Source organism: Mirounga angustirostris, unplaced genomic scaffold (genome assembly GCF_029215605.1).
Source record: "Mirounga angustirostris isolate CCGP_5_RB_7025 unplaced genomic scaffold, mMirAng1.0.hap1 SCAF_7, whole genome shotgun sequence".
In the NCBI taxonomy this organism is placed as follows: Eukaryota; Metazoa; Chordata; class Mammalia; order Carnivora; family Phocidae; genus Mirounga; species Mirounga angustirostris.
This window is the reverse complement of record NW_026991715.1, coordinates 33,253,879-33,316,786: the sequence shown is the minus strand read 5'-3', so window position 1 is coordinate 33,316,786 and position 62,908 is coordinate 33,253,879. Positions and strand designations below refer to the sequence as shown.

Here is a 62,908-nt window from a genome sequence, read left to right as displayed (position 1 = left end):
TTTCCTGATAAAAACTGCAATAGCTCTGGGGCGCCTGGAGGGGCACAGCTGGTTGAGTGTTGGACTCTTGGTTTCGGCTCAGGTCTGATCTCAGGGTTGTGAGATCGAGCCCTGCGTCGGGCTCTGCACTCAGCCCTGAGTCTGCTTGTATTTCTCTCTCCCTCTCCCTCCGCCCCTCCCCACTGCGCGTGTGCTCTCTCTCTCTCAAATAAATAAATCTTTAAAAAATGCAATAGCTTCTTCTTCTTTTTTTTTTAAGTTTATTTAAGCAATCTCTATACCCAACATGGGGCTCGAACTCACAACCCCGAGATCAAGAGCCGCTTGCTATACTGACTGAGCCAGCCAGGTGCTCGAAAACTGTAATAGCTTCTTTTTTTTTTTTCTTTAAGATTTTATTTATTTGTCAGAGAGAGGGAGGGAGAGAGAGAACAGCAGGCAGAGGGAGAAGCAGACTCCCCGCTGAACAGGGAGCCCGACATGGGACTCGATCCCAGGACCCTGAGATCATGACCTGAACCAAAGGCAGATGCTTAACCGACTGAGCCACCCAGGTGTCCCTGTAATAGCTTTTTCTTTTCTTTTTTTTTTTTTTTTTTACGATTTTTATTTATTTATTGGCAGAGAGGGACACAGTGAGAGAGGGAACACAAGCAGGGGGGAGTGGGAGAAGCAGGCTTCCAGCTGAGCAGGGAGCCCGACGCGGGGCTCCATCCCAGGACCCTGGGATCATGATCTGACCTGAGCTGAAGGCAGACGCTTAACGACTGAGCCACCCAGGCGCCCCCCTGTAATAGCTTTTTTTTTTTTTAAAGATTTTATTTATTTATTGGAGACAGAGAATGAGAGAGAGAGAGTACATGAGAGGGGTGAGGGTCAGAGGGAGAAGCAGGCTCCCTGCCGAGCAGGGAACCCGATGCGGGACTTGATCCAGGGACTCCAGGATCATGACCTGAGCCGAAAGCAGTCGCTTAACCAACTGAGCCACCTAGGCGCCCCCCTGTAATAGCTTCTTAAGTAGTCTCTATGCATCTATTCAGGGCCACCTCCAATTTGTACACCTCACTGCAACCAGAGAGGTCTTTTCAGAGCATAAATTATGTCACCCTATTGCCTAAAGTATTTGAGTAGCTTTCTTTTTTTTTTTTTGATATTTTATTTTATTTACTTGACAGAGAGAGAGAACGCGAGAGAGGGAACACAAGCAGGGAGAGTGGGAGAGGGAGAAGCAAGCTTCCCACGGAGCAGGGAGCCAGATGTGGGGCTCGATCCCAGGACCCTGGGATCATGACCTGAGCCGAAGGCAGACGCTTAACCATTAACCACCCAGGCACCCCTGAGTAGCCTTCTTTTGTCCCCAGAATAAAAACCATCAGCTTTCTTAACACGGCCTAACGCTTAACAAGGTTCTACCAAGTTTCTGGCCACTGACCCTTCTTGCCTCTACAACCTTTTCTTTTCTGCCATACTAGCCTTTTAATTACTATACTTTGCCAACTCCTTTTGCCCCAGGGACCTTATGAATACTGTTTCCTCTTTCTGGAACCCTTTCCAACTCACCTGCCCTTACCTGTTTTGTTAAGTGCCTCCTGGTAATCTTAATAGGTTTCAGCACAAACATCCCATTTCCTCACAGAAGCCTTCCCTGACACCCCAGACTGGGCAAAAATCTCCCTTTAAAATACTCTCATTCCAGGGCAACTAGCTAGTTCAGTAGGTAGAACATGTGACTCTTAATCGCAGAGTCATCAGTTCAACCGCACGTTGGGCATGAAGACTAGTTAAAACAAAACAAAACAAAACATAATGCATTCCTCTCTTTCTTACCACCTGTCAGAGCTATGATGTTATTTCTTTGGATAATGACTCAATTTGGGATTTAAGTGGCTGTTTATTTGATGCTTGTCTCCCTCACTAGACTGTTTCATTCTGGTTTTATCTGAGGTGAACCTTGGAGAAATGACATAGTCATCCGCCAGGACGTCCACTGGAAGTGCAGCCCAAATTCTTTGAAACTACTCCTATCAATAGGTGGGATGTATCCCTGCTGATACAACATGGAGCAGAGATGAGTTTCACTATTGAACCCTGCCCAAATTGGAGTTTCCTGAGTGAAATTATTTTTTTTTTAAGCTGTAAATTTTGAATGGTTTGTTATACAGCAATAGATAATGGGAACGTCAACCAGAATGACAACGCTGTGCAGAAAGGCAACACTTCCTGGGTCAGGATCACAGAGCTGTTTGTGATGTTTTGTCATCCCGACCCTCACTGAGCCCTGACTGAGGCCAGAAGCCTGTAGTATTTGTTGACATATAGAGTGGGAGTCTGTAGCAGTCCCCAACGAGGGTGACCATCCTTCACGTCCATGCTGGTATGGATGTGGATCCAGGGTTCTTTCTTGCTCATAATCTCCTATCCGCAGGGAACTGACTGGTGACTAGCGCACTCCAGAGTTTTGCCCTGGAGGGCAGCCTATTCCAGCTTCTGGAGGTGAACGTAAATGGCAAGGGACATCAAAGTAGCACTTCATGAAAGACTCCAGAGAGAGAACACAGGTCAAGGGGGAAATCCAGTGATTTCTGCCCCAGAGGAAGGTGCAGCTCGGTCAAGGGTGATTCAGGTGAACACTCACATTTGATAGACAAATTTCCAAGAAGGTTCTGTGCTGAGGCACACAACCCACATGGCACCTTCTAGGCTCATGCTATCCAACCCAGTAGCCACTAGCTACTATGGCTATGTAAATTTTAATTTTAATTTTAACTAATTAAACATTTTTTTTAATTTAAAATGGTTCCTCAAGTCACATGAGCGACATTTCCAGTGCTGAACCGCTAGCTATCTGTGGCTCTAGGCCGCAGTACTGGACAGTGCAGATGTAGACTAATTCCATCACAGAAGTTTTATTGCACTGTACCGCTCTAGGCCCTTTAAGATTGGTCAATAGAAATGGCCTTACTCTCTTGGGGTCCCGGGTGGCACAGTTGGTTGAGTGTCCGACTCTTGGTTTTGGCTGGGGTTGTGATCTCCGGGTCTCAGGATCCAGCCTGCAGTGGGCTCTGTGCCCCACCTGGGGCTCCAAACTCATCATGGAGCCTGATGGAGTTTCTCTCTCCCTCTCCCTCTGCCTCTTACCATACTTGCACCCTCTGTCTCCACCCCCCATCTCTCTGTCTCTCTCTCAAATAGATGGATAGATGAAAGAAAGAAAGAAGAAAGAAAGAAAGAGAGAGAGAGAGAGAGAGAGAGAGAAAGAAAGAAAGAAAGAAAGAAAGAAAGAAAGAAAAAGAAAGAAAGAAAGAAAGAAAGAAAGAAAGAAAGAAAGAAAGAAAGAAAGAAAGAAAGGAAGAAAGAAAGAGGGGCACCTGGGTGGCTCAGCTCAGTCGTTAAGCGTCTGCCTTCGGCTCAGGTCATGATCCCAGGGTCCTGGGATCGAGCCCCACATCGGGCTCCCTGCTCCGCGGGAAGCCTGCTTCTCCCTCTCCCACTCCCCCTGTTTGTGTTCCCTCTCTGGCTGTGTCTGTCTGTTAAATAAATAAATAAAATCTTTAAAGAAAGAAAGAGAGAGAGAGAGAGAGGGAGGGAGGGAAGGAAGGAGGGAGGGAGAGAGGGAGGGAGGAAGGAAGGAAGGGCCTTGCTCTTAAGGATGTGAGAATAGACATAAGAAACATGGAAAAAATGAAACAAGAGCTACTACTGGGAGATCCACAGAAATGGCCACATTTATCAAGCCACAAATTTCAACCCCGAAAGAGGCCCCTGGGGAGATTTGGGGAGCAGCCTGAGCTGCTTTCAGCTCCCCTTCCTGGTCACTAATCATACTTTTTTTTAAGTTTCTTTTTTTTTAAGATTTTTATTTATTTATTGACAGAGACAGAGAATGATAGAGAGAGAGCATGAGAGGGAGGAGGGTCAGAGGGAGAAGCAGACTTCCTGCTGAGCAGGGAGCCCCATGCGGGACTCAATCCTGGGACCCCAGGATCATGACCTGAGCAGAAGGCAGTTGCTTAACCAACTGAACCACCCAGGCGCCCCCACTGATAATACTTTTTTCCAAACTCCTTAATATAGTCATTTCCTGCTTGGGGGTATCAAATTCTACAACTTTAGTATCCATTATGTTCATCAAAAATCTAACACAGCATCATGGTTAAGAACATGGACTCTGGAATCAAACTTCCCATGTTAAAACCCTGTTCCAAAGCTTCCTAGCTTGGGTGACCTTGGCAAGTTACTCATCCTCATAGAACCTGCATTTCCTCATCTGTAAAAGAATATTATAACCTATTTCCCAAGATTATTGTGATGATTACATTAAATAGTACTAAAAAGGCACAATGGTGCCACAAAATAGTAAATACTCAGTAAATTTTAGCTCTGACTTTTCCTAAGCTTACTTAATCTTATTTGGGTTTCAAAAAAAAAGCCCTCAAAGGGGATTCGGTGAGGATGTGTGGTCACTTTAGGAACACTTTATCCTTCTGTACCTCTGTTCCCCGTCACTTTCATGCCCCTCTTCAGTTCTCCTGATCTCTTCAGGGCCCTCCCCGGTACCTTGACACGGTCGCACATGGGTCCAGTGTGGCTGCCAAAAGCCTGGTACCAGAGCACGAGTATTCTTATCTTGGGTGAGGCCACTTTCCTTTCCTGTTCCTGGGCTTCCCTTCATTGCTTGGGTTCAGGCCACCTAAGTACTGAGTGTATTCATGCGTGGAAGAGTGATCACAGGAGGCTGGAGTCCCATACTCTGGGGGAAATCTAGAAATTAGGGCGCGACAAAGAAGCCTGGTAAGGTAAAGATGCAGGGGTTGCCTTAGCTAGCTTTTGCTTCAGAGGTCTAGCAGTTTAACAGGCCCTGGGAGAAGGCTGAGAGAGACGTTGTCTGAGTAAGGCCTGTTCACTTCCTTAAAGAAGTATAAGCCGGGCCCCGACTGCTCCTCCGGTCTGCGTGACAAACATAAGACAAAACAGGTGTGCTGATAAACTATGAACTTAAATTCTTAAGGGTTGTTAGAGATTCCCCCGCCCCAGTAGGCTCCTTTCAGAGAGCGGCTCCTTTAAGAGGCGGGCCCTATCCCCGCTAACAAAGGAAGTCCCCACCCCTGGTTGCCAGGGTGCTCTATGGCGTTGCATTCTCATTGGTGGGCGACGGTGAGTGAGGCGCCCAGAGACAGCCATTTCCAACGAGCTGGCGGGGGCGAAAGATGGCGACGCCCCTCGGGTGGTCGCAGGGGGGGTCAGGATCAGTGTGTCTCGCCTTCGATCAACTGCGGGACGTGATCGAATCTCAGGAGGAACTGATCCATCAGCTGAGGAACGTGGTACGCAGCCAGAAAAGCTGGGGTAGAGGCCAGACCTGACACCTAAATGGAGGGGGCGGGGCCAAACCCTGTCCCGAAGCCATTGGCGAGCTTAGAGCACCTTGCCAATGGCGTCATCAGGAGGAGGCGGGGCCCAGATGTGTTCCAGGTGATAGGGGTGGAGCCAAAATGGGGCAAAGTCTTTATGAAGATTTACCAGGGAATTTAAATCAAAATCAAGTTGTTTTCTACTCTCTGGTTGTGTAAGGCCTGGTAGTTATGTCCCGGTCTATTCACCGAGCCTCACTTTCCCCATTTCTTCTTTTTTTTAATTTATTTTTTTAAGATTTTATTTATTCATTTGAGACACAGAGATACAGAGAGAGAGAGAGAAAGCATGAGCAGGGAGAGAGACAGAGGGAGAGGGAAAAGCAGGCTCCTCGCTGAGCCAGGAGCCCAATGTGGGGCTCGATCCCAAGACCCTGAGATCATGACCTGAGCCGAAGGCAGACGCTTAACCATCTGAGCCACCCAGGCGCCCCACTTTCCCCATTTCTAATTGGAGAGGACTTCGTTGGCTTCCCAGGGCCCTCAGGTGCAGGCCTTGAAACTATAATATCTTTTCTATTGTGGACATCCCCTTCCCTGTGTCTAATGCAGCGCCATGCTGAGTGCAGTAAGCACAGGTTGTCCCTTACACATGTTAACTTAAGGGCTTCTGACCCCTTTATGTCCTTTGCTTTTGCCTTCTCAAGCAAACCCTCGTTCGTGAGTTCAAAACATTGGAGCCACAGATTACCTGGCATGGTAAAATCCTGGCCAGTTGGAGTTTTCATGGTTTTTCCCTTTTTTTTTTTTATATATATATATATCTTGATAAGAAGGTTGTGAAATAGCTCCATCTCAGAAACAAAACTGACTTAAGTATTTCTCACTCTAATGGGTGTGTGCAGCTCTAGGCACTGAATTACTTGCAATTCCCTGGGGGTACCCAGCTCTTTTTCTTCGAAGCTGGCATTTGTATGTGTGTTCTCACCCGAACACTTTTCTATCCCACCCCTTCTTCTGGCCTGCCCCTGTTTAGCAGTCAGATGTCCTGTCTGATGATCCTTCTCTGGAAGCAGTTCTGACCTTTCCCCAGGCCAGGGGCCTCCCCTGACCACCACAGCCCTTTGTGGTTCTCCATCATAGCACACACCATGTTAGAAGTGCTGGCCATGAGCTATCTCCTATATCAGACTGGTTGCTCCTTGAGGGTAGGACCTAGAGCTGAGCCTCTGTGAATCTTGTGGAACCAAATTCTCCCTTCTCAGAGCCCAAGTCTCATCCTAGGTGCCGTGGGTATCAGCCCACTGTCTAACCTTGCTCCTGGTCCCTAGAGAGTACCCCTCCCACTCCAGCCCCAGGCCCTCCCTGAGCCTGGCTCTGTTGCAGATGGTTCTCCAGGATGAAAATTTTGTCAGTAAGGAAGAGTTCCAGGCAGTGGAGAAGAAGCTGGTGGTAAGTAATGGACTCTGCAGGCTCCTAATCTTCCCCCATTTCCTGGGATCCCTGTGGATGGGCACAGTTACTGAGAGCCTCCAGCCCTAGTAGTGAGAACAGAATCTTCCTGGGTCCTGGCTTCCATGTGCCTCTTTGAGAAATAGAGCTGGTTAAGGGAACCGAGGAGACCCAGGGTGCCTTAGGGTTAATGAGGTCACTGCTGCTGCCCCTGCAGGAAGAGAAAGCTGCCCACGCCAAGACCAAGGTCCTCCTGGCCAAAGAAGAGGAGAAGTTGCAGTTTGCCCTCGGAGAGGTAGAGGTGCTATCTAAACAGCTGGAGCAAGAGAAGCTGGCTTTTGAGAAGGCGTGAGTGGACCTTGGTAGGGGGGTGAAGGGTTAGGGGTCCAGTCTGCCTGTCAGCCTTCCCACCCTTTCTTATCTTCTCCACCAGGCTCTCCAGTGTCAAGAGCAGAGCCCTGCAGGAATCCAGCAAGAAGGACCAGCTCATCACCAAGTGCAATGGTAGGCGGGAGGCCCGTGCCCCCCCCCACGCTTACATGCATGGGCTCTTCCCTAACAGCCCAGTGCCTGTGTCCAGGGCAGGGTTTCACCCCAACTTCTGCCCCCGGCTGAGGATACAGGCAGGCCCAGGCGGGCCACACCTTCGCAAAGGCCTTCAGGGACCAGGCAGGCCACGGAAATGAGGGAAGCAGTTGGTGTACAATATTCTTCATGGCCATAAAAGAACGGGCTTGCTCCCATTTTTCTTGAAACATACAACCTTCTTAGTCCACCTTTTGTTTTCCCACTTTTGATGGGTATTAGAAATAGTGTACTTGACTCATAACTGTTGTAAGAGGAACAACAGGGCAAGTTCAGTCCTATTTGGGAGCTGACCCCTAGTGTCAGGGTTGGGTCCCAACAGGGAGGAGTGGGGACCGTGGTGATGGGAAGAGCCATGCCACCTCTCAAGGGCTTAGTGCCTCTGCCGTGGGAATGGAGGCCCAGTATTGTCAGATACTTTTTTTTGTTTTTTAACAAAAACTTTTCTGACTTTTTAGTGTTGGCAACTGATTTAGAAATTTTAAAACTATTGTATGGGCTGAGTAGAATATGTCTGTAGGCCATTAATTTTCATCTCTGCTCTGTGCCAGATGTCTGTGGCCACTTGTTGGCTCAGTTGGTGCTGTGAGTTTGGGGGCACTTTCTGTCAGCCATCCAGTGGCCCTAGATCTTAGGACCCCCTTTTTAGTTCCCCAGGACACTAAATTCCCTTTACCTATTCATATCTATTAAGAAATAGATATGAATTCCATATGTAACCTGCTTCATGCATTGCAGCCAATTTTGAGTAGGCCAAACACCAGAGCCCAAGTCCAAAAGAGATTCAGGGTCCCTCCTGATGGGCTGCCACCTGGAGTCTTGGGCACCCCATACCCATCAATCCAGCCCTCTGTCTCCCTTGGTGAGTACTCTCACTGGTAAGATGCCAGCAGGCTGATGTCTTGATCTGACTAGGTGGGCTGACAGGCCCCATGGCTGTTTGATCAAGGGCTCCCATTGGGGCCCCCTGGGGCTCAACCTGTAGTCACTGCCTCCATACCCAAGGCCACTGGACCCCAGTCCTTCCTCCCTCTCTACCTATCCACCCCCCATTTCCCTAAAAGGAACGTAGACTTCTTTCCTGGTGGTGCCAGAGCATTTCCTAGAGATTAGTCAAGGCCAGAGGGCTCTGCTTGTGCAAGGTGCATGTGTGTATGTGATGGGGATGGAACATGGCTGCCTCCCCGCAGAATGTCCCAAACCCCTCTACTGGGACACAAGCCTGAGCAAATGTCATGACCTGAGCCTTCCCTGGCCTGTGCCCTCCCTACCCTCCAACCTCCCTTTATGTGGGTTTAGTTTGGTTTTTACACTTACAAAGTTTCTTATTTTTCTCAAAGGGATTTTCTAACCATTCTCTCATTAGGTGCTATTTATTTTAAATTTATCTCTCATTTGTTTTAAAAGATTCATATAAATTTCTGATGCCTTTTCCCAAAAGAACTTCACAATCAATCAATCTGGGTGACCTTGGGAAGAAGGTTCAACAATCCTGGTTCTGTGACCCACATAGCTCATTTTCATTCTCTCCCTTCCCCTGTGTCTTTGTCTCCTCTTTTCTTTGCCGTGCCTTAACTTTTTACCAAGTCTTTTCTTCTGAAACCTTCAATGCTTCAGCATTTCTGCATTTTTAGAGTTTGTGTTCTAGTCAATGTTCATCCAGTCTTTAAAGGCAATGGGATCAGAATTTTCCAGGGCTCCTCAAGGAACAGTTCATATAAATGAAGCACCCTCTAGATCCCTACAGCCTCTTTCAATTTTGATACAAGACACAAAAATCATCCTTGCGTCTAATGAGCACTTAATGTGGGGGTAAGCTTTGCCACCACTATCTCCCTGGGTGCTCCTCACGCCCCTGTGGAACAGGGGCTGTCCCCGCCCCCATTACAGATGAGGAAATGGGTCTAGAAAAGGAGGCAACTTGCCCAAAGTGGTAATACTGTCTCATCAATATTAACGCTGTTGAAACATTGCCTTGTTCTGTGTTCTGGTCAGTTTCGGAGTCTTAACTCTCTTTCAGGAGCTGCCTCCTTGAGGGTAGGGACCCTGTCTTCTCCCCTGAAGCCCTAGCACAGGGCTGGGCATCCAACTGGCCCTTAGTAGGTCTGCTGGGATTGAGATGACTGAATGAACTAAGTGATATTTCTAAGTCCTAAACCCCCAGAGGCTATCCTGTTCATTCACTCCACAAATAAATTTGTTGGGCACCTTCTATATGCCAGGTACTATTTTAGACCTTAGGGTTAAAGCAGTAAATGTAAAAAATCTTTATCCTTATGCATTTATGGATATAAATCCCAGTAGGGAAGAAGACAAGTGAGTAAAATATATGGTATGTTAGCTATAAGGGCTAAGAAAAAGAAAGCAGGGATAGGAACTATAAGAGGGGATGTACTTTTAGATTGGGAGGGGTCTTGCCAAGGAGGTCATATCTGTACAGATCGGCAGGAATTAAGGGCAGGAGCCGTTCATCCTCCTGCCTTTGGGCAGCACTGTCCACCTCTCTGCAAGGCCCTTCGTCTGCCCTCATGTGGGTCACCTGGTCCAGAATAGAATTGTGAAATCACTGACACATCATCAGACATTGCGCCCCTCAGCCACCAGCCTGTCACAACTCCATAATAAACTCATTCTTACTAAGGTGTTAGCAGCTACTCATGGAGAACCCCTGGGTGGGGGGAGCCAAGTTCTTAAAAGTCCTGTAAGGGAATGAATGCCTTATCTCAGGAAGGATCTCTTGGGATGGGAACCACCCCTCCTCCCTGCCTCTCTCCCCCACAGAAATTGAGTCTCACATTATAAAGCAAGAAGATATACTTAATGGCAAAGAGAATGAGATTAAGGAGTTGCAGCAAGTTATCAGCCAGCAGAAACAGATCTTCAGGTGAGGGGTCTGGGCCAGGCTGGGGGTTGTTGATGGAAGTGGGGAGCCAGCTCTCTGGCCCCTACCCTATACTGCCCCCAGCCCATGCCCAGCCGGCTCCGTTGCAGGAATCACATGTCTGACTACCGGATCCAGAAGCAGCAGGAGAACTACATGGCCCAAGTGCTGGACCGGAAGCATAAGAAAGCCTCCGGGACGCGTCAGGCCCGGAGCCACCAGCGTCCCAGGGAAAAATAAAATGGTCGTCGCCTTCCTGTTCACTGGCTGTAATGCCCGACCTCTGCCTTCTCTGCTGTGGGGGTCCCCATCCCTATCCTTCCTATCCCTGTGGGTCCCGGCCTCTGCCATCACAGGCCTCACCAGTGACCTGATTCCCAGGGAAGAGGCAGGGGAAGAAGCAGAAGGTGCTCTTTTTTTTCCCTTCCTGCCTGTCTCCTGGAGGGCCTTGGTGACAGAAGGGAGAATCAAGTTACCAAGGACTGGGTCAGGGACAGGCCTTGGACCACCACCTTCCAGGCCACTCCTGAGCTCAGAAAAGGATGATGCTCAAGTCTCCAGCCCCTGCCACTTCCTTCCCTCCCTTGGGTGGTAGGGGGAGGGGAAGCGTGGGGGTGTAGCCTAGGGGAGGACTACTTTGTTGTCTAATAGGCACTGTCCTTCCTACTCTTGGTATTTAATCCCCTCCCTATGTAAACAGCTCTGGTTACCCCTGGTTACCTGTAAACACCCCACCCCACTCCCAGCGCCCTGGTAAATTTAACTCTCCCAACTTGGCTATAGAGCAGGAAGGGCTGTGTGTGTGGGTGTGGGTGTGAGAGAGAGAGAGAGAGAAGCCCTGACCAGAGACATCAAAGTCGGTTCCAGGACCACAGTGAATTTGGGAAATCCATTTCCATCATATAACAAGACTGTTATACCTGTGAATCACACTTGTACCCTCTTACACTTCCCCCAAACAGAGGCTCGACTGACTCTTCACAAGGGGAAGGAAGGGAAAAGGACAATGCTCTGTCTATTTTTAAGTTGGGAGAACAGTCTCTGAAGGGGCAATGACTTGCTAAGTTTACATATGCAGGGCTAGATGATGGGCAGGTTTGATCCTTTCACAAGGCATCACTGATGGCTAGGTGATCATGGGGACACACCCAGGCAGGAGACCCACTGGGAGGCTGAGTCAGATTTGTGAAGTCTAGCCTAACCTGGGTCAGTGTGAGGGTGAGTGCACGGGAGAGGGGGAGGTGCTGGTGCTTTTGCTCTAAGGCCAGCCAGGGCCTGAATCATAGCAGGAACTTGAAGCCAGAAGTTTAAAGGCAAATGGTGCCCACTGTCATTATCCCAGGACAGTGACAGGTGGTGGCTGCTTCCCCACCAGTGCCTGTCCCCAGGGTGAGTCCTGAGTTGGTGGGGGCTGGAGTGAGGGCCTTGCAAGTGCCTGGGGGAGCACAGAGCTCTTTCTGCCTCAGAGGGGCTTTAGAGAGGGGGCTACAGCTACCCCAAAGGGTCCTAAGAGACCCCACATCAGCATCTAGGGCTTGTTCTAGGTACCAAGGCCATCTGTAAAAGTTACAGCTATCCACTCCAGCCCCTTCCAGTATGTTCCCACTAAAGGCAATGGGTCCAGCAAGGGACAGCACTTTCCTGAGGCCCTAGCACTTCTGGATTTGGGGGAGCCCTCCAAGCAATGCTGCTCCATCAAAGATTGTGGGGTGATGGGTCAAAGAAAGTGGTGAGTGCACCCTTATGAACTCTAGCTGGGACAAGTGATGAGAGGGCCAGGGAGAAGGGGTGCACTGGGGTGATGGGAAGACACTGGGGGCTAAGGGGAAGATGAAATTGCTCAGAAGACCTGAGTTGCCCGACCCAAAAGTGTGGTCCTGGTCCCCTGGCTCGCATTCTGATCCACACGCCTCGGTGCTTGACCTCAGGCAGGTGGTCCCTGCTCAGCCTGTTTCCTAGCCTGTGAAGAGCGGAGTTAGGCCTAGCTCCCGGCTTCCAACTGGACACCTGCCCATCCCTCACCTTCCTGTCAGCCCGAGGCTGGAGAGCCCTCCTAGGCCTCTGGCCCGCACCAGAGAAGAAGGTTAGAAAAGCGAAGCCCAGGGCCCAAGGCTGTCCCGTTGGCGACGCCGCCGATTCGCGAGCGGACGCGGACGCGGCCGCTTTAAGGCGCGGTGACCCCACGACATCTGCGGGCGGGGCGGGGACAGTGCGGGCGTCCGCGGCACCGGCGGAGGCGAACGTGAGGGAGGTAGTGCGCGGCGTCCAGCCCCACCATGCTGACGGCGCTCGCCCGGCCAGCCCTGCCCGGCCTCCCAGGGCAGCTGCCTGCGGCCCCCGCCCGGCGTCAGAACTCCTCCGGTTCGTCAGGCTCCTACCACACGGCTCCGGGTTCTCCAGAGCCCCCGGACGCTGGGCCGGACGCGGAGTGCCGGGCGAATTGGCCCGGGGTGGCCCCTGCGCTGGGGGCGGGCGCGCAGCCTCGCCTGTCCGTCAGCGCCCAGAATAGCCGCCAGCAGCTCGGGCCCGGCTCGGGTTTCCCGCGAGGCCCGGGCTCCCGCCCGCGGCCACCCCAGCCCCAGCTGCGCATGCTGCCGTCGGGGGAGATGGAAGTCATCTTCGGCGCCGGGGCTCTGTTCGGCCGCTCGGACGCGGCGGATAGCGAGGTGCAACAGCTCACCAAGCGGGCTTTCCGCAGCCTCTCTCCGCCCGGGCCCGCGACTCCGGCTCCCGCCACACCGACGCCCCAGACCCCCGACGGTGGCTCCCGCTGGGCCACTTACCTGGAGCTGCGGCCCCGCGGGCCGAGTCCTGGGACCCCAGCGCAGTTCGAGTGTGTGGAGGTGGCGCTGGAGGAGCGCGACGCGCCCGCTAGGACCCGGACGGTGCCCAAGCGTCAGATCGAGCTGCGCCCCCGGCCCCGGAGTCCGCCGCGGGAGGCGGGAGCACCGCGCCCCCGACTGCTTCTGCGCACTGGCTCCCTGGACGAGTCGCTGGGCCGCCTGCAGGAAGCCGCGGGCCTAGTGCAGACAGCACTGGCCAGAAAACTGAGCCCTGCGGCCCCTGCCCCGGGCAGCGCCACCTTCGGGCCCACGGGGCGGCCAGAGTGTGCGACTCGGGAAACGGCCCGCAGTACCCGAAAGGTCCTGGAGGAGGCCAGGTCTCGGCCACCCCGCGTGCACTATAGTTCAGCCCCCACCAGGGCACCACGGCCGTGGCCCAGCCTCCGAGAGCGCGCGATTCGGCGCGACAAGCCCGCGCCGGGGACCGAGCCGCTGGGTCCGGTTAGTTCCAGCATCTTCCTGCAGTCAGGGGAGAAGACTCGGGAGGCTCACAGTCAGGAACTCAAGACTCGGTTCCCGCGAGAGACTCTGGATCCAACCGTCCTGAGGGCACAAAGTCCGCCTTTCGAGTCTACGGCCCCCCGGGAAGTTCCGAGTAAGGCTGGGAGGCCAAGGAGCTCGTCCCCGCTGTGGCAGGCTCCAAATGGGACGATACGAGGTCCACACTGCCCGTCCCCCCAGAATCTGCCCCCGTGGAATCGGGCTATTCGGAGGGTAAGTAGCCCGTCGTTCCCTGAGGCATCATCTGCATGGGGAAATCAGGACGCCGCTATTGAGGAAACTGTCCGAAGAAGCCCTTCCCCACCGACCCTTCCCCAGTGGAATCACGGTGTTGCCAGGACAAGAAGCCCATCCCCCGAAGCTCCTTCCCTATCGGAGGTTCGGCAACCCGCAGTTAGGAATGCCACAGCGAGCTGTAGGAACCCGTCCCCGCCGGCCCTGTCCTCATGGGAGGCACCAGATCGTACTAATGGGACGTGGAACCCATCTCCCCAAGAGACGTGGGATCGCACACTGCAGGGCTCATCGATGGTATCTGCGTCGGAAGCTCTGAATGGGATAGGACAAGAGGAGCTCGAGCTGCCTGGGCCGTCCGCAGCCGGGACTCCCGAGCTCACAGAGGCGCCGAGGCAGTCCACGCGGGAGAGGCGGGATCTTGCCTTCCGAGGCAGTCAGCCGTCGCCAGAAGTGGCTGCACCTGAGCTGCGCCTCAGTCGCCCCGTGGGTACCCTGGAGGCCGATGTGCACCCGGAAGCCTTGGGCCCGGGAGAAGCCGCCTCCGGACGGCCGCGCGTGGCCATCCCGCGGCCCCGCGACGTGCGCAAGATGGTGAAGACCACGTACGCGCCAAGCTTCTCCGCGGGAACCCCAGCTTTGGGGCGGCCTGTGCCTCCTGCGGAACCCCGCGGGGAGGAGGGCGGCGCATCCAAGACACAAGAGTTCCAGGCGCTGGGGTCCCCAGCCCCAGCTCACTACACTTCTGTTTATCTCAAGGACTTTCTTCCGGTTGTGACGCACCCCTACGAGCCCCCAGAGCCGCCTCCTGACCCAGTCCCCCGGGACGCTTCGCAGCCCAACGGGGTGGTCCTGAGGCGGAGAGCAGAGAACAGCACGGCAAAACCCTTCGCGCGCACTGAGATCCGCCTGCCTGGTGCACTGGTCTTGGGCCGCCGGCCAGAGGGAGCCGGGGGAGTTCTGGCGCGCGGTGCTGGCAGAGAGAACCGGGACGCTGAGGCCCAGGGCCTGGTCCCCGACGGCGAGGGGCGGAACAGCCCTCCAGGCGGCGCTCGCACCTCACCCCAGCAGTCGCCCATCGGGCCGGCCGGGCCCCAACCACCCCGACCACCCTGCCCCAGCTCCCCTCAGGCGCACCCTAGCTCGAGCCCTGGGATAGCACCCAAATTGGAGGCTCCCCCTGTAGCCCTCGAGCCTGCGACTGAGGTCCGGTCGTCTGTCCCGCGGGAGCCGCAGGCGTCGGCCCGCAGAACAGCCCCGCCCCAGCCCCGTGCCGCCTCGGCGCCTCCGATGGACCGGTCCCCCGAAGGTTCCTTCCAGGGGGCGCGCAGGCCACCTGGGACCGCGTACGCTGGGAAGGTCCTGGTGGACCCCGAGAGCGGCCGCTACTACTTTGTGGAGGCGCCGCGGCAGCCTCGGCTACGGCTGCTCTTCGACCCCGAAAGCGGGCAATACGTAGAGGTGCTGCTGCCGCCGTCGCCCCCGGGGCCACCCCGCCGCGTCTACACCCCGCTAGCCCTGGGCTCTGGCCTCTACCCGCCCGCCTATGGGCCTATCCCGGGCCTCTCAATGCCGCCGTCCCCCGGCCCACAGGCCTTCAGCGGCCCCCATGTACCCTGGGCCTCCGAGGCGGGGCCCCTGGACGGGATGTACTACCTGCCAGTGAGTGGAACCCTCAGCCCCGCTCCTCCTCTGCTCCTCTGTGCTCCGCCCAACAGTTCAGGTTCAGCCCAGCCCGGCAAGGGGTCCTTGTTCCCCGTGTGAGGCCCCAGGGCCTGATCCGCGGGTGTTGGGGCCTGTTTGATAGCCTTGGAGGTTCTAGCATCCAGTCCCCTGACCTCCTTTCCTTCTATCAACTCCTTTACCCATCCCGCCCAGTCTTCACACTGGAAGTTACCTTCAGAGAACTATCAGACTTTGGGACTGATGGAGCTGGGACTCAGAAAGTGGCTGCCTACTTCCTCCCCCAACAAAATTGTATACTCCTTTCCCAGGCATTCCCGGAGTGTGGTGTGTTTGTGTGCGTGTGAAAGTGAGGCGTCTCAGAAGTTGTTCCTAGGAGCTGACTTGAGGGCGTGTTGGGAGTTCACTAGGGGCAACAAGAAAGAGGATCAGCAGAGGTGGGGGCTGCCCCCAGAGGTAGTGAGCTGTCTGTCCCTCCCCGAAGGTGACCCAGCTGAGGAGGAACAGGCTAGGGAGCGCTGGTGGATGGAGGGAGGACTCTGACTAGCAACTCTGGTACTATTTGGAAGAGGCTCTGAGCCTCGGCCTGGGAGGCTGTGGGAAAGTGGCCAGTGCAGCCCTCGGCCAGGCTGAATCGGAGAAAGGGAGCTGCGGGGACAGCAGGTGGAGATGGAACAGGGATGTAATATGGAAGGGGCTATGGAGGGTCAGCCTGGGCATGGGGGTTGGGTGGGGAGGCAGCGGTAGTCTCCAGCTGGGAGCCCCACTTCCCATCCTCCCCTCAACCTCGGCATCTGACTCGCCTCTCTAAGCCCTCGATGCTGAGCGGGCTCATCCTGGGGCCAGGAGTGGAGCCTTAAGCCATTCCCACCCAGGGTGGGGGGACAGATGAAGTGCTTAGCAAGCAGGGAGGATGGTAGTGTAGGGTGGGTTAGGGCTGGCAGTAGAAGGGATGCCGTAGGGGTGGGGAGCAGGGCAGAGAGACTTGGAGCCCTCAGCTGGTTCCCCTCCCTCTGTAACAGATGTGGCAGCCATGCCCAGAGAGGGCCTAGCTCGGCAGGCTGGTCACGGCAAGGAAGGAACAGGACCTGAAGCGTGTGTTCTAATTGAGAACATTGAACCTTGAGATTGCCGGAGCCTCTGAGGAGGGCTGAGAGAGATGCATGTGGTAGGAGGTGCTCTGCCGTGGGGGGGTCTGTGTGTAGTTCTGAGCTTGAAGTGGCAGGGCCTTGCTGAACTGATATGTGATGTAATGAGTTTGGGGAAGAACAGTTCCCACTAGAAGCAGTTGTTAGGGATGGAGATTGATGCCTTACTTAAGTTCCAAGCCTCTGGGCGGCCTGGGTCCCTGGAAGTCCCTGCCTCCCTGCCTTGGGCTGGAAGCTGACTGTGAGAGCTGTGAGGCAGATTCACCTGAACAACTTCTCATGGCCAAAGATGCTGGTTCTGATGGCATGGAGGACCCGGGGCCCCTCCTGGTCCCCTCACCTCATCCTGGTGTGCAATAAATCACTGACCCAATCAGCCATGATGCTTGGAACAGCTCGTGTAAGTTGTCTGATTTCTGATTTCCTGCTGTGACCTGTGACACCCCCTATAATGTTCTTCCATGCCTGGGTATGGTCTGGGTGGAGAGGGCCCCAGGGCCCAGGGAGGGAGCCCATGTGTGTCTTTCATGCACTCTGGCCTCCTTGCCTCCGCAAACTTGCCTCCCAGGGAGAGAGCCCTAGGCCTGCAACCATGCCCGTGACAGGTGTGCGTGTGCCTGGTGGCTGGGTGGCCAGTGGGCTTTGGGGTCAGTCAAGCTTGGGTTCTAACTTGAGTATGGCCCTTCTAAGCTGTATGGTCTTGGATTCATCACTTCTCTCTGAGCCTTCATGTGCTCATAAAAATGACACTAACTAACCACCTCTGCCCCCAAGCTACTCCGTACAGTGCCCACCGAGTGGCCAGATCCCAGGACATGGGAGGGGTCAGCCCCCATGTGTCCCTGAGCAGGCCCAGCCCCCCTCCTTACGTCACTGTTCCCTATTTGTGAAATGGGGCTGAGTTGGCTGCAGCAGGGATCCCAGTAGGGGAGGTGCACACGTGGCGTCTCTGGGGGAAGGAAGAGAGTGGGAGGGGTGAGCTGTTGGTTCCCCATTGGTCTGGGTCAGGCTTTCCGGGGTGGCCCCCCCAGCACGCAGGCACACGCACACCTGCGCCCAAACCACAGCCCAGGCTCACTGAGCCAGAGCCACTGACCATGAGGCTGTCACTGCGCCTGCTACTGCTGCTGGGAGCCTGGGCCATCGCAGGGGGCTTCAGGGACAGGGCCCCACTCACAGCCACGGCCCCACAGCTGGACGACGAGGAGAAGTACTCAGCTCATATGCCTGCTCACCTGCGGTGTGACTCCTGCAGGGCAGTGGTCTACCAGGTGAGTACCCCCCCTGCAGTTCCCCTGCCCCTGTCCACGTCCCTCCTGAAGCCACGCCCCTCCATCGGCCTCAGATTCTACCACTGGCCTTTGATTTCCAAGCCCCCACCCCTGGGCCCTGAGCTAGACTCAGCTTTCCATGACATTGCCATCTGCACCTTACCCAAACCACCATGCCTCAGTTTACCCATCTCTCAGCCCAACAGAGAGCAAATAATCTGGGACACCCCACAGTATCTCGAGACCCCAGGGAGTCACCCGCTTGTCCTCTCTGACTCCTCCCTTTCCAGGCTTATTCTCCGGCCTGGACTCCTTCTCTGGCTGGCAAGCCCTGGTGTATATGTACGTGTGTGCACATGGGTTGAGGGCATGAATATATGAGTCTGTGTGGTCTCGAGTTCACACAGAAACCTGTCAAGCATGCCTGAGTACCTCTGTGGGGGGAGGGAAGCCTATGAGTACACGTGTCACTGAAGACTGGGCTCTGTTTTGTTTTTTTTGGTTTTTTTCCTTTCCTTGTTCTTATGGTTTAAAATAGCATGGCTGATGGGCAGGTGTGCCCTGGGGAAGGAGCTCCAGTGTTCAGGCCTACCTTCACACCTCAGCATTTCCTACCCACCCACCCCACCCCAGGGAGGTGGATCCTACGTCAGCAGACCCAGTCCCAACTTTCAGAACCTGGGGGAGGGCCCAAAAGTCTCCCTTGGCACCTCACTCTCTCCCGGAGACCCAGTCTTCTGTCTGACCCTCCGCCGCCATTGAGCAGTCCCGAAGCCTTGGGTCTCAGCCCCTCCTTGTTCTAGATGTGGCAACATTTGGCAAAGGCAGAGGCCAAGCTTCACACCCCAGGCTCAGGGGGACAGCGGCGGGAGCTGAGCGAGTCAGTATACACAGACGTCCTGGACCAGAGCTGCACCCAGACCTGGCAGGGGTGAGTCAAGAATCTGGCCCCTAGGACCCTCCTCTAGGGGTAGGGCTGATGGGTAGAGGTTCCCACTCTCCCACTCACACCAGACACACAATCCACTAGGGCTTTGGTCCAAGGGAGGGGGCTGGCTGGGATGAAATCTGAGGTCTGGAGCTGGGGGCAAGTAGAATGCTACATGGCCAGGGGACAAGGTTGCTGTGTGACCTTGGGACAGGGGCTTTCCCTCTCTGGTTCTCAGTTTTCCAACAGGGAGGATCAGAATCTGCATTCTGAATTCAGCAAATGCCCCGTGTGCCTGGCTTCATGTGGGGATGTATCCCTTGCTGGCAGGGCTCCCACTAATGCTGTCTCCCTCTCCTTCCTACTGTTTCCAGCTATGGGGTCCGAGAAGTGAACCAGGTGAAACGTCTCACAGGCCCAGGACTCAGCAAGGGGCCAGAGCCAAGCATCAGCGTGATGATCACAGGGGGCCCCTGGCCCACCAGGTGATGACAGGGGTGTGGGAGTAGGATGGAGACCTTGGAGCCGTGATCAGCCCCCTGAGGGGCAGGCAGGGTCTGAGGCTCCTGTTGGGCTCCCCTAGGCTCTCCACGACATGTTTCCACTACCTGGGGGAGTTTGGAGAAGACCAGATCTACAAAGCCCACCAACAAGGCCAAGGGGCTCTGGAGGCATTGCTGTGTGGAGGACCCCAAGGGGCCTGCTCGGAAGAGGCGACTGTCACAAGGACAGAGCTCTAGTCGGGGGTGTCGGGGGTGGGGTGGGGGTAGGCCTTCCCTTCTGGACTAAAATAAAACCCAGTGACCTCGATTTCTTCATTCTCTCTCTCTGCAAAAAGTGGTTGTGGGCTGGGAGGACAGACATTGGCATTTCTGCTAATGTTGTACCTAGAGAGAGCCAAATACACTTACTTCCCACCAGTCTCCCAGAGGTAGGTGAGATGTGTCATGGGTTGAAATGTGAGCGAGCTGTCAAAGGCATATGGGACTGTGGTGAAACCCCAAATCCACCAAGAGAGAAAAACCAAGGAAAACTCCATGAGCAGACTACCTTGTAGACACGCCTACTCAGCCACTGCAAGCTATCTGGGCCCCTTCCTGAACATTAGTCTAACTGGGTCTATTCCCAGCAGCTGCTCAATTTCTGGCCTCTACCTCTGACCCCAGCTGACAGGGTTGGGCCCTAGGTGTCTGCCTGGGACTGGGTAGGGCAGGGTTCCTGGAACAGCTGGATTCAGTATCTTGGCTCTCAGTCCTGCTTTCCCAGAAGTTCTTTTGACCTGGGACCTTTCCTTAGCAATGGAGGAAAGCACCCCACCTGAGCCCCACCTGAGAACGGGAGCCTGTGGGCAGGCCACGCTCTAACTTGTCGCTTCCTTGGTGAGTATCTCCCTGATCTGCTGAAGGTGGACAGACCTGGCACGTGGACAGAACAGATACTCGAATCCCCAGCTGACAGACACTGAAACTGAGGCTTAGAAAATAAAAGAGGGGCATCTGGGTGGCTTAGACAGTTAAGCATCCGACTCTTGATCTAGGCTCAGGTCATGATCTCGGGGTTGTGAGCTCGAGCCCCAAGATAGACTCGGCGCTGAGGGCGGAGTCTGCTTAAGATTCTCTCCCTCTCCCTCTGTGCCCCCCCACTTGCGAGCGTGTGTGCTCTCTCTCTCTAAACTGATAAGAGCAGATGCTACACTTGATCTTAGCCAAAAGGCCGAGAAGCGATGTGCTCTTTCTCTCTAAAAAAAAAAAGGAAGGAAGAAAGAAAGAGAGAGAGAAAGAAAGAAAAGAAAAGAGGTGCTCAGGCCAAGTCCCAGGCTGAGTAGCGGCAGGGCTGGGAGGGGACTCAGATTCTGGGGGTGGGGGCAGGTTGTTGCTGGAGAAATAGGGGTGCTCCAGGCAGGCCCTGACCCCTCCAATGTCCATGAGCTGTACTGAAGCCTGGCCCCTACATTCCATTACTTGGTCCCTACCTGCCAGAGGCCCCTCCTCCCTGGCCTTCAACCCAGGAGAGAACCCCTCGTCTTCGGGAAGAGAGCCAGGGCCCAAGGAACCCAGTGAGCTCAGTAGTATTGGGTGTGGAGATGGGAGCGTGTGACACGGACCTGTGTGGCTCTGTGTTTATATGGAGTGATTTAGACACACTCTGCAGCACAGTCTGGGTGTTGTAGGTCCATTTGTTTGTGCATCTGAAACCATGTGCAACGTAGCTGCCCCATCTCTATGTGGATGGCATATGGTTTGGGTTGAATTGAATGTCCATGGGACTGTGCACATAAGTGTAAGGGGTGGAGCTCAGACCCCTGGGGAGTACTGGGGTGGAGAGGGGTGGGGAGGCAAATGCTAAGGAGCAGTTCCGAAGCTTCGAACTGGTCAGACAACTTTGGGACACCCCGGAGCAGGAGCCAAGGAAGTAGAGCAGGAGATAGGCAGACAGGAGACAAGCTGGAGGTTGGACAGGCGGACGGACGCACGGCTGTAGCATGAAACTCCTGCCCAGCTGGAGAGCCCGGCTGCCTGTGGGCCCTTGGAGCAGGGCCTGGCCGTGGGCCCAACAACCGAGAAGTAGGTGGGCCCTGGGGGGCTGGGCCTGGGGCAGCACAGAGGGGAGCAGAACCAGGAACCTTAGGCCTAATCCTCACCAGCTGAGGAGCCCCAGCTCCTCGGAACCTCCCCAGGCCCCTTCAGCCAGCTCTGGGCCCCATGGCCAGGCCAGAGGGCCTGCCCGGAGGAAAAGACAGGCTGAGTCCAGGGCAGGCTTCAGCGGCCGTAGGACAGGCACTCACACAGGGCCCTGTGCTTAGAAAAGTTTGGTTTGATCTGGTTTAATACTCTGTTGTTGCTGTATCAAAATTCATAATACTAAACAACAAAAAAAATCCGTAATACTTTTGGAATGGGGGCCCCAAATTTTCATTGTGCACTGGGTCCTGCAGATTATGTAGCCAGTCCTGATGTGGGGCGGGGGGGTGGGGGTGGAGGAGATCGTTGTCCTGACACAGGGAACAGGCAAGGTGGGCCAGCCTGGGCAGCTTCTCCTGCAGCAGCCCCTCTGTTTTGTGCCTCTGTGACACTGAGGGTACTTGGCCATGTGGGAAAGGCAGCCCTTTATTGAATCTATTGGCTGTTTATAGCATGCACTCAGGAGTTCAGGCTAACCTGCGTTTTTGGAATGATGTTCTAAAATCTTGCTACCTATATGGCCTCGGTCAGATCACATCTCCTAGATCTGTTTCCTCAGCAGTAGTTACCACCGCCTAAGGCCTGGGGTAAGCACGGGAATACATAGCAGTTGCTGGGCATGCAGTCATCCCTCATTAAGGAGAGTGACTTTGATGAGGATAATGATTAACTTGTTATTAAAAAGTGGGGAAGAGTCTCATTCAGAGTGTGATCTATTAAGGGCCACTGCCATTCTCTTCCCCGTCACCCGGGGCTTGGTGTCTGTCGTCACCTCCACCCTGGCCCTCTCTTGGAAACAAGACCAGGTCCCATGCCGGGCTCAGGCGCAGGCAGGGAAGGGCGCATGCTCGGGAGGGAAATGTGACCGAGGCTCAGGTGGCCTTTACCACTCGGGCCGGAGTTAATACGTTACCTCTGCCCAGGTCTGCCTTTCGCAATCAGGGCTGTGGATCTGGTTACAGATTTACTTCGAACAATGTCTGATGTGTGGACTAAAGTCCTCCTTGGCCTTTGTAAAGCCAACCCCTCTTTTCCTCAGGAACCGCTCACACCTGTGCCCCAAAGATGAGGGCCCAGGAGAACCTGGAGGGCCAGACACAGGTGCTGGGGAATGGGTGGGAGCTGGGTGGGGGCAGGGTTGGGTGGGGGCTAGAGGGCCTGCTCTTGTCTTCCCCCTGGGAAGGCAGAGACACAAGTTCTGATGAACTTGATTGAAAGTGACTATCCCAGGCTGAAAGTAGCGACTGGGGGATGGGGTGTGGGTGGCAGTGAGGGTGCAGTTGTCAGCTTTGGGACTGGCTGACTCCAGCCTGAGGGTCAGCAGGGACCACCTACCCCACCCCCAGGGCAACCCCAAGGAACCCCAAGTGGCAAGGGTAGGACCAGAGTGTGCCCAAGAGGGCCTGTCCACGGACTTCAGCCCTCTTGGCCCCCCTCCTGTTGCCCCTTGGGGCCTTCTGACTTAGGGGCCCATCCCCTTGGCCAGAATGCCTCAGTCCCAAGGCCTCCAGGAGCCAGCACAGAGGACTCATCCCTGCACAAAGGAATGTGAGGAGGGAGCCAGGGGTGGCCAGACCGAGAGACAGCTGGGTGGATGAACCGGGAGGGAAGGTGGGGCTCAGACACCGTTGTGAGGATCTGACAGGCCACTCAGGCCATTTGATTGCTTCTGGGGCAGAATGCACTTGGTTGGTGCCCATCACTCCACCCTGAGTTACTTCTCTCTGCTGCCCTAGCAGGAGTCCCTGGGCTCCGCAGGGAACTCCACGAGGGATCCCACAGTGTCCCTGCCCAGAGAGCCCACGTTTGACATGTTGTACAAGATTGAGGATGTGCCACCCTGGTACCTGTGTATTCTGCTGGGCTTCCAGGTGGGTTTCCCTGCAGGGCCTCCCCACCCCCACTCTGCATGATCCCCAGGATCCCACCCCCCTTCCTAGCCAACAAGTTTATCTTGGGTAACAGGAAGAGAAACCTAAGGTCAACAACAGTGACTGTCACGGAGCTGGGGTGGGAGGGGGCGTCTGATGGGGCCTGAGAGATCATCCCCGGGAATATGTGTCACCTGCCAGGCAGAATGTCAGTCACAGGGAAAGGACCCACTCCACAGAAGCCACAGGAAGAACTTGGGGGCAGATTAGTACCCCAAAGAGAGAGGTGAACAGTAGCTCTCTGGGACTCCCTTGTGCGAGTATCAGGCCTGGGTGAGCACCCTGCCAGGGGCAGCAGGGTTTCAGGCCCCCTGAGGCAGGCATGAGGATCGTTAGGGTGTCCCTGTTTGCCTGTGAGCCGCCTCACGCCCTCCCCCCCGACCCCTAGCATTATTTGACATGCTTCAGTGGCACCATCGCTGTGCCCTTCCTTCTGGCTGAGGCGCTGTGCGTGGGCCGGGACCAGCACATGGTCAGCCAGCTCATCGGTACCATCTTCACCTGCGTGGGCATCACCACCCTCATCCAGAGCACACTGGGAATCCGGTGAGCTGCCTGCCCCCACCTGTGAGCCACACCACAGGACCAGGTGGTTTCTCCGAGGGCGCTTCTGGGGAGGGGGGAGCTGCTATCTTCCCCCACCTGCTACTCCTACTCCCAAGCCAGCCTTAGAGCCAGGCAGCTGGGATCCTACCTTGGGCCCCTGAGGCTCCCCAAAGACAAGGAGTCGGTGGGTTTAAGGGAATATACCCTTAGCTGGGCTCTCCCCCTGTTAGGCCCTACTCTGAGTAATCAGAATCACCCACTCCCGGCTTTTAGGCTGTGTGTGAGCTTCTTCAACGGCCCATCCTCCTGGGGGCCCCCTGCCCCCGAGCACACAGCTCAAGGCTTGGGTGGCCAAAAAACGGTTGTGTGGTGGGAGGATGGAGGAAGGTTGTGAGTGGAGCTTGGATGCAAGAGCTGAGCTGTCTACTTCCTTGCACGGGGCTCCTCACAGTGCAGGAGCTGGGGCTGAGAAGGAAAGGGGGGAAGGTTGTGAGGCAGGGACTCTATTTGTTTTCTTCCTTGGGCCCCCCAAATTCATGGAGTCCTGCCTGGGGCTGCAGTGACTTCTCTTAGCTCTGCCCTGTCCCTTGTCCCTCTGTTTCTCTGCCTCTGGGTGTGATTCTGTCTCCTTCTCTCGGTGCCCTCTGTCTCCATCTCTCCTGTCTCTGTGTCCCTGCCCACCCCTGACCCCACCCCTGCCGCTCTGTGCCTCTTCTTCCAGGCTGCCGCTGTTCCAGGCCAGCGCCTTTGCATTTCTGGTCCCAGCCAAAGCCATCCTGGCCCTGGAGAGATGGAAATGCCCCCCAGAAGGTGGGCACACTTCTGGGGGCTGTGCTGGAGAGGGGAGGCCCAGGAGCCTGGAAGTCTGGACAACTGTCCCAAGTCCAGACACTGGGGTGCATTCATGGCAGCATCTTCTCTTCCTCTCTGTCTCTGTTCCCTGGCCATGTGTGTGTCCCTGTCTCTGCTCCCAGAGGAGATCTACGGTAACTGGAGTCTTCCCCTGAACACGTCTCATATCTGGCACCCACGGATACGAGAGGTGGGCTTGCACCTGGGGTAGAAGAGACCTGGACTTAAGGAGGGGGCTAGATGGGAGGGGAGCCACTGCTGAGTTGGGGGATTCAAGGAGGCAGTCCAGGAGCTTTTTTTTTTTTTTTAATGTAGAGGTGATAGACTCTACATAGGAACTTACAGCAGATCTTTGCTTTTCTAGGTCCAGGGTGCAATCATGGTGTCCAGCACAGTGGAGGTGGTGATCGGGCTGATGGGGCTGCCTGGGGCCCTGCTCAGCTACATAGGACCTCTCACGGTCACCCCCACTGTCTCCCTCATTGGCCTCTCTGTCTTCCAAGCTGCTGGTGACCGAGCTGGCTCCCACTGGGGCATCTCAGCTTGGTGAGCAGGCACCAGGCCTGATCCTTGCCCAGCCTCTGCTCTTTCACCCTCTTCATGTCCTGTCCCTAGCCCAGCCTACCAGCCATCTTTCCTTTGTGCCTCTGCCCCCAGTTCCATTCTCCTGATCGTCCTCTTCTCCCAGTACCTGCGTAACTTCACCTTCCTGCTGCCTGTCTACCGCTGCGGCAAGGGCCTGACTCTCTTCCGCATCCAGATCTTCAAGATGTTTCCAGTGAGGAGCTGACAGGCAGCTGGGGCTGGGACTAGGGCAGGGGCTGGACCTGTGTCCAGGGCAAAGGTTGGGGGCAGGTCCGGGACCCCAGAAGAGCTAGAGCCAGAGCACAGATAAGGTCCCAGTCAGGGGCTAGAGCAGGTATTGGGGCCCAGGCTTGAGCTCGGGCAGGGGTGAAGGCTGCAGCTGGGGTTGTGGCAGAGGCTGGGGCTGAGGTAGGGGCTGGTTGGCTGGACCAAGACCTCCAGGGCCCTCAGTGCTCCCCCCACCCCACCCCACTTCAGATTGTGCTGGCCATCATGACCGTGTGGCTACTCTGCTATGTCCTGACCCTGACGAATGTGCTGCCCTCAGACCCCACAGCTTACGGCTTCCAGGCACGGACGGACGCACGAGGGGAGATCATGGCTATTGCGCCCTGGATCCGCATCCCCTACCCCTGTGAGCCACCCCACTGGCCCCCTCTGCCTCCAGCTGAGACCATCTACAAGGCCCCCGATGATACCAATCCCGCTGACGATATAATTGGCATTACATGTACATTTCTAGTGTGCCAGGCAGAGTGTTTTCCTCAAAGCCTCACTCCAGCTTCACGACTCCAAGTGATCCCAAATATGCTCCCACAAGCGTAGAGCTCCTGCCCCAGCTCGAGGTCCCTTCACCCCCACTCTCACCCCCACGAACTGCCTAGTCCCCTCCCTGGCCCACCCAGCGACATTGCATCCACGCTATCACGCCCCAATCCAGGTCAGTGGGGCCTGCCCACGGTGACTGCGGCTGCTGTCCTGGGAATGTTCAGTGCCACAGTGGCGGGCATCATTGAGTCCATCGGAGATTACTATGCTTGTGCCCGCCTGGCTGGCGCCCCACCCCCTCCAGTACATGCCATCAACAGGTATGGCCACCTGCCCTCTTCTGTATCGGATCTTCTCAGGGGCCACTCAGAAAGCAAATGTAGGGACAGGGTTGAGTCCCAAAGGTGTGGACTTGGACTGTCCAGACCTCGTTCTCCATACTTATGAAATGGGGATGCTCTCATCATTCAGTCTGAGTGTTTGAGTCGCTGAGATAATGAAGCCTAAGGGAAACTATGGTTGTTGACAGTCTTCAACATGCCTGGCCCTCCATGTGCATTCTCTTATGCAGTCTGCTAAGGACTCTGTGAGACAGGTACCCTTATCCCCATTTTACAGATGAGGAAATTGAAGCCCAGGGGCACTGGGACTAGCGCTTGGACGTGGGCTCTTGGCTCCCAGACCTACCTCTGGCCTGGAGTGGGGAGTACTAGGACAGATAGTTGCAGCTTGCACAGTCCCCAAGAAGGCGAGCAGCCCACCTAGGGTGGGGGGGGACCCAAGCCAAGGCAGGGGCTGGACCAAGCCCCCAACGCGCCCTTTCCTTACAGGGGCATCTTCACCGAAGGCATCTGCTGCATTATCGCAGGGCTGTTGGGCACAGGCAACGGGTCCACCTCGTCGAGCCCCAACATCGGCGTTCTGGGGATTACCAAGGTGCCACAAGCCAGAGCCGCACAAAGCCCCACCTCCATTCCTCGGGCCGCAGCCACACCCCGTCTCTGAATGATCCTACCCCGCAAGGAGCCCGGGCTCCTTTGTGCTCGCTTTCGTAACAGGGCCCCCCGCCGCCCAGCTCCGCTCCCAGGGCCTAACCCCGCCCCCCTCCCGGCTCCCCTGCAGGTAGGCAGCCGGCGCGTGGTGCAGTATGGTGCGGGCATCATGCTAGTGCTGGGCACGATTGGCAAGTTCACCGCCCTTTTTGCTTCGCTCCCTGACCCCATATTGGGAGGCATGTTCTGCACCCTTTTCGGTGAGTGCCGCGTGCGGGCCGGGGGTGTCCGTGCGGTCTGGGAGTGGTGGAGCCCGCCCTGCCCGCGCGGCAGCTCCAGCGGTTAACCCTGCGCCCTCAGGCATGATTACGGCGGTGGGGCTGTCCAACCTGCAGTTCGTGGACATGAACTCCTCCCGCAACCTGTTCGTGCTCGGATTTTCCATGTTCTTCGGGCTCACGCTGCCCAATTACCTGGAGTCCAACCCCGGCGCCATCAACACAGGTACCTCCGCGAGTCCGAATGTCCGGGGCTGGGGGATGCGTGGTGGGCTCTGGGCACGGCTCCCTCCCTCAAAGGCACCCTACAACTGAGCCACAAATCCTGGCCAACTTTGGGTGTGAAGCAGAAGCGGAGAAGCGAATTAGCAGCTGTCCTTGACGGAGACACTTTTTAGGGACAGGCGTGGAGCTTTACATGTGCTCATTTAACATGCACAACAGCGTCCAGAGACAGATACTACTGTCCTCTCCACAGAGGAGGAAAGTGAGGCTCAGGGAAGTTAAATGATGTGTCCCAAGACAACAAAACTGGGATTATAGGTGTGAACGTTGGGATTTGTACCGTTTCATCACCATGCTTGCTCAAAGAAGTCAGCAAGCTGCACAAGTGGGAACAAAGTCCCTGGGCTCTGTCTCCAAACCCCACCAAGATGCCCATTGGCCCTTGGCCTATTCCACAGGCATTCCTGAAGTGGACCAGATTCTGACGGTGCTGCTGACCACAGAGATGTTCGTGGGTGGGTGTCTCGCTTTCATACTGGACAACACAGTGCCAGGTATGGGTCAGCCCCGGGAGGGGCACACAGGACTAGGCTGGGCTCATCTGCACTCTGACAGATGGCCCCTCGACCAGAAGTGTGGCCAGCACCCAGGCAACGCAGGCCCTGCAAGGAGAAGCAGGGACACTTGGGCTGGCGGAGTGCCCACTGGCTGGAGACACACTGGTGGGACAGAGGCACAGACATGCCCTATAGGGCTTGAAGAGGGTGGGTCTAGGGGAGTCTTTCCCAGGCCCTGTGGGTTGTTTCCTCTCCATTTCTTGATAGCCACCAAGTGGAAGGGTGCCTCTGGGAGCCTTTGCTTTCTTCCATTAGGCCAGATACAAATGAAGCGGTAGTTTGGGTGGCAAAACCCACTCCAAATACGCCAGCAACCTGTCACACTTGACTACTAGGAGAGCCCCTAACATTCTCTTTGGAATCGGGGTTTTTTGCAGGGATTGTGGAGGATACTTAGCGTGGGCCCCTGAGAACGCTCCTGGCCCATGTTCAGGTGCCCTGTAAAATATAAAAACTAAATGCCACCAGTTGTATTAACGAGTAACGAGTTTTTCATGTTCTAATGAGTAACAAGCATAGTTAACATTTACCAAACATTTACTGTGGGTCTGGAATGAAACTTTAGGTCTCGCGTTAATTCTCAAAAACTATCCTATTAGGCAGAGACTGTCAACACCATTTCACAAGGAGACAGAATTAGAGAGGTTAAGTGACTCACCGAAGTTCACATTTGCATATTTAAAAGGTTGCAAATCTGAGATTTTAACGAAGTCCACTGGATGCAGTCTATGGCTTGTGTCCCAGCCACTGCACCATACTGCCTCTGTTGGAGGGTTTCAGGGGACCTGGAAGATCAGGGAAAACTCTGTGGGGGCAGAGGTTAAAGATTGCATCAGTCCAGGGAGAGGAGGGATGGGAGTACCAGGATGATGGCCCTCCATTCCCCACCACTTACCAGCCTAAACGCAGCTGCAGGGCTGGAGCATGGGCAGGAAGGGCCTAGGTACCAGGGCCCTTTTTTTTTTTTTTTTTAAAGATTTTATGTGTTTGACAGAGAGAGACACGGCGAGAGAGGGAACACAAGCAGAGGGAGTGGGAGAGGGAAAGCAGGCTTCCCGTGGAGCAGGGAGCCCGATGTAGGGCTCAATCCCAAGATCCTGGGTTCACGACCTGAGCCGAAGGCAGACGCTTAACGACTGAGCCACCCAGGCGACCTGCCAGGGCCCTTTTAGGGATTTTAGCATAAGATGACATGAGAACTCTTGGTAGCAGCTACCCCATGGACTAATGGGAGGTACCTGCCCTTCCCCAGTGAGAGGAACCCAGGCTGCGGACCAGACAAGGACGTGGCAGTCTCAATGCTCAGGGAATCTGGGAAAATGGAAGGCATCAGGTGGACAGCTGTATACAGAGGGGCTTCTTTGTGATCTAGATAGCTGGATTAAGCTACCCAGATGTTAAGAGCCTTACTGCTTTACTGAGTTCTTCACATCTCCATCCTTCAACGCAACAGCCTATCAGCAACCATCTCTGCCAAGGATCATGTATGTTGTGCCACATAATCTTCAGTAGTCCTTCAATGTGCATGGATGAGAAATCTGAAGCTCAGAGCGGTCAAGTAACTTGCCTAAGGTCACCCAACCTGAATTCACACCCAGGTCTGGCTAAATCAGAAGCCAGTCCTTAATCATGGAATCACACTTTCTTCTGTGTGATGGGCATTTTACTGATGGGCTGCTTTGCTTTTGCCCTTTCCCCATCTACAGCCCAAACTTAGAAAAATTACTCCTAGGAAAGGCAGGATGTGTGTTACGACTGTCTTTTGTAGGAGGGTTAAAAAAAATCACAATATTCTTAGATTTGAACCAGAGAAAAACAAAACCACTCAGTTTCTATTTTTGTGACTTTTGGATCACAAATTAGTTCAGCAAATGCTAGTGGGGCTAGTGGAAACCTCTTTCCACTAGATTTACACTCCCAACAATCTTCTTTCACCCCAGCCCTCTTGTGAAAACCCCAGACCTGGGCACCTGGGTGGCTCAGTTAAGCGACTGCCTTCGGCTCAGGTCATGATTCCAGGGTCCTGGGATCGAGTCCCACATCAGGCTCCCTGCTCTGCGGGTAGCCTGCTTCTCCCTCTCCCACTCCCCCTGCTTGTGTTCCCTCTCTCGCTGTCTCTGTCAAATAAATAAAATTAAAAAAAAAAAAAAAAAAACACCCAAGACCTCATGCACCCCTCCCCCACCTGAGGGAGCATTCCCCTAGATGTAAATAATCTTTTGTGTATCCACACTACCAACAAAGACTTTACTTGGCTTAACTTTCTGAGGTTTATGTTATAAAAATGAGTTTATTTCCCAAATATGGAATCCTAATATTGAATAGTAATACTGATTATAGTGTCTCTTTTTTTAATAAATTCCAGACTTTTTTTTTTATATAGATTTTATTTGACAGAGAGAGACACAGTGAGAGAGGGAACACAAGCAGGGGAAGTGGGAGAGGGAGAAGCAGGCTTCCCGCTGAGCAGGGAGCCTGACGCGGGGCTCAATCCCAGGACCCTGGGATCATGACCCTAGCCGAAGGCAGGCGCTTAACGACTGAGCCACCCAGGCACCCCTATAGTGTTTCTAAATAGCCCTCCCTGCCCCCAATGCAGACTGGGCACTGTTGGTCCTCATCAGCTTAGCACATGCTAGGCCCATACTAAAGATGTAAGTTGACAATTACTTAACCTTTCTGCCTATTTCTTCATCATAAAAATGTGTATGTTAGTGCCTATATGCCTTCCACAGGTATGTTTTGAAGAAATGAGATAATTTTTTGATTTTTTTAATTAATGAAATTAAAGCCCTTAGCACAGAGACTGGCACACTATAGATACACAATAGATACTAATTATAACCAGTATCTTTTAGGGTTTCCTAGAGCTCTGGCCAAGTTAAAAGCCAAGAAATCATGGATTCAGTAACCTTTCAGTCCCAGAAAATACTTGAGAATGAAGACAATGGATTCCAGAAATCTGTCTCAGGACTAGGTTATGGAGGTATGGAGGGGAGGTAGTGGAGGGCTGCTGGTCTTGATAACCTCACTGTCCTATTTCAGGGAGCCCAGAGGAACGAGGTCTGATACAGTGGAAAGCTGGGGCCCATGCCAACAGCGAGATGTCTACCAGTCTCAAGAGCTATGACTTCCCCATTGGGATGAGCATGGTAAAAAGGATTGCCTTTCTGAAATACATTCCTATCTGCCCCGTCTTCAAAGGATTTTCTTCAAGGTCGAAAACCCAGCTTCCAGGTCCAGAAGACACTCCAGAAAATATACAAACTGGATCTGCATGCACCAAAGTCTGAAAAATTACTCCTAGGAAAGGTAGGACGTGTGTTAAGACTGCCGCCTTTTGTAGGAGGGTTGAAAAAAAATCACAATATTCTTATATTTTAACCAAAGAAAAACAAAACCACTCAGTTTCTATTTTTGTGACCTATTTGATTGTCTTCAAGGGAAAGGCAGACTGGGTAAAAAGTCAAAGTATGGATTTTGAGTGGAATTCCTTAAGCTATTTCATAATGAGAATACAACTTTCCAACTGGTGTGGGTCACTAGGAGGTTACAAGTATGCTGACATATTGACCCCTTCGGCCTTCTGAGTAGGCAGGAAATGGGTCAACTGTAGCCCATGAGCCATAAACTCTAGCCACAGGTAGCCCCATCAGTGTACTCCAATATGCTAAAAAAACCACAAAAAACAAAAAACACCAAAAAACCCACAACACTTTATGACATGAAATAGGTTAATACACTGCACAAGAACAGGGAAATTTCTCTCATATATGCTGCTTTGTTTCAGTAGTGATAACATAAAAATCCCTAAAATCGAAACAGGATGACTTCAATTACCCTAAAACTATGCTGCATAGGCCTGATGGGATGATCTGTTCAAAGGGCTTCAAAATAGAATAGCTGATGCTCTGAAACTTTCCATCTCTACCTCTAATGCAGTTGCCTGACTCTCCAGTTAAACAGCTAAGTAGTTTTAATATGCGGTTTCCCTGACAATCAAGAAAAGTTCCAACAAAATGAGAGCTAAGCCTAGAACACTCCTCTCTTAGTAAAAACAATTACTTAAACAGAATTTTCTATGTGCCAGGGGCTCTCTTAAGTGCTTGATGTGTATTAATTAATCACACAATCCTGAGACAGTTATTATTGCCATTTTATTTTTATTTATTTTTGTTTTAAAATAATTTTTTTAAAGATTTTATTTATGAGAGAGTACAAGCAGGGGGAGGGGCAGAGGGAGAAGCAGACTCCCCACTGAGCAGGAAGCCTGATGTGGGGCTCAATCCCAGGAACCCGAGATCATGACCTGAGCCAAAGGCAGATGCCTATCCAACCGAGCCACCCAGGTGCCTCTTTAATTTTTTTTTTTAGTAATCTCTACACCCTGAGCATGGGGCTCAAACTCACAACTCTGAGATCAAGAGTCACATGCTCTTCCAAATGAGCCAGCCAGGTGCCCCTGTTAATACTACCATTTTAAACAGGCGGAAACTAAGGCACAGAAAGGTTAAGTGATTTGTCCATGATCACTGGATTCACATCCAGGAAGTCTGGCTAGTCTTTGCTCTTATCATTAGGTTACAGTGCCTCTCTAATTCAAGTTTATAATCTTCCAGTTACATTGCACTATGGTAATTTGGCAGTATGTGGAAATGAACCCATTTGCCCCATCTGAGCTTGAGAGAGAGAGGATCTGTAAGCCTTATACATCTGGCAGCCTGCTGTGCCACCTGTGGTACTTAGCTGTTAAAGACTGAGGGGACTGGCTGTATCATGGCTCCAAAAAGAAAGCAAGCCAGGGGCGCCTGGGTGGCTCAGTTGTTAAGCGTCTGCCTTTCAGGTCATGGTCGCAGGGTCCTGGGATCAAGCCCCACATCGGGCTCCCTGCTCGGCAGGAAGCCTGCTTCTCCCTCTCCCACTCCCCCTGCTTGTGTTCCCTCTCTCACTCTCGCTCTCTCTCTGTCAAATAAATAAATAAATAAATAAAATCTTTAAAAAAAAAGAAAGTCAAGTAGGATTATCTCTGCTTCAGAGTTTCTTAAAGATCTGCTTGTGTTCCCTCTCTCTGTGTCTCTCTGTCAAACAATAAAATCTTAAAAAAAAAAAAAAAAGGCTTAAAGATCTACCTATTTTGGGTTGCCCTGGCTGGCTCTGTCAGAACATGCAACTCTTGATCTCGGGGTCGTCAGTTTGAGCCCATGGGGATCAAGAGACGCATGCTCTACTGACTGAGCCAGCCAGGCACCCCAAGATTACTAAAAACAACAACAAAAAACCTGTTTAGTTTGTCTTTTAATGGAGCTATTAAAAAACACTGGGGCACGTGGGCACACCAAAGGACTATCCCCCAACCCCCGCCCCTGGATAATGTGAGCCAGAACAGACTACATGGCCTTTTTAATTTTGAGCCCAACAAACTCAAGAAAAGCAGAGGGCATTATCACAACAACTGAGTAGGGCCATGAGGCAGAACTGTAGTATGTAGAACCAGAGAATTGCTATATGGTTGACAACCTATCCCAAAATAAAGATTAGCCACGAACATATTATAAATAAGCTCGTGAGGGGAAAATAGAGATGGTCCAGGTGAATCAAAAGAGCAAACCATTCCAATCAGACCAGCAATGGCTTATCAAGGGCAGAAGCCAAAAGCGATTATACTAGAGTAAGGTTACCATTATACTGGTCAGCCAGAAAGTTTCTTAACATGGATATCTACAACTGCCCTGACACTGACTGCTGCCTGAGGCAATCAAGGTGGGTTACAGAAGGGGATACAGGGTTTATTTTACTGCTGTATTCTGGACAGATACATGCATAGTGACATACTTGACACTAATAAAGCCTGCTCTCTCAGCAAATCTTGCCAGCAGGGTTGTCCTGAAGTACTGAGCCCACACTAAAGTGAGTATCAATCACCACAGGAGAGTCTGCATTCCAGCACCAATAAACACAAGCCATCAGCTCAGTTCTACTATTATTTATTTTTTTAAATATTTTTGAAAAAATATAATTTTTTTACAATATTTTCAACTTAAACACTATTCACACTGAACACGTATGGCAGCTTAACCTACCCAAGTATGAAGTTTAAGAAGCCAAAACTGTTCTAGCTTTGTTAAAAGAAAAGTTGTGCTGTAGACTATTGTAGTGATGGTTAACAAGGCAAGGAAAAGCACCACTCAAATCATGTTACCATTACTTTGTTCAGTTGGATTATGGTGGGTCAAATGTTGCACTTCACATAGGCATAGCTATGATGCAGTGAGTCCTTAGAAAAAGATGCAATTCTCAAATTACATACTTCCTCAGATGTAACATTAGAAGAATTCACTATTTCTTAGGTGATAAAATACCATCGAAGTCAGGACTAGTTCTCATCTGATTACTACCTTATAACCTCAGTAAACCAAAGATATACTTGTCTATAAAGAATTATTTCAAATTAACAAGGCCTTCTTCAGAAAAAGGAGATCCTTTTTGATAGTTACAAATGTAAATTTAAGTCTGAACTGAGAAATATGCCTAACAACTAGAACTTAATTTAAATGTACTCATTTTTATAAAGTTTAGACATTAACAAGCGTTTGCTAACCGTAAGGGACTAGTTTAGCCTCAAAAAAGACAATTCACTAAGATTTAGAGGTCATTTTAATTTGGTGCTTTGTCACAACTTGACTGGTGCTTCTTTCCTCGCTGTCTTCACATCAAGCCATGGGGCCAATTCTATTTTCAGTAAATGTTTGACAGCTTATTACTTAATAACAGTCTCAGCACTTTTATTAAGCATGCAAGACTAACAAAACTTTGGCAATGCATAAGTGTAACACAGTGACAAGAGAGAGCTTTTACAATTAAGTCTTCTAATACTGCCTTCACAGTGTGGAAATTGTGCTACATCCACCAAAAGAGGGCCCCGTCTACTCAAATATTTTAGTACTTCACCCCAGGAACAAACTCCTTTGCATTTGGATTCAGATTGCTCTTGACCTGGAAAATAAGTACATAAAAAAGCAAGTTCATTAACAAATGGCTTCAAATACTCAGAAGCATTCAACCCAGATCCACATGCAAAAATATCTTCCAAAAAAATATAAAACAAAAGAACTCAGATTGTAAGGTTAAACTTAACCCCCAAAATCTATCTATAGCAGGGAAAGAAGGAATCAGATATCAACTATTTATTTATATGAAAACTTATCACCTTCTAAAGAGAAAGTAGGAATTGAAATTAAATTTGCTAAGTGTAACCAGACCCACTAACTTCACACAAACTAAAAAGGTGTCCTAGAATACGGAATTCTGTTAACTATGTTATTTTATTTTAACCGTTTCATACTATGCAAACATACTAAACAAGTGTTGAAATGATGACTAAAGGGGACTGAGGAATTGTTTATGGATTAATTTTGCTCATGATCCTCACTGAAAATATGGATTTATCTTTCTAAAATTGCTGTATTCTGATTCCCACAGGAAGCAAGGTTTGTAACAGGAAAAGAAAACTACATGGGGAATCTGAAGACCTAAGATGGAATTTCGGCTCTGCTCCTAACTTCCTATGAAAGCCTAGATAAGTCACTCTCTCTGGGACTCTTTTTTTGCCTAAGTTAGGGGAAGAATGGGCCAAAATCTCTAAGAGCCATTATTCTATACCTCTAAATCTTTATTTTCCTAGGCAGACATGTCAGCATATTGAGAATAGCTGGAAATTTGCCTCCACCACAGTTGATAAAAGATGAAAAGAAATCAAGATGTATTCCAGGCCCTGAAATGTAGGAATGCTGAGAGGCTTTTAGACAGAATCTGAACCCCCTATATCACTTACTTCAAGACCAAAGCATATTAAATAACATGTTGGAGCAATAATTTAATTTTAGTTTCATAATTTATACACAACCATTTCCTTGGACAGGACATAGTCTCACTTCTCTCAAGGGAACTGTATCTAAACTTTAAAAATGTGAGGTTTAAATAAAAAAGCAGTGTTCTTGAATGTGTAATCTTTTGGCAGCTACAAAAGAATGAGAAGGAATTAACATAATCTCAAATAGACCAAGTCAAGTCGAACAAACCAGTTTCTAGGTAATAATACTGGGTCCACATTAAAGTTATACATTATGACCAGCAAAGGACTTTACTCATCAGAATTATTCATCATAATTCCTAAAAAACCTTTTACTGCAAATATACCATCCCCAGCAACAAGACATGGAGAATAGCTAAAAATGCAAATAGGTTTGAGTTCCTTTTCTGCCAAGAGCTTATAAAAGTCCCTATTAAATCCAAGTTCCAAATGGGAGTTAGGGTAACTAAATCTTGGGCCAGAAAAAAAAAAATATCCAAACTTTCACCTTTCAGATAAAATTTTGAAAATTTCGCCAAATGTTTAAGGCAAAATTGAAGAGCAAAACCTCTTCATCAAGCTACTTTTGTATAAGCAAGTCACATGGACATACTGTATACTTCTTTTGGATTAATGCTTTAAGTCATCTACATATCCTAGGGCAACATAGTTATTAAAACTAAAAGCAGTGGCTAGTAGTCTGTTAGTAGTCTGAGACTAGCCCCAGAGTGTTGCCAGAAGTCACTCCATGTCATAAGTGAGGAGACCAGAAGGCCTCTGCTTCCATAGTAAGAAGCAGTACAATTTCCGAAGAGAAAGAAATGTAGAACTCTTCTTAAACAGATGACTGCTGGCTTTTCTGCTTACAGGCAAGATGAGCTAGTTTTTAAAAAGATGAAAAATAACTTTACCACAAGATCTTCCAGAGAAGAGCCATCACTGATAACAAGATCATTAAACTGGTCTTGGATTTGGTCCATAGTTTGTGGGAGATCTCGAGCTGGAATAAACCACTCATGTTCTTCTTCTTCCTCCAGCATTTCTTGGAAGCAGCGTTCAATAAATTCTTCTTCCCATAACTCCTCTTCTATCTGGATTTATAATATATAAAGCATAATTTATAGCACATTTGGTAAGACATCACTAGGAACGGCTTAAAGTATCTTGTATTAAAGCACTTAAAACCACAGTATTGTAACCTCCTCTGCTTCTCTGCCAAGAAAAAGAAACGTTTACCGTAAGACTAGGGAATATCTGTTTAGGGTTTTGTGGTCTTTGTTTTAGCAGAATATTCTTTTTTCCACTGAGGGTGGTGGGGAAGTAATAAAGGAATAGTTTCATTGAGGAATTTGTCAGAATTACCTGTGATATTTTAAAACTACACAAACCCTAAACCCACCCAAAAATGATTAAAATTCTGTAGAGGGTAGGGTTGGGGCATGGTTAATTAAAAACAAACCAAAAAGAGCCCAAATGATTCTCACTGAAATAAGACTACACTTTTTTACTCTTGACTATCCATCACTGGATATGGTGAAATCAAGCTGGCTACTGATTACCAAAGCCATGATCAGGGAGGAACTAGACACAAGATGGAAACAGATGTCAGAAATATGGGAATAAAAGACAACATTCATCAATGTATGAACATCCTCTAAGGATTAACACTGGTGTCAGGTTTTCAGGCTTATCAAATTAAGAACCTCAGGTGAAAAAACAGCACAATTCTGTATCCTAGTACCCATGCCTGTCTGCTCCTAATTTATATTCTCTTAAGTGCAATGTGATGGATGCAAGCAGTAGTTCCCAAACCTAACTGCACACTGGAACCCCATCTGGGAGATTTTTTTTTTTTTACGGTTTTATTTTTAATTAATCTCTACACCCAATATGCAGCTTGAACTCACAAACCTGAGATCAAGAGTCACATACAACTAAACCAGGCAGGCGCCCCTGATTTGGGAGCTTTTAAAAAACAAGTTTTCCAGGCTCCACCCTAGTCCTCCTGGATAAGACTATCTGGGGTGGGACCCTGCAAATTTCCCTAAGTTATTTCAGTGAGCAGATAAACCTGGTAGTACTCAGCATACAAATAAAATAGGAGTGGTAGCATATAAATTCCTATATTTCACTAATATAAGGGACCAGATGAAAAACACATTACAGGGACAAGTACAATTATATTGAGGGCTGTAATGGGCTATGAGAAAGATCATGTTTGTACACAAAACTAACTTGTCTGTTGAATTCCTCTTCATTTTCCATCCACATGTACTCTGCAAATGGATTGTCATCTTCATGAGAATGACCATTAATAATCACATCTTCATTGATGATGCTTGGGCTAGTACTGCTGCGACTTGGATCTTTCATGGTTGGCGTTAGTTGTCGTTTTTAACCTTCAAAGAAGAACAATAGTTAATTTTGTCAGTCAGTCCTTCAGTTCTTAATGAGCATCTATTACCACCAGGCATCATGGTTAGGTACCAGATGCACATGACATATTAATGCACATGATAAATCAAGCAATTGGGAAGTTTCAGTTTTTTCTCAAATGATCTTAATGTTTAAGCAACAGCTGAGAGGGGCGCCTCGGTGACTCAGATGGCTAAGCATCTGCCTTCGGCTCAAGTCATGATCCCAGGGTCCTGGGATTGAGCCCCGCATCGGGTTCCCTGCTTGGCGGGGAACCTGCTTCTCCCTCTCCCTCTACTGTTCCCCCTGCTTGTGCTCTCTCACTCTATCAAATAAATAAAATCTTTAAAAAAAAAAAGAAGAAGAAACAGCTGAGAACAGCCTAGATTCATCTAGTATTTTTTGGTAACAGTCAATGATGGTAATCAACTGCTTGAATGTAACTCCCAAATCATCTGATTTTCAAAATATTGGATATCCCTTGCTTTATAAAACAAGCATGGTATGGAAGACTTAAGTCATCAAGTGACTTTATGAAAAGCAAATTCTACTTTTAAAAACTGGTGTTGGGGCACCTGGGTGGCTCAGTCGTTAAGCGTCTGCCTTCGGCTCAGGTCATGATCCTGGGGTCCTGGGATCGAGCCCCGCATCGGGCTCCCCACTCCACGGGAAGCCTGCTTCTCCCTCTCCCACTCCCCCTGCTTGTGTTCTGCTCTCGCGCTCTCTCTCTCTCTGTCAAATAAATAAATAAAATCTTAAAAAAAAAAGAAAGAAAGAAAGAAAGAAAGAAAACCTGGTGTTAAAAAGCCCAGGGACTGCAAATGAAAACACTTTTTTTTTTTTTTTTTTTAAGATTTTGTATTTATTTGAAAGAGAGGAGAGTGAGAGAGCAAGCATGAGGGTAAGGGTAGGGGCAGAGAGAGAGGGAGAGGCAGGCTCTCCACTGAGCAGGGAGCCCGATGTAGGGCTCAATCTCAGGACCCCGGGATCATGACCCAAGCCAAAGGCAGACGCCTAACTGACTGAGCCACCCAGGCGTCCCGAAAACACACTTTTAATAACCTCTTAGTACCTCAGTTCCAAGGTACAGAGGGCTCTGGATCTTTTATTCTTCTTTTAATTTTTTTAGGATTTATTTGAGAGAGAGAGAGAGAGAGAGGTAGGGGGAGAGGGGGTAAAGGAGAGAAAGAATCTCAAGCAGAATCTTTGCTGAATGTGGAACCTGATGCGGGGCTCAATCTCACAACGCTGAGATCATGACCTGAGCTGAAACCAAGAGTCGGAGGCTTAACCAACTGAGCCACCCTTTTATTATTTCAGGATCTTTTGACTTCATAGCATACTCTCTATTTGCTTAATCTCTGGGTCCATGTTGAATTACTCCATGTCTGGACTAGTCCACTGTACAATGAGTGTCAAGCACCTAAACTACATAATATGCATGCTTTTAAATGAGATAGTGTCTACAGACTGCTTTAAAAAATGTTTTTATTTGAGAGAGTGTGAGAGAGCGATCATGAGCAGGGGGGAGGGGTAGAGGGAGAAGTAGACTCCCCACTGAGCAGGGAGCCCGATGTGGGACACAATCCCAGGACCCTGGGGTCATGACCTGAGCCAAAGGCAGACACTTAACCGACTAAGCTACCCAGGCACCCCTCCAGACTGCCTTTAAAACTGTTTTATTACCCTCATAGTATGTAATAAACATCTTTCCATGAAAGGCAATAGCAAGCCCCCACACAGCCACAAACGACTACCAGACTCCAACTAGCTCAAGCACCTAATCTTTTTTTTTTTTTTAAAGATTTTATTTATTTGACAGAGAGAGACACAGTGAGAGAGGGAACACAAGCAGGGGGAGTGGGAGAGGGAGAAGCAGGCTTCCCGCTGAGCAGGGAGCCCGATGCGGGGCTCAATCCCAGGACCCTGGGATCATGACCTGAGCCGAAGGCAGATGCTTAACGACTGAGCCACCCAGGCGCCCCGCACCTAATCTCTTCTTTCATGAGTAAAAGCAGAGCAGTATCTGATACAGTAGTCTGGTTTCTTATACACTACTCAACAGGTGATAACATGATCTAACCCAGCTGATATATTGCTGGCTAAAAGTTTGAAGCATAAGGTTCAGATTCTACAATATTCTACTAATTCTTTAAGTATGAAATTGCTAGATTGGGTTTACATATAACAAGAGTCACTTGCACATAAAATCAAACAGCAGTGTGACTGGCGCCAAAGGGAGGAATCAGCATACCTAATATGAGGATAGTTTTATTATTATTATTATTTTTTAAATATTTTGTTTATTTGATAGAGAGAGAGCACAAGCAGGGGAAGTGGCAGGCAGAGGGAGAAGCAGGCTTCCTGCTGAGCAGGGAGCCCAATACGGGGACCTTGGGATCATGACCTGAGCCGAAGGTAGCCGCCTAACTGACTGAGCCACCCAGGTGCCCCTATTTTTTTTTTTTTTTTAAAGATTTTCTTTATTTGACAGAGAGACACAGCGAGAGAGGGAACACAAGCAGGGGAAGAAGTGGGAGAGGGAGAAGCAGGCCTCCCGCCGAGCAGGGAGCCCGATGAGGGGCTCAATCCCATTCATGACCTGAGCTGAAGGCAGATGCTTAATGACTGAGCCACCCATGCACCCTGAGGATAGAGTTTTAAAATCTTTAAGGCCTGGGGCACCTGCATGTCTTAGTCAGTTAAGCATTCGACTCTTGATTTCGGCTCTGGTAATGATCTCAGGGTCTTGATATCGAGCCCCACATCAGTCTCTGTGCTGGGCGTGGAGCCTGTTTAAAGTTCTCTCTCCCCTCTTCTGCTCACCCCCGCCCCCACCCTCTCTCTCTCTAAAACAAAAGCAAAAATAAGTAACAACAAAACAAACTTCAGGCCTTCTTACTCCAAAGTTATCATAATCAAATAAAACACTAAAACTAAAACCTCCTACTACAAATAGTTTTTTCCTTGGGTTTACGGTTCAGGGAGTGCTGGCTCTATGTGTACTGCTGGTCCTTTAGATTTTTTTTTTTTTTTAAGTAGGTTCCAGGGGCACCTGGGTGGCTCAGTTGTTAAGCGTCTGCCTTCTGCTCAGGTCATGGTCCCAGGGTCCTGGGATCGAGCCCCACATCAGGCTCCCTGCTCCGCTGGAAGCCTGCTTCTCCCTCCCCCACTCCCCCTGCTTGTTTTTCTGCTCTCGCTCTGTCAAATAAATAAAATCTTAAAAAAATAAATAAAGTAGGCGCCACGCCCAATGCGAGGCTCGAACTCACAACCCTGAGATCAAGGGTCGCATACTCTACTGACTGAGCCAGCCAGGTGCCCCTCCTTTAGATTCATTTTATGGACTTATCCTTAAGAGTATGTAAGTATAATAAAAACTCATACCGTTCATATAATGTGAATTTAGTCTCTCAAGCTGGGAGTGGGGGGAGGTTTCTAGCCTGACACACATATGTATATTCTGAAATACTGAATACTACTTACAATACCATCATGGTAGTGAGATTTTTAGTTAAGAGGTCCTCAACTAGAAATTATTAAGAACTTCTGCCCTAGTTATTATTGTATACATATGAAAGAGAGGCAGAGACAGAGTATGGGTAGAATGAAACATGACTTGAGTTAGGAAAAAGAGGCACTATAAAAGCAGACAGGACAGAAAACAGACGATGGTATCCTTGTTATTTTTTATTTATCATTTATCTTGGATGAAATAAAACCCTTTTTTTGGATAACAAGTTCTGACTAAAGATCAATCCAGTTCCTCTGAAGAAAATTACTCATTCTCATATGTCAGGTATTACATTTTATTTTTTATTTTTATTTTTTAAAGATTTATTTATTTATTTATTTGAAAGAGAGAGAATGAGAGAGAGAGCACACGAGAGGGGGGAGGGTCAGAGGGAGAAGCAGGCTCCCCGCCAAGCAGGGAGCCCGATGCGGGACTCGATCCAGGGACTCCAGGATCATGACCTGAGCCGAAGGCAGTCGCTTAACCAACTGAGCCACCCAGGCGCCCCTCAGGTATTACATTTTAGATTAAACTCAAATATTAGGAAAAGCAGAGGTCAATCCTGTTTTACAACTGGATGTTACTCTGCATATGAGCTGATCATTATGTTCAAAGACACTGCAATTTATAACAGCTTTTGTTATTTTCCCAACATGTATCCTATCCCAACTTATACCCATTAAATCCTCCCTTTCAGAAGACCACAATATTAACAAGTGGCTTACAGCTTCAGTTAAAAAAAACAACAACAACAAAGTTTAGCAGACTATGGGATATTCAATATTTAAATGGAATTGAGTAAGTAGCAACCACGTGTGAGACATGTCCATCCACAAACACATCAAATTTGTTTTTAAATAAGCCTCAGTGACTGAAAGTACATCTACATATAAATGCAATCTATTTTTTTGAAGAAAAAAAAATTTCCATACAATATATGAGCACAAGCTTCTATAAACAATGAAAAGTCTGCTTCGGCAAATTCTATAGTTTGAGAATCCCAGGGTACTCCCCTCCTTCTTTGTTTGATGCCAACCAGTAACAAAACCTAACAGAGTTTAGCAAAAAAGGGCTCAATCCCTGTGTTTGACAAGGCTGTAGGTCAGCTTTTTGCTCATTATCACCTCATCAAACAAGCAGTGGCTTTGGTATAGATCCTAGTGAAAAAGTCTCTAAAGGACGATAAATAAAATTACTTTATCAAGCAATATTTGGGAAACAAATCACAACTGAAACCAAGAATAACGAACTGAAACCTGGACCAGTGTTAGACAACTGAGGGAGGGAACAACTGCTGACCAGATCACATTTCCAGCTACAGCCAGCCAAGTGAAAGCCAGGGGGGTAAGGATCATTTACTTTCAGAACTTTGATGGACCTACAATTATTGAACACAAGGTGTTCTAGTTCTAATGTAAGGCAATGTATCGAATTTTAAATTTTCTTCTATGACTTGTTCTTTTTTTTTTTTTTTTTTGAGAGCCTCTATGACTTGTTCTTGACCCTTCTTGGACCACACTCATTATACTTTATCCTCTGTGTGTTACGCTATTTTTTAAAAATTGGGTATAGGATCACCTAGTCAGCTCAGTCCGTGGAACATATGACTTTTTTTAAAAAGATTTATTTTAGAGAAAGAAAGAACATGCGTGGCCAAGAGAGCACATGCACAGTGGGGAGGGGCAGAGGGAGAAGGAGAGAGTCTCAAATTCCACTCTAGGCCTGACATGGGGCTCGATCCCATGACCCTGCGATCACAACCTGAGCTGAAACCAAGAGTCAGACACTTAACCGACTGCACCATCCAGTCACCCCAAGTATGTGACTCTTAATTTCAGGGTTGTGAGTTCAAGACCCATGCTGGGTGTAATGCTTACTTTAAAAAAAAAAAAAATGGGTATATAGTTCAAATACCATAAAATTTATCATTTTAAAGTGCTGGACTGGCATCTATTAAAAATAGTTAAAGGCAAATAAAATAGCCAAAGCCACCTAGGGCAAGGAATAACAGTTGTGACAGACAAAAGACAAAGCAAAAAGCCTGGGAGCAAAGACTGGTAAAGGAAATCCTTTGGGAATAAGGACTTTGAAAAGCTCCTGTATATTCTGGGGAATCTAGAAGGCTATGGGCAGGTTCAGTGCTGGGAGCATGCTCAGAAAAGAGCTGAGAATGCCCTACACTTTCATCTCTGGCTGACCTTCAGGCTATGCATATGTAGGGTGGGCTAAGAAAGACTTGAAAACTGCCTGAGTTTTGAAGGTATGCCTCAACATAAACAGCCCATCTGCAAAGACTGGGAGAGTTGTTTTTTGCTTATAGGTATTTAAGAAAATCTCTTTTAGGGGCGCCTGGGTGGCTCAGTTCATTAAGCGTCTGCCTTTGGCTCAGGTCATGATCCCAGGGTCCTGGAATAGAGCCCCGCATCAGGTTCCTGCCTCAGTGGGGAGGCAGCTTCTCCCTCAGCCTCTCCCCCTGCTTGTGCTCTATCCCTCTCTGTCAAATAAAATCTTAAACAAAACAAAACAACCTCTTAAAGACTTTTTTTAAAGCAATCCCTACACCCAACTTGGGGCTCAAACTCACAACCCCAACATCAAGAGTCATACACTCTACCAACTGAGTCAGACAGGAGCCCCAGAAAATCTTTCTTATTTAAATTTTTAAAAGATTTTAATTTAGGGATGCCTGGTGGCTCAGTCGCTTGGACGTCTGCCTTCAACTCAGGTCATGATACTGGGGTCCTGGAATAGAGTCCCATGTCAGGCTCCTTGCTCTGAGGGAAGCCTGCTTCTCCCTCTGCTTGCTGCTCCCTCTGCCTGCTGCTCTCCCTGCTTGTGCTCTTTCTCTCTCTGTCCAATAAATAACATCTTAAAAAAAAAATTCTTTTTTATTTTATTGGGGAGCCTGGGTGGCTCGGTCGGTTAAGTGTCTGCCTTCGGCTCAGGTCATGATCCCGGAGTCCCAGGATAGATCCCTGCATCAGGCTCCCTGCTCAGAAGGGAGTCTGCTTCTCCCTCTGCCCCTTACCCCCCTGGTACTCTCTTTCTTTCTCAAATAAATAAAGTCTTAAAAAAATTTTATTTATTTGTGAGAGAGATAGCTAAAAGGGAGCATGAGCAGGGGGCGCTGGAAGGAGGAGAAGCAGTCTCCCCGCTGAGGGGCTCAATCCCAGGACCGTGGGATCATGACCTGGGCTGAAGGCAGCTGATTGACTGAGCCATCCAGGTGCCCCTAAGATTTTATTTATTTGACAGAGAGCGAGAGGGAACAAAGGAGGGGGAGTGGGAGAGGGAGAAGCAGGCTTCCCGCTGATCAGGGAGCCCAATGCGGGCCTTGATCCCAGGACCCTGGAATCATGACCCGAGCTGAAGGCAAATGCTTAACGACTGAGCCACCCAGGCACCCCCTTAAGATTTTATTTTTAAGGGGCGCCTGGGTGGCTCAGTCGTTAAGCGTCTGCCTTCGGCTCAGGTCATGATCCCAGGGACCTGGGATCGAGCCCCACATCGGGCTCCCTGCTCAGTGGGAAGCCTGCTTCTCCCTCTCCCACTCCCCCTGCTTGTGTTCCTTCTCTCGCTTTGTCTCTGTCAAATAAATAAATAAAATCTTTAAAAAAAAAAAAGATTTTATTTTTAAGTAATCTCCACATCCAACATAGGGGCTTGAACTCATAACCCCAAGATCAAGAGTTGCACGCTCCACCAACTGAGCCAGCCAAGTACCCCTGGAAAATCTCTTTTAAATAACTACCTGACCTCTAAGCTAATAGAACAGAGACTTCAATGGCCACACACACACAATTCAAACTCTTACAGAATTAGTTTAGAAAAGTCACTAAACAAACAAACATCAAGCAGAAAGACATCCCTGGGGGGGGCGCCTGGGTGGCTCGGTTGGTTGAGCGTCTGCCTTCGGCTCAGGTCGTGGTCCCGGGGTCCTGGGATAGAGCCCCGCACATCAGGCTCCCTGCTCAGTGGGGAGCCTGCTTCTCCCTCTCCCTCTGATCCTTCTCCCCGCTTGTGCTCTCTCAAGTAAGTAAATAAAATCTTTTTTTTATTTTAAAGATTTTATTTATTTGAGAGAGCGAGAATGAGAGAGAGCGAGCGAGCACAGGTGAAGGGGAAGGGTCAGAGGGAGAAGCAGACTCCCTGCTGAGCAGGGAGCCCGATGTGGGACTCAATCCCGGGACTCCAGGATCATGACCTGAGCTGAGAGCAGTCGCTGAACCAACTGAGCCACCCAGGCACCCCGTAAATAAAATCTTAAAAAAAAAAAAGAAAAGAAAAGAAAAACAACCCTGGGGAAAGGAGAGAATCTAACTGCCAAAGATGCCATATTATAATGTTCAAAATGTCCAGTTTACAAAAAAATTAGGAAGCATGCAAAGAAGAAAATGACTTATACATAAACTTCCCTGAGGAAGCCTAGACACTAGACTTATTAGACTTTAAATTGGTACAAAAAACGAAAGGAAACCGTAAGAATGAGGTCTCATCAGGCTTCCTGCTCAGCAGGGAGCCTGCTTCTCCCTCCCCCCACCCCACACCCCTACTTGTGCTCTCTCAAATAAATAAAATCTTAAAAAACAAAAAAACAAAAACAAATGAGGTCTCATCAAATAGAGAACACTAATACAGAGAAATTATTAAAAAAAAAAAAAAGAAAAAGAGGGATGTTTGGATGGCTCAGGCAGTTAAACGTCTGCCTTCAGCTCAGTTCATGATCTCAGGGTCCTGGGATCGAGTTCCACATCAGGCTCCTTGCTCAGCAGGGAGCCTGCTTCTGCCCCTACTTGTGCTCGATCCTGCTCTCTCTCTCTCTGACAAATAAATAAATAAATAAAATCTTAAAAAAAAAAATTTCTGCAGTTGAAAAGTACAATAATGGATGCCTGAGTGGCTCAGTCCGTTAAGCATCTGCCTTCGGCTCAGGTCATGATCCCAAGGTCCTGGGACTGAGTCCCACATTGAGCTCCCTGCTCTGCGGGGAGCCTGCTTCTCCCTCTGCCTCTGCTTCTCTCTCTCTCTCATGAGAAAGAGAATAAATAAATTCTTTAAAAAAAAAAGTACAATAACTGAAATGGAAAATTTACTAGATGGATTACAACAGATCTGATCAAGGAGAAAAAAAATCAGCAACCTTGAAGATAAGTCAATTGAGATTACTGAGCCTGAGGCAAAAAATAAAGCAATGAAGAAAAATTAATAGAACCTTAGAGACCAGTGGGGACCATCCAATGTACCAACATACACATAATGAGACAAGGAGCCAGAAAGAATATTTTAAGAATTAATGGCCCCTTGCGGTGCTTGGTTGGCTCAGTTGCTGATCTCAGGATTGTGGATTCAAGCTACACGTTGGTTGTAGAGACTGCTTAAAAATAAAATTGTAGGGGCACCTGGGTGACTCAATCTGTTAAGCATCTCTTGGTTTCAGCTTGGGTCGTGACCTCGAGGTTGTTGGATGGAGCCCTACACTGGGTTCCTCGCTGAGCACGGAGTCAGCTTCAGATTCTCTCCCCCTCTCTCTCAAATAAATAAATAAAATCCTTAAAAAATTAAAATAAAATCTTAAAAAAAAAAAAAAAAAAACAATAGCTCCAAACTCCTTAAACTTGATGAAATCCATGTTACTCTACATATCCAAGAAGCTCAACAAACTCTAAGATAAACTCAAAGTGATCCACATCAAGACACATTATAATCAAATTACTGAAAGACAAAGAGAAGAGAGATAATCTCTAAAACAAGTGACCCTACATACAAGGGATCCTCAAAATAAGATTAACAGTTGATTTCACATCAGATACCATAGGGGTCAGAAAACATATTCGAAGTGCTGAAAGAAAAAAACAAAACAAAACTATTTTTCAAAAATTAAGGAGAGGGACACCAAGGTGGCTTAGTCTCTTAAGTGTCTGCCTTTAGCTTAGGTCATGATCCCGGGGTCCTGGGATGGGGTCCTGGGATTGAGTCCCGCTTAGGCTCCTTGCTCAGTGGGAAGTCTGCTTCTCCCTCTGCCTGCCACTCCCCTTGCTTGTGCTGACAAATAAATAAATTCTTAAAAAAAAATTAAGGAGAGGGCGCCTGGGTGGCTCAGCTGGTTGAGCGACTGCCTTCGGCTCAGGTCATGATCCTGGAGTCCCTGGATCGAGTCCTGCATCGGGCTCCCTGCTCGGCAGGGAGCCTGCTTCTCCCTCTGACCCTCTCCCCTCTCATGTGCTCTCTCTCTCAAATAAATAAATAAAATCTTTAAAAAAAAAAAAATTAAGGAGAGGGGCACACATGGGTGGCTCAGATGGTTAAGCGTCTGCCTTCGGCTCAGGTCATGATCCCAGGGTCCTGGGATAGAGCCCCGCATCGGGCTCCCTGCTTGGCGGGGAGCCTGCTTCTCCCTCTCCCTCTACAGTTCTCCCTGCTTGTGCTCTCTTGCTCTATCAAATAAATAAATAAAATCTTAAAAAAAAAAAATTAAGAAATTAAGACATTCCCAGATAAATAAAAAAATGAGAGGGGCACCTGGGTGGCTCAGTGGGTTAAGTGTCTGCATTCAGCTCAGGTCATGATGTCAGGGTCCTGGGATCCAGTCCCCTGTGGGGCCCCTGCTCAGCAGGGAGTCTGCTTCTCCCTCTCCCTTTGTCCCCAACCCCCACTACCTGCTCATGCTCGTGTTCTCTCAAATAATCTTAAAAAAAAAAAAAGAGAGAACAAGAGAGAGCGCATGCATGCGCAGCACCAGTAGACCTATCCTGTAAGAAACGCTAAAGCGAGTCCTTCAGGCTGAAACAAGGACACTACACATTTAACTTGAATCCAAGGTAACTACACAAATTCGGAAATCAGTAATAATGTACTTTTGGCTCTTAACTCCTTTTTCTTTATGTGATTTAAAAGACAAATACAGGCGCCTGGGTGGCTCAGTCATTAAGCGTCTGCCTTCAGCTCAGGTCATGATCCCAGGGTCCTGGGATCGAGCCCCACATCGGGCTCCCTGCTTGGCGGGGAGCCTGCTTCTCCCTCTCCCACTCCCCCTGCTCGTGTTCCTGCTCTCGCTATCTCTCTGTCAAATAAATAAAATCTTTAAAAAAATAATAATAATAATAAATAAAATAAAACTGGCAGAAATAGGGCACCTAGCTCTTCAGTCAATGGAGCATGAGACTCTCAATCTCGGGGTCATAAATTTAAGCCCCACTTTGGGTGCAGAGATTAAACATAAAATCCTAGGTGTCCCTGGGTGGCTCAGTCGGTTAAGCATCAGACTCTTGGTTTCAGTTCAGGTCATGATTTCATGGAGCCCCAGGCTCAGCAGGAAGTATGCTTGAAGATCTCTCCCTCTGCTCCTCCTCTCACAAGTGCACTGTAGCTCTCTCTCAAATAAATAAATGAATCTTAGTAAAATCTTAAAAACAAAACTGGCAGAAATGAACTGAGAAAGCCAGTAATTTCCCCCAATTAATGTTCACTATTTGCTTCAAAGCATGATTATGCTATAAAATCCTCAAATTATCAGAAAATGATTCAAAAATTATTTTCAAAAAAATTAAAATTTTCATCCTTAATCTCATGCAAAAATTTATTTTATTATTATTTTTTAAGTAAGCTCCATGCCCAACATGAGGCTTGAACTCAGGACCCTGAGATTAAGAGTCATGTGCTCTACCAACTGAGCCAGCCAAATGCCCCTCATGCAAACAATTTTTTTTTTAAGATTTTATTTATCTATTTGACAGAGAGCAAGAGAGCACAAACAGGGGGAGTGACAGAGGAAGAAGGAGAAGCAGGGTCCTCACTGAGCAGGGGGCCCGATGTGGGGCTCGATCCCAGGACCCTGTGATCATGACCTGAGCCAAAGGCAAACACTTACTTGACTGATCAAACAATTTTCAAAGTAATATACTCAGGTGTCTGGTTGGCTCAGTCGGTTAAGTGGCTAACTCTTGGTTTTGGCTCAGGTCCTGATCCATGCTCAGTGGGGAGTCTGCTTAAGGATTCTCTCTCCCTCTGCCCTTCCCCCTGCTCACCCTCTCTCACTCTCTAAATCATTAAAAAAAAAAAGAAAAAAGAATATAGTAATACTAACTCAGAACAAGTAGTTTAATATATCTAGAAATTGCTAAAATATTTGTAATAAGATTTCCCGAAATTAAAACCACCAAATAGTAAAAACAGTAATGTATCACCCTATACTTGCTTTGTTTTCAATCATTTAAAAATTTTTAGATAGGTGTTTGTACACAGGAAATTTTGTTGGAAAAGGAAGCATCGAAGTGAAAGAAATGTATATACAAACCACATACTACTTAGAGAAGAAGTAAATACAAGTTAGATATACAAAACAGGCCTAACACCAGATGCCTGGGTGGCTCAGTCCGTTAAGTGTCCAACTCTTTATCTCAGCTCAGGTCTTGATCTCAGGGTCTTGAGTTCAAGCCTTGTGTTGAGCTCCACACTGGGTGTGGAACCTACTTAAAAAAAAAAGAAAAAAACCCAGGTCTCACATATATACATTTTTCCCTCTCCATCTCCATTCCTACCCAGAGGTAATCAGTGTTAAGAGCTTAGTGTGTATCCTTTCATATTTTTTTTTTTAAGATTTTATTTATTTATTTGACAAAGAGACAAACAGTGAGAGAAGGAACACAAGCAGGGGGAGTGGGAGAGGGAGAAGCAGGCTTCCCGTGGAGTTGGAAGCCCAATGCAGGGCTCGATCCCAGGACCCTGGTATCATGACCTGAGCCGAAGGCAGACGCTTAACAACTGAGCCACCCAGGCGCCCCTTTCATATTTTTTTTGCTTATAGAAACACACAAAGAGGATTTTTGTATTTTAATAGAATCATACTAAATAAATTACGTTGAAGATCCATACTAGTCAACATGTACAGGTATATCTCACTTTTTAACGGATGCAACAGCACCAGTTACTCAACTACTTCCCCCTCCAATGCACATCTACATTCCCAGGTTTTTTTTTTTGGTTACAATCCTGCTTTGATCACCATTGCACACATATCCTTCCTTTTCTATGTATGCTATCTGTGTTCTACATTTTCTTAAGTGGGAATAACTGAAGTCAAAAGCCAAAGGCCATGTGCATTTGTAACTTTAAGACAGATTATTTGGGGTGGGGTGCCTGGGTGGCTCAGTCGCTAAGCGTCTGCCTTCGGCTCAGGTCATGATCCCAGGATCCAGGGATCGAGCCCCGCATCGGGCTCCCTGCTCCGCTGAAGGCCTGCTTCTCCCTCTCCCACTCCCCCTGCTTGTGTTCCCTCTCTCGCTATTTCTCTCTCTGTCAAATAAATAAATAAAAAATCTTAAAAAAAAAAAAAGATTATTTGGGGGAAAAAACAGATTATTTGCCACAAATGTGGTAATGGACATTCCTGTAATATACTGAGTGCTCTCATTTCTCTATCCTCAACAGTTCTGAACATAACTAATATATTTTAGTTTTGCAAATAGACTCAAGTAGAATCTCACTGTTTTCCTTTACACCTTCTAGGATATGCTTATCTTGCTTAGGAAGTTTTTTCCTACCTTGAGGTTTTATTTTTTGTATTTTCTCTATTGGTACAGTGTCACTTTTTTTTACATTTAAATCTTTAATTCACATGAGACTTTAAGTATGATGCTAAGGATCAAATATTTTATTTCCCCATATGAATATATCACACATCATTATTTAACCAAAGCTTATTCCCCATGTTTATCATAATTAAATTCTCATTTATACTGTTTCTAGAACACTTATTCTGTAATTGTATAATGTATACTGTTTTATCTTCAACTATTTTGAAAAATTTTAAACCTACAATAAAGTTTTATAATAGTACAATGAACGCTTTGTACCTTTCATCTACATTCACCAACTTTTAACATTGTGCCATTGTCACTTTCTCTATATAATTTTTTTTTGCTTAGGGGCGCCTGCGTGGCTCTGGTGGATAAAATGTCTGCCTTTGGCTCAGGTCCTGATCCCAGGGTCCTGGGATGGAGCTCCACACTGGGCTCGCGGCTCAGCATGGAGTCCGCTTCCCCTCTGCCTCTCCCTCTGCCCCTCCCCACACTCAGGCACGCTCTCTCTCTGAAATAAATTAATCTAAAAAATAAAAATTAGGGGTGCCTGGATAGCTCAGGCGTTAAGCGTCTGCGTTTGGCTCGGGTCATGATCCCAGGGTCCTGGGATCAAGCCCCGCATCGGGCTCCCTGCTCAGCGGGAAGCCTGCTTCTCCCTCTCCCACTCCCCCTGCTTGTGTTCCCTCTCTCGCTGTGTCTCTGTCAGATAAATAAATTTAAAAAAATAAAATAAATAAAATAAATAAAAATTAAAAAGCGTTGGATGACATATTTTAAAAGAAACTTTTAAAAGCACTAAAGTATTGGGGCACCTGGGTGGCTCAGTCAGTTAAGGGTCTGCCTTCGGCTCAGGTCATGATCCTAGGGTCCTGGGATTGAGTACCACATCAGGCTCCCTGCTCAGCGAGGAGTCGAGGAGTCGGCTTGTTGGCTTCTCCCTCTCCTGCCTCCCCCTGAGCTCCCACGCACTCTCTCTCTCTTAAATAAGTAACATCTTTAAAAAAAAGAAAACATTATGCTAAGTTAAAGAAACCCGTCACAGGAACCATGAGAGACGATGGACTCTGAAAAACAAACTGAGGGTTCTAGAGGGGAGGGGGGTGGGAGGATGGGTTAGCCTGGTGGTGGGTACTGAGGAGGGCACATTCTGCATGGAGCACTGGGTGTTATGCACAAACAATGAATCATGGAACACTACATCTAAAACTAATGATGTAATGTATGGGGATTAACATAAGAATTAAAAAAAAATTTTTTTAAAAGAAACCCGTCACAAAGCACTACATATTATATGAAAGCTAAGGGATAACAAGGTTTCTAAAACTGATTGTGGTGACAGATATACAACTCTATGACTATCCTAAAAATCACTCTGCTGTGTACTTTAAATGAGATAAATGCAATGAATTCTAGCTCAATAAGAACTATTAAAAAAACAATACTCATTGCCTAGAGGGATAACTAGGTGGCAAGAGATATTTTGTTACATCTTTTGAGTTTTGAATGGATTACCTATTAAAAATTCAACTTCAATAAACAAAACCCCTACTCTAATTCCACTGATTTTTTCTACTTTTTTTTATTAATTTGTTTTTTACACTTTATTTTCCCTCCCCTCCTATCTACTTAATTTCAGCCAACTTGTTCCTGTTTTTCAAGTTGACAAACATGTTCATTTTCAACCTTTCATTTAATAAAAATGGCTTATAAATTTCCCATATATACAGAATTTAGTTCTTACCAGTCTTTGGTAATTACAAATTATTTATTTTATAATGAACCAGAGATTATTTGGAAGAATATTTTTTAAATTTCCCAGTGGTTAAGGTTCTTCTGATTACACTTTGTTAACCTGATTTCTAGTTTAATTTCATTATGTTACAAAATACAGCCAGAGGGCGCCTGGGTGGCTCAATTGGTTAAGCGACTGCCTTCGGCTCAGGTCATGATCCTGGAGTCCCTGGATCGAGTCCCGCATCGGGGTCCCTGCTCGGCAGGGAGTCTGCTTTGTCCTCTGACCCTATCCCCTCTCATGTGTTCTCTCTCTCTCAAATAAATAAATAAAATCTTTTAAAAATAAATAAATAAATAAAAATAAACAAAATACAGCCAGAAAAATCTTCACTTTTTGGGATTTATTGCAGTTTTGTTTGCAGACAATTATGGCTTTTGCAAAATGTCCCTTGGGCCTAAAGAGAAAAATGTGTGATTTCTATTTCTAAGGTACACATACACACACACACAATCTTTTTCTACTTCATCTGTTAAATTCTGAAAGTGGTGTATTCAAGTTCTCTACTATAAAGAGTTAGATTACTTGACCCAGCTTATAGAAATTTATCATTTTTGGGGACACATGGGTAGCTCAGTTGGTTAGGTGTCTTGCCTTCAGCTCAGGTCATGATCCCAGAGTCCTGGGATTGAGTCCCCCATAGGGCTCCTTGCTCAGCAGGGAGTCTGCTTCTCCCTGTCTGCCCCTCCCTGTTTATATGCGCCCGCATATGCTCTAATAATTTTTTTAAAATCTTTTTTTTTTTAAGTAATTATTTTTTTAAAAAAGATTTTATTTATTTATTTGACAGAGAGCGAGCACAAGTAGGCAGTGGCAGGCAGAGGGAGAGGGAGAAGCAGGCTCTCTGCTGAGCAGGGAGCCGGATGCGGGGCTCAATCCCAGGGCCCCAGGATCACGACCCGAGCCGAAGGCAGCCGCTTAACCTACTGAGCCACCCAGGCACCCCTAATTTTTTAAAAATCTTAAAAAATTTATCATTTTTGAAAACTGATGCTTGGTTTTATGTCTTCCATCATAATTTCATGTTTATTTTTCTTACATTCTATTCCTGTACTTTATTTTCCTTTTTTTAAAAAGATTTTAAGTAATCTCTACACCCAACATGGGGCTCAAACTCAACCCCAAGATCAAGAGTCGCATGCTCTACACCAACTAGGCTAGCCAGGTGCCCCTATTTTTTTTTTTTTTAAGATTTTATTTATTTGTCAGAGAGAGAGAGAGAGCACAAGCAAGGGGAGAGGCAGGCAGGGGGAGAAGCAGTCTTCCTGCTGAGCGGGGAGCCGGATGTGGGACTCAATCCCAGGACCCTGGGATCATGACCTGAGCTGAAGGCAGACGCTTAACCGACTGAGCCACTCAGGCGTCCCTATTTTCCTATTTTTAAATAGAGTTTTTATTTATTTATTTATTTATTTATTGAAAAGATTTTATTTATTTATTTGACAGAGAGAGAGATAGCAAGAGCAGGAACACAAGCAGGGGGAACGGGAGAGGGAGAAGCAGGGAGCCCGATGTGGGACTCGATCCCAAGACCCTGGGATCATGACCTGAGCCAAAGGCAGACGCTTAACGACTGAGCCACCCAGGCGCCCTTAACTAGAGTTTTTAAAATATCGGATTTATTTTCCGTGACTTACAAACTACTGAGGAATATCAGTTTTCTCCCCCTAGTCTGAGATATAATTGACATCAGCACTGTAAAGTTTAAGGTGTACAGCATAATAATATGACTTACATCTATCAGGAAATTAGAATAGATTTACATAGATTCCTATTAATTAAAAACATGCTCTATACACCCTCAACCAATTCAAGACATTTAGAATGCTTTTCCTTGGGGCGCCTGGGTGGCTCAGTCAAGCATCTGCCTTCAGCTCAGGTCATGATCTTAGGGTCCTGGGACTGAGACCCGCGTCCCTCTCCCTCTGCAGCTCCCCCTGCTTGTGCTCTTTTTCTCTGTCAAATAAATAAAATCTTAAAAAAAAAAAAAGAATGCTTTTCTTTGTTCAGGGTATCCAACCCAATCCCTGCTCCCAGACAAGAACCTTTAGAATGATTTTACTTACCCCATTTCCTTCCTCCCACTCCACCTCCCAAGTTTTGTGGAAATAATTTAAGCAGTGTTTGTTTCATACTACTTGGTTTTCTCTCAGGTATAGATTTTTTAGAAGAATTTCTGAACCGAACACTTAAAATTCACATTACTGTCTATTTATATTTTATTAGAGTCATTGCTCATCATTGTTTCTTTTATTCATCATCTTCCCCTAACCTGACATCTTAGTTTTGGCTTAGTATTTCTTCAAAAGGTTACCCGAAGACATTTATTTCTGAGCCACTGCATGTCTGAGAGTATCTTCTGCTTTCATATTTGAATATTATTATTAAATGGGACAGATTTACACTTGTCCTTTCTATTTTCTGCAAATATTCCAGTTTTCACAGTTTTATTCTTTCTTTTGTAAAGATCCTATTCAGGTGAGAGTCTAAATGAGAGCCTAACACTTAAATTCAGAAATTTCACCAGATTTTGGTTAGGTAAGAGCAGTTTTTTTCCTATTAATGCTGTCTGGTGCTTTCAATCCACAAGCTCACATATTCAGCTGTTTCTTCCCTTTCAAAATGCCTCTTCCGCATAATGGTTTCTATAAAAATTTAAAATATGGGTATCATTTCAGTTTTAGAAACTTTCTCCCCTAGTTTCATCTCTTAAGAATTTTCATTAAAATTCAAGTAGAGGGGTGCCTGGGTGGCTCAGTCTGTTAAGGGCCCAACTCTTAGTTTTGGCTCAGGTCATGATTTCAGGGTCCTGGGATGAGCCCTGTGTCAGGCTCAACACTCAGCAGGGAGTCTGTTGTCCCTCTCCTTCTGCCCCTTCTCACACTCGTGCTCTCTCTCTCAAATAAATAGAATCTTAAAAAAAAAACCTGTAAACACAGTTCTCTTTTTCTTTTCTTTTTTTTTTTATTCATGAGAGACAGAGCGAGAGAGAAAGGCAGAGGGAGAAGCAGGCTCCCAAGGAGCAGGGAGCCCGATGCGGGACTCGATCCCAGGACCCTGAGATCATGACCTGAGCCGAAGGCAGATGCTTAACCATCTGAGCCCCTCTCCTTTTTCTTTAAGCTGACTCCACAGACACCTTTTCTTCCTTAACATTATTTGCATACACACATTATTATCATAATCAGTTGTCTCTCCAGCAGTTAGTGAGAGAGGATAAAGAAATTTCTGCTTCAGCTGTTTTCCACTTAAGTTTGTAAGCAGTACTGAATTTTTCATTTTAATGTTTGGCAGTATACATTAATAATTAAAAGCAGGGGCTCTGGAACCCAAGGGCAAGTTTTAACCCCTCCGTGTCTCAGGTTCCCCATCTATTAAGTGGATAATAATAATAGTAACTAGGTACAGAGCCTGGCACATGACACTATTACCTATTTTGGTGCTTATTAAACATTTAGAGCAATTAAAGGTTGCTGGAGCAAGGTATAAGGTAAAAAAAAAAAAAAAATCACATGTTCAAAAACCTGTAGAAGTGAAACAACATCACAGAATGAGGCCTTTAACCCTAATCTCAACTAGATGTAACAAAGGTGATCTGGTGAGAGTAAGGATGGCTCAAGTACTGCCGATCATCACTACTAATTAAAAGCTCAAAGCACATCAGAAATATCATCCTTATTTATAAAAACTGATACAAAAATAAGCAGATGGGGCGCCTGGGTGGCTCAGTCGGTTAAGCATCTGACTCTTGATTTTGGCTCAGGTCATGATCTCAGGGTCATGAGACCCAGCCCTGCGTGGGGCCTGCACTTGTGTGTGGAGCCTGCTTAAGAATCCCTCTTTCCAGGGCGCCTGGGTGGCTCAGTCAGTTAAGTGTCTGCCTTCGGCTCAGGTCATGATCCCAGGGTCCTGGGATGGAGCCCCACATCGGGCTCCTTGCTCAGTAGGGAGCCTGCTTCTCCCTCTCCTTCTGCCTGCTGCTCCTCCTGCTTGTGCTCTGTCAAAAAAAAAATTTCCCTCTTTCCCTCCTCTCCCCCAACCCCTCCACCTCCCTGCTCCCTCTCTCAAAACAAAAAACAAAGAATCAATAAATGTAAAAATGCAAAAATAAAAGTTAAAAAAAAAAATAAGCAGAAGCAATTCAAACCTCTAAACCCACACTATCCAATATGGTGGCCAGTAGCTACATATGGTTTTAAATCTAAGTTAATTAGAATTCAGTAACATAAAAAATTTAGTTCTTTAGTTGCACTCGCCACATTTCAAGTGCTCAATAGACACATGTGCTTTAGTAGTTATCTAACTGGACAACACTGCTCTAAACAATAAGGAAATTTAGGATGCCTGGGTGGCTCAGATGGTTAAGCGTCTGCCTTCGGCTCAGGTCATGATCCCAGGGTCCTGGGATCGAGTCTGGCATCGGGCTCTCTGCTCCTTGGAAGCCTGCTTCTCCCTCTGCCTCTCTCTCTCTGTCTCTCATGAATAAATAAATAAAATCTTAAAAAAATAATAGAAATAAGGAAATTTAGAAGAAAAAAGGGAAAAAAGATTGTTACTATAACCGAACCTTAGGCTGTATCAAACGCAAATTACTAATGCACCTATGCAACAGGGTGGTTCAGATCACAAAGAGATAACTTGGACAACTTTAATCTTGGACTGAGTCCAAATCTACGATATGCCACTAACCACCTAGAGGATCCTGAATATGTCACTAAACCACAAGCAGCACAGTAAAATGGTTAAGAGCACATAATCTCTGGACTACTTGGGTCTGAATTCCAGTTCTTACCAGCTGTGCAACAGTGGACCAGTTAATTCACATCATTACTTGTTATCTTTACTTTACAGTAGTACTTACCACCTAGAGAAGGTGAATATTAAATACTTGTAAAAGCACTCAGAACAATGTCTGGCATTACTAAGTGCTACAGAAATATGTGCCTAATAAAACTCTATTTTCTCAATTTCAAAATGGGCAAGATAAAACTTGCTCTGCCTATTTCATAGGTTATAATGAACACGTTTGTAAATTACAAGGATATGTAAAAGCACAAAAGGAAGGGAGCTGAGTCCTTATTTTCTACCTTCTTTCACCTCACACTGTCCATGAAATTGCTATGCTAACAGCATTTTGTTTATATTTTCTACTGAAACTGGAGCATCACTCTCTAGAGTCATAAAGGGGTAAACCTGAATAAGGTGTACAGTGCTTACTGAAGGAAAAGCCTACTATAAACTTACTCTGTTCCAGAGAGGTTAGAGATCATCTACCTCAACTGGAGCTCCTTAACAGCAACATGCAATATATTATAATAAAACCCTCCCAGCTCTCAAGCCTTTAACCATCACAGGAGTTTCCATTGCCTAAAACCCATCCCTTAAAGAAAGAGATAAATAGGCTGTCATTTTTGGAAAGTCACCTATCTTTATTTGTCGTAGACACTTATCCGTGATAAAAGATTAAGTTTTGTACAAATTCACAATTAACAAGGAGCATAAACAAGCTAATTTGCCCCAAATATCCTTTCACAAACTGGAATCAGAAGCACAAACCAGCAAACACTCGGAATCACATTAAAAATCCTTAGACCCTTTCCTTATTTCCAAACATAACCTGCAGCGGTTGAAATTTCAAAGGCTATTTTGAAGAAAATGAAGACCAACACCTGCTCAACTGCAATTTGTGAAAAATCATGCCACGAGACTACAATATTAGCCACACACGAAAACGGGAATTTGTCTTCTGTTGAAATAAATGTCAAAAGCTGTCAGCTGTTAGACTTTCTCCCACGGCAAATTAGAAACCAAATTCTTTCTAGAGTTTGAGGTTTCGGTGAGGTGATGGGGCTGCAAAATCAGGGAAAGCAAGACAACAAGAGGAAGCAGAAAAGGCCCCTTTTTGAGTCACCAGAAAATCACACTGCTGGCTGCTTCAACAAATGTTTTGAAAAAACAAACTTCACCACAAGCCACATAATTTTTGTGGTAGTGGGCAGTAAGCACATAGTGGAAAAGAAATTTAAGAGCACCGGAATCCAAGAATATGAACTGGATGGGCCCTTAAAGTTCATCTGGCTCACAACCCTCCCGGAGTAGGAGTCCAGCCCTCCTATCCTGAGCATGGGAAACAATATAACTAAGAATAAAGAGTAAGTGAAGGTGAAGAAACGGGAGAAAGCCGATCAGAAAGGTACGGGCCCGTGCACGGTCGCAGAACGCTCCCCTAGGACGCTCGCCAGCCCACCAGTCCCTCCGCCCCTTTCTCTTCCCCCACCTCAGCTTCGAGAGCAGCGCGCACGCGCAGCAAGTAGGAGCTGCGCGTGGCGACGCGCAGGCGTAAACTGGGGAGAAACAATGAGCTTTGTTGCCGAAGCGGCAGTGGGGGGCAGGGGAAAAGGGTACCAGTGAGGAGGTGAAGAAAGTGGGGGGGGGGGCGCACGAGAAAGTGCTATCCCGGCAACCCTCGCGCGCCACTGAAGACCCGGATAGAGTGCTGCGAGATCCAAATCATAAATAATAATGACAATGAGAAAAAAAGCGACGGCCATTTCTCAGAGAAGAAAGAGTCTAAGTCGGTCCCAACTCATCTCTCGGACGCAACGAAAGGTGCAAGGAATAAAGGAAGCCATACGAGGCTTGGTGGCCAACAACCCGGGGGACCCTCCAGGCCCCTCAACCGTTGCCGAGGTGCTGTCCCTCGACCGCCGGGGTCGCCGCACCCTTCTGGCCGCTCCGCCCGAGGGAACCCCTCACCCAGTGCACGGCAGCGGGGACGGCAGCCAACGAATCCGGTCGGCCTCCGCGGATCTCCACAGGCAGCGCCGCTTCCCCGCTCGACGCGCGCTTCGCCCGCCGCCTCCCTTCTCCAGTCCAAACAAACACCCCAGCCCGGAAGTGACTTCACTTCCGCCGCCGTCGGCTCCGCCCCCTCGTTCTGTCAGCGCTGCTCTCTGAGGCCACTAGAGAGCGCGCGAGAGAAGGCGCGACCCCAAGTTTTTCTTCGTATCCCAGGCTGAACGCGTGTGCGTGCACAACGGCCTCTTCTGCGTGCCTGGCGGACGCGGGGTATACGGGAAGTCCTGTTGCGTTCTCTCTGGGAAACTGGAGTTAGGCGAGCTTGTGCCCCAACACCCGCCCATCCTTCAAGAATGTTGGCATGCAGGGCGCCTGGGTGGCTCAGATGGTTAAGCGTCTGCCTTCGGCTCAGGTCATGATCCCAGGGTCCTGGGATCGAGTCCCACATCGGGCTACCGGCTCAGCGGGGAGCCTGCTTCTCCCTCTGCCTCTCTCTCTCTCATGCTGTTCCCTCTCGCTCGCTCTCTAAAAAATAAATAAAATCTTAAAAAAAAAATGTTGGCATGCAGTGAGTGGGGGACCTGGGGGCTGAAGAATATAGATCGCAGCGGTTATCTAAAATAACACCAAACAGGATCGTCTGGATAAGGACAGCGCATTCACACACGCGCATACACACCAAACATGATAGTGTCACACTAACAGTGACACGCACCCAGTGACATCCAGAGATCCTGACACAGACCCATAATAGGGAAACAACAAACTAGGACAAATTCACATAAGGATGTGATCTATACAACTCCCTGAATTCAGACACGTTCATGCACACACACTTTAAAACTATGAATATTTGGTTCCTAGGCAGCCTATGGAAGCTTCTTTGTGGGTAAGGGAAGAAATATCCTGTCCAGAGATAGTATAGAAGGGTGGGACCTCAGGGTCCAAGAGCTTCCTAGTCCATGATCCTAATACACTGCCCCCACACATTACTTTAATCCTTGCGGTCATCATTGGCAAGCCTCAATATATATATTTTACTGATACTAACCAAAGTGCGTTATATAGTATGTGTAAAAAAATTTGGATGTTTGAGTATATATACACTATATTTTAAAGAGGACACACAAAAAGTAATTTCTTACCTTTGGGGAAGGAAAATGAAGGAGTGAGATTTACCTTTTTACTCTGGTAAAATTTGAATATTAAAAAGCACAAAGGTACAACTGGCTGGGTCAGTCGATAGAGCGTGCAACTCTTGATCCTGGGGTCGTGAGTTCAAGCCCCATATTGGGTGTAGAGCTTACTTAAAAAAAACAACAAACATGCTTTTAGTATCTACTAAAACTAAGGAAAGAAAAATGGTTCCCTCCATGGGAAGGAATCCAGAAGAGGGCTTACTCATCTTTAGGTCCATTACATTCATTGAAAGTCTGCTTAAAAAAAAAAAGTCTGCTTTAGGTTGGTTTTCCAAAGGCCCAAAGAAGTGAGAACACAGTTGTTCTGTCATAGCCCCTGAGTGAACCTCTTTGGCCACATTTTCAGATCTGTAGCCTAAACTGGGAGGAAGGGTTTGGCTTTGATGCTTGCTGAGCAAACAGCTCTGGGAGGAAGGAGATGGTGCTGTTTTACAGGTCTGCAGAGTATGATTCATCCAGGGAACGTGAAAGATAAACTATCAACCTGAGGCTGGAAGAGGCATGAACAGGAGGAGGGAGGAAAACAAAATCAAAATAGGTGGAGTTTACATTATCTGTAGTTGACCAGACACTCAGAAGCTAATCATGAAAAGATTAGAATTTGTGACTTAGTAAACTACTTGATTACATTGAAAAAGTATTTTTGATAAATCCTGGTGTGTGTGGTTTTTTGTTTTTTTTAAAGATTTTATTTATTTGACAGCGAGAGAGGGAACACAAGCAGCGGGAGTGGGAGAGGGAGAAGCAGGCTTCCCGCGGAGCAGGGAGCCCGATGCGGGGCTCGATCCCAGGACCCTGGGATCATGACCCGAGCTGAAGGCAGACGCTTAACGACTGAGCCACCCAGGCGCCCCGGTGTGTGTGGTTTTTTAAAAATTTTATTTATTAGAGAGCATGCGCAGGGGTAAGGGCAGAGGAAGAGAATCTTCAAGCAGATTCCCCACTGAGTGTGGAGCCCAACTCAGGGCTTGATCCCACGACCCATGAGATCATGACCTGAGCCAAAACCAAGAGTCAGATGCCCAACCAAGGGAGCCACCCAGGCACCCCAATCCCGGTTGTTTTTTTTTTTAAAGATTTTATTTATTTATTTGAGAGAGAGAATGAGATAGAGAGAGCAGATGGGGGGAGGGTCAGAGGGAGAAGCAGACTCCCTGCTGAGCGGTGAGCCTGATGTGGGACTTGATTCCGGACTCCAGGATCATGACCTGAGCCGAAGGCAGTCGCTTAACCAACTGAGCCACCCAGGCGCCCCATGTCGTTTTTTTAAAATATTTTGTTAGAGAGTGTGTGAGAGAGCAGGAGCAGGGGCAGAGGGAGAGGGAGAAGCAGACTCCCTGCTGAGCAGAGAGCCCAACGCGGGGCTCCATCCCAGGACCCTGGGATCATGACCTGAGCCAAAGGCAGACGC

General features: G+C 48.3%; 5 protein-coding genes and 1 pseudogene across 6 annotated transcripts; 4 read left to right on the top strand and 2 right to left on the bottom strand.

Annotated features, from left to right (window-relative positions):
* The first annotated feature begins 5,103 nt into the window (after positions 1–5,103).
* Positions 5,104–10,532, top strand: SPATA24 (spermatogenesis associated 24). 2 transcript variants are annotated; one of them, XM_045893503.3, is made up of 6 exons: positions 5,104–5,324; positions 6,738–6,803; positions 7,021–7,151; positions 7,237–7,307; positions 10,170–10,272; positions 10,380–10,532. In XM_045893503.3, exons 1-6 carry the CDS (start codon positions 5,208–5,210, stop codon positions 10,507–10,509), a joined length of 618 nt encoding a protein of 205 aa, XP_045749459.1. In that variant the 5' UTR covers positions 5,104–5,207; the 3' UTR covers positions 10,510–10,532. The 2 variants fall into 2 exon arrangements, with proteins under 2 accessions (XP_045749459.1, XP_045749469.1); XM_045893513.3 differs by lacking the exon at positions 6,738–6,803 and having other exon boundaries at positions 5,145–5,324.
* A 1,882-nt stretch (positions 10,533–12,414) lies between these two features.
* PROB1 (proline rich basic protein 1) lies at positions 12,415–17,070 on the top strand. Its single transcript, XM_045893428.3, has one exon. The coding sequence runs from the start codon at positions 12,546–12,548 to the stop codon at positions 15,609–15,611; it is 3,066 nt and encodes a 1,021-aa protein (XP_045749384.1). The 5' UTR covers positions 12,415–12,545; the 3' UTR covers positions 15,612–17,070.
* A 127-nt stretch (positions 17,071–17,197) lies between these two features.
* On the top strand, positions 17,198–19,617 carry MZB1 (marginal zone B and B1 cell specific protein). Its single transcript, XM_045893525.3, has 4 exons — positions 17,198–17,949; positions 18,753–18,880; positions 19,252–19,362; positions 19,461–19,617. Exons 1-4 carry the CDS (start codon positions 17,776–17,778, stop codon positions 19,615–19,617), a joined length of 570 nt encoding a protein of 189 aa, XP_045749481.1. The 5' UTR covers positions 17,198–17,775.
* An 868-nt stretch (positions 19,618–20,485) lies between these two features.
* On the bottom strand, positions 20,486–20,602 carry LOC123837019 (U2 spliceosomal RNA; annotated as a pseudogene).
* Positions 20,603–22,501: 1,899 nt separating this feature from the next.
* SLC23A1 (solute carrier family 23 member 1) lies at positions 22,502–31,645 on the top strand. Its single transcript, XM_045893415.2, has 14 exons — positions 22,502–22,659; positions 23,295–23,429; positions 23,878–24,035; positions 24,757–24,845; positions 25,010–25,077; positions 25,252–25,433; positions 25,545–25,665; positions 25,950–26,106; positions 26,413–26,560; positions 27,071–27,176; positions 27,363–27,492; positions 27,593–27,736; positions 28,194–28,289; positions 31,398–31,645. The coding sequence occupies exons 1-14, from the start codon at positions 22,624–22,626 to the stop codon at positions 31,643–31,645; spliced, it is 1,818 nt and encodes a 605-aa protein (XP_045749371.1). The 5' UTR covers positions 22,502–22,623.
* A 2,675-nt stretch (positions 31,646–34,320) lies between these two features.
* Positions 34,321–60,411, bottom strand: PAIP2 (poly(A) binding protein interacting protein 2). The gene is made up of 4 exons (XM_045893401.3): positions 60,257–60,411; positions 38,437–38,600; positions 37,113–37,292; positions 34,321–35,345 (listed from the first exon to the last, which is right to left on the bottom strand). Exons 2-4 carry the CDS (start codon positions 38,572–38,574, stop codon positions 35,289–35,291), a joined length of 375 nt encoding a protein of 124 aa, XP_045749357.1. The 5' UTR covers positions 38,575–38,600; positions 60,257–60,411; the 3' UTR covers positions 34,321–35,288.
* Positions 60,412–62,908: the final 2,497 nt, after the last annotated feature.

Coding starts and splice junctions, on each gene's coding strand:
- SPATA24 (XM_045893503.3), top strand. CDS start 5,208: ATGGCGACGCCCCTCGGGTGGTCGCAGGGGGGGTCAGGATCAGTGTGT. Junction 7,152..7,236: donor AAGCTGGCTTTTGAGAAGGC/GTGAGTGGACCT, acceptor CTTCTCCACCAG/GCTCTCCAGTGTCAAGAGCA. Junction 10,273..10,379: donor CAGCAGAAACAGATCTTCAG/GTGAGGGGTCTG, acceptor GCTCCGTTGCAG/GAATCACATGTCTGACTACC.
- PROB1 (XM_045893428.3), top strand. CDS start 12,546: ATGCTGACGGCGCTCGCCCGGCCAGCCCTGCCCGGCCTCCCAGGGCAG.
- MZB1 (XM_045893525.3), top strand. CDS start 17,776: ATGAGGCTGTCACTGCGCCTGCTACTGCTGCTGGGAGCCTGGGCCATC. Junction 18,881..19,251: donor TGCACCCAGACCTGGCAGGG/GTGAGTCAAGAA, acceptor TACTGTTTCCAG/CTATGGGGTCCGAGAAGTGA. Junction 19,363..19,460: donor GGGGGCCCCTGGCCCACCAG/GTGATGACAGGG, acceptor GGGCTCCCCTAG/GCTCTCCACGACATGTTTCC.
- SLC23A1 (XM_045893415.2), top strand. CDS start 22,624: ATGAGGGCCCAGGAGAACCTGGAGGGCCAGACACAG. Junction 26,561..27,070: donor CCAGTACATGCCATCAACAG/GTATGGCCACCT, acceptor CTTTCCTTACAG/GGGCATCTTCACCGAAGGCA. Junction 27,737..28,193: donor CCCCGGCGCCATCAACACAG/GTACCTCCGCGA, acceptor CCTATTCCACAG/GCATTCCTGAAGTGGACCAG.
- PAIP2 (XM_045893401.3), bottom strand. CDS start 38,574: ATGAAAGATCCAAGTCGCAGCAGTACTAGCCCAAGCATCATCAATGAA. Junction 37,293..38,436: donor AAGAGGAATTCAACAGACAA/GTTAGTTTTGTG, acceptor TTATAAATCCAG/ATAGAAGAGGAGTTATGGGA. Junction 35,346..37,112: donor CTTCTCTGGAAGATCTTGTG/GTAAAGTTATTT, acceptor CTTATTTTCCAG/GTCAAGAGCAATCTGAATCC.